General features: G+C 42.3%; 2 protein-coding genes across 3 annotated transcripts; one reads left to right on the top strand and one right to left on the bottom strand.

Annotated features, from left to right (window-relative positions):
* Positions 1–7429: 7429 nt before the first annotated feature.
* On the bottom strand, positions 7430–36525 carry PRDM4 (PR/SET domain 4). 2 transcript variants are annotated; one of them, XM_030939434.1, is made up of 12 exons: positions 36386–36525; positions 35740–36006; positions 32065–32198; positions 28832–29017; positions 26469–27263; positions 21380–21529; positions 19657–19775; positions 18030–18115; positions 17085–17212; positions 15799–16113; positions 13882–14050; positions 7430–9077 (listed from the first exon to the last, which is right to left on the bottom strand). In XM_030939434.1, exons 2-12 carry the CDS (start codon positions 35748–35750, stop codon positions 8765–8767), a joined length of 2406 nt encoding a protein of 801 aa, XP_030795294.1. In that variant the 5' UTR covers positions 35751–36006; positions 36386–36525; the 3' UTR covers positions 7430–8764. The 2 variants fall into 2 exon arrangements, with proteins under 2 accessions (XP_030795294.1, XP_010358964.1); XM_010360662.2 differs by having other exon boundaries at positions 36197–36417.
* Positions 36526–49518: 12993 nt separating this feature from the next.
* Positions 49519–51819, top strand: ASCL4 (achaete-scute family bHLH transcription factor 4). Its single transcript, XM_010360651.2, has one exon. It carries the CDS (start codon positions 50349–50351, stop codon positions 50868–50870), a length of 522 nt encoding a protein of 173 aa, XP_010358953.1. The 5' UTR covers positions 49519–50348; the 3' UTR covers positions 50871–51819.
* The last annotated feature ends 11794 nt before the right edge of the window (positions 51820–63613 follow it).

Below are 63613 nucleotides of genomic sequence, written 5' to 3'. Positions count from 1 at the left end.
ATTTTACCCAGATGGCTGGGCATGCCTGTAATCCCAGGTGGCTCATGCCTGTAATCCCAGCACTTTGGGAGGCCGTGGTGGGCAGGTCACCCAAGGTCAGGAGTCCAAGACCCATCCTGGCCAACATGGTGAAACCCCGTCTCTACTAAAAATACAAAAATTAGCTGGGCGTGGTGGTGGATGCCTATTAATCCCAGCTACTTGGGAGGCTGAGGCAGGAGGATCACTTGAACCTGGGAAGCAGAGATTGCAGTGAGCTGAGACCACGTCATTGCACTCCAGCCTGGGCAACAGGAGCAAAACTCCATCTCAAAAAAAAAAAAATTACCCAGATGTAGGCAGGTGCCAGCTAATTATATCTGGGAGTTCAAATTCTGCAAAACTAATTGTTTTATAAAGTAGAAATATCAACTTCTATGATACTATATTGTATAAGCATTATACAGGTAGAACTTAAAGACCTCAATTTTTCAGGACAACCCAAACTACATCTTATAAAGCTCTTTTCAGTAAAGGTGGTGTATGAAATGTATACTATAATCTTATATACTCTTTTAGGTGGAGGGAGGTTTTTTTGTTTGTTTTAAGATTTAAGTGTTTTTTGTTTAAGATTTAAGTGTTGCTCGGTTACTCAGGCTGGAGTGCAGTGGCGTGGTCTTGGCTCACTGCAACCTCCACCTCCCGGGTTTGAACAATTCTCCTGCCTCAGCCTCCTGAGTAGCTGGGATTACAGGCATTTGTCACCATGCCCAGCTAATTTCTGTATTTTTAGTGGAGATGGGGTTTCACCATGTTGGCCAGACTGGTCTCAAACTCCTGACCTCAGGTGATCTGCCTGCCTTGCCTCCCAGAGTGCTGCGATTACAGGCGTGAGCCACCATGCCTGGCCAAGGGAGGTCTCTTCAAAATAAGTACTTTTAAAACATCCTATCAGAACAAATAGCCAGATTTTGTTTCAAAAACAACTTGTTTCATACTTCCATTTCTAGATGTGACAGTATAGCTTACACTAAACAAAAGCTGAACAAGAGGCATGCAACATCTATTTGAAGGCACTGAAGTGCTTCTAAGGCAACCAGAACTTGAGGGTAAAGATCCTGGGAGAAGGGATGTACAGAGAATTAACCCCATGTGCCTATGCTGACTTTCTTAAGCATTTACCAATTTTTATGTTGTACAAGGTAAAACTGAAAAAAGGAGCAGAGCAAAGACAAAAATTGAACTTGATTTCAAAAAGGAAGTTCTCTAAAAACACTCCAAGCTCTCATTGTGACCCCTCAAAGGCTATACCCCAAAAGTTGAGATAAACCAGTAGAGCTAACTTTAGGAATCTGAAGCCCAGCCTTAAGTAAGCTCAGCTTTTGACTGGATTGAGGTGTCCCTGCTCTAGTTTGACAGAGGAATCCTCCCTGGAAGAGGATAATTTCATCCACAGCTTCTAGAGTTTTTCATACACAGTCTCTGGCATTCCAGCAAAAATTTCTAAGCATACTAAGAAATAGCACCATGAGAAAAATAGACCTATAATAAATTCACACGGACTTATGTTGGACATGAACTTTGAAATAGGCAGGATTGGTAAATAAGAAAAAACAAGATTGAATATATCATCAAGGAATTGGAATCTATAAAGAATTAAATGAGAACTCTAGAACTTAAGAGAATTTTATGTATGAGACTTAACAACATTAGAGTTGAAGAAGGATTAGTGAGTGTGAGGGTAGGTCTATGGGAAATACCCACACTAAAATACAAAGAGTAAAAAGTATAAAAAAGTATAAGATGCATATCAGGCATGGTAAAAAAGTCTAACATACATGTAACTGGAATCAGAATAGGATGAGGGAGAGCAATATCCAAAAAGATTATGGCAAAAGTTAAACACAAGTTTATGAACCTGAAACTACTCCTTGGTATATATCCAAGAGAAACAAAACATGCCCTGACAGAGACTTACATGCAGACGTTCAGCAGCCGTGTCATTCTTAACAGCCCCAAAGTGGAAACAATCCAAATGTTCATCAGTGGGTGAATGAATAAACAAATTGTGGGATAGCCATAAAATGGGTTTCTGTTCTGTGATAAAAAGGAATGCACTAATACATATTGCAACATAGATGAACCTTTAAGACACGCTAAACGAGAGAAGTTGGACATGAGGCCATATATAATTCCATTTATATAAAATTTTCAGAGGAAAAGGCAAATCCATACAGACAGTACCTTGTCATTTCCTGGGATTCGGAGTGAGAATAGGGTGTGACTGCAAATGAACAAAAAGGATCTTTTTGGGTGGTGGAAGTGATTTAAAATAGGATTGTGGTGATGGTTGCACTAGTTGCACTATTTTGAATATCCTAAAAACCAATGGATTGTACACTTTAAATGGGTGAATTTTATGGTAAGTAAAATACTTTCTTTAAAAAGATGGAAGACACTCTGGCTGAGCATGATGGCTCACACCTATAATTCCAGCATTTTGGGAGGCCATAGTAAGCAGATTGTTTGAGCCTGGGAGTTCCAGACCAGCCTAGGCAAAACCCCATCTCTATAAAAAATCTCTATAAAAAATTCAAAAATTACCTGGGTGCAGTGGCGCTCACCTGTAGTCCCAGTTACTTCAGAAGCTGAGGTGGGAGGACTGCTTGAGCATGGGAAGTGGAGGTTGCAGTAAGCCAAGATCACACCATTGCACTCCAGCCTGGGCAACAGAGACCCTGTCTCAAACAACAACAATAGTAAAGTTACGCTAAACTTAGGCAGAACGAAAATGATCCCAGATGGGAATACAGAAATGCAAGAAGGAATAATGATCAACATGGGTAAATTTAAGTGAATATTACCACAGAAAACAGTAATAATAATGTTGTATAGGGCTTAAAATACCTGGAAGATTAAAATGCCTGACAAAAGGCTAGAAGGAGACAAATAGAGTTAAGGTATTCTAAGATCTCAGCATTGTTTTGGAAGGGATAAAAGTATTGCTATTACACTCTAATAAATCAAGGATGCATGTTGTAATCTCTAGGTGAACTACAAGAGTACTGAAAAAAGCCAAAAGGGGAGAAAGCGAACAATACTTGATTAATTCAAAAGAAGCAAGGAGGCCGGGCACAATGGTTCATGCTTGTAATCCCAGCACTTTGGGAGGCTGAGGTGGGTCAATCACCTGAGGTCAGGAGTTCAAGACCAGCCTGGCCAACATAGTGAAACCCCATTTCTACCAAAAACACAAATATGAGCTGGGCATGGTAGCATGTGCCTGTAATCCTAGCTACTTGAGAGGCTAAGGCAGGAGAACTGCTTTAACCCAGGAGGCAGAGGTTGCAGTGAGCCAAGATCATGCCACTGCACTCCAGCCTGGGTGACAAAGTGAGACCCTGTCCCTGCCCCTCCGCAAAAAGAAAAGTTAGAAAAAGACCGGCAATTTAAACCCAAAAATGTGGATAGAAGGAAATAACAGAGTAGAAATGTGATACACAACAAATACAATATAGAAAATTATCAAAGAAAAAATGGATTATTTACAATACTAAGAAAGCTGATAAACCTATAGCAATAGTGAACATAACACAAATTATTAACATCAGACCTGAAAAGGAAGACATCACTACAAACACTACAGACACTAAATGGTAAGATATGAACAATTTTTGTGATTAAATTTGAAGATGTATATTAAATAGACAAATTCCTAGAAAAACATAACTTATGAAAACCGGTACTAGAAGAAATAGAAAATTTGAATATTGAAGCATGCTTCTTATTCATATACAACAGACATGTTTGGCTAGGTCAAAGAAGCAGTGACTGCCCTGAAATAATTTCTTCTCTCTGTAGCCATAGAGTTATACAGTGAAAAACTAGAAAAGAGTCTGATCCTGCAGGTTACTGATATACAAGGTAAGTTGAATTCACTGCTTCAGCAGGTTTCTTAAATAACAATTAGATTATTTTGGAAGAAAGAATGCAAACCCAAAAAGTAGAATGGTGATATCTGAGAACATTACAATGACCAAGTACCCAAAACCCCAAAGATGTGCCAACAGAACTAGCTCCTCCCCTATCTAATAAGAATGGTTCTGATTTTCTTGAATATCTTGTGTTCAAGATACAAGACACAAGACCACACCTCAGGTAGGTATCTTCTAAAATAGTCCCCATTCTCTACATTTACCACTCCTACCACCTCTTATTGTTTCTGACCTATGACAAGGTGAAATCCTCAAATTCTCTATAATTCCGAAGTCAAACCTTGGAAAAGAAAGTTTACGTATTAACAGAATTGCAAGAATTTCCTAACGTATTGGCAAAATCTCAAGGAATATGTGTCAGCAAGATTCTGAAGATTCTAGACCAGGGAAGGAGAAACACAGTTTAAACTGTGTTTATTGATATGGATATATTTAATTGCAGGTGATCATGGGTGATAATCTAACCCATGTCCCACCCATGCATGCCAGGTACAATTCTGTCTCCCCTCCTCTAACAGTAACTGGATCCTTACTGCCTTGAAACCAGCCAGGTCAGATAAGTAGTTCAAGATGTCATTTCCTTAAGGATCTGTTATCTGCAATATTTTGAGACAACTCCTCTAGTTTAAGCAAAAAGAATTTACTGAGCAATATAGATCACTCTTAGAATCACTCACTGAAAATGCTGACAAAATGGAGTCTAAGCTGAGTTCTAGGAATGACTCCTAATCCCATACCACAGACATGAACTCACAAGGTGCATCTGCTGCTTCTATGGTCAAGAAGCCACCTACCACATCAGAAAGCCTCCATCCACCATCACCACCAGCTCTAAAACCACACCTCACTGGTAATATCTAAGCCTGCACAGTAGATACCTCAGGCCCTGCCTAATTCAGTTCTGAATCTAAGTCTCACATGAGTGCATCTAATTAAAACTTTACCAGTTTTCTTAGACTTCTCTTCTTAGGAGTGACTTTTCACTCCTGCCCCTAGATCTTAAGAAATTCTGTTCCTTTATTATAAGGCTGACCACAGTCTGGCTTGCATTAGGTATAGATATCTGCCATCTATACCTTGCATGGTTCCCAGCATAAGACTCCTGTGGACTGCTTCACAATCACCTAGGGAGCCTTGGGAGCACATCAGTAGGGCTGGGGCTCTCTTATTTCCTTAGATAATCCTGATGTGAAGACAGGTCTTAGAGCTACTGCAAAACTTTTGAGTATCCAAAGGCAGGAGCAGAGCCCTAGTCATTTTTCTGTTCCCCCTACAATGCCTTAAAGTGTGCCAGCACTTAATAAATGGTTTTTGAAAAGAACGCTCTCCTTGTCTGAGGACTACACAGGCCTGAGTGCCTAATGATCCTCAACAGTGCATATGCAAGAAAAACTAAGGAGCAAAAAAGCTATTAAGGAGTGATTTCATCCCTTTCAGTAGTAGGGAAATCTGCTGGTGGCAATCTACATCGCTAGAAATGGTGACTGCCTTTATATTGCTCGTGCTTATCTGTAAAGCTGGGGTTAAACTGAAGTCACTATACTGGAAGCTGCTCCTCTTTAAGCAATCATTATCAAGAGCATATATTTGATTAGACTGTTTAGTGTGCCAGGGCTACCACAACAAATTGCCATGGACTGGGTCGACTAAACAGAAATTTATTGTCTCACAGTTCAAGAGGCTGGAAGTCTGAGATCTGAGCAAGGACAGGGTTGTTCGGAGGGCTGTGAGGGAAGGACCTGTTCCAGGCCTCTTTCCTTGGGCTTGTAGATGTCTTCTCCCTCTGTTTTCACATCATCTTCCCTCTGTATAAGGCTTTGTCCAACTTTTCTTTTTCTAAGAACACCAGTCATACTGGGTTAGGTCCTAACTTAACAACTTCATTTTAACTTAATGCATTCCTTAAAGACCATATCTCCAACTACAGTCACATTTTGAGATTACTGGAGGTTAGGACTTCATATGAATCTGGTGGTGTTGGCAGGGGGCGGTGTGTTCAGCCCATAACAGACCATAATCACTTATGGAGATATGTCGTTCCTTAGTGTGTGCCTCCAAGATGCAGTTTGGTGATTAGATCAAGTTTACATACTTGATGAAGGGCTGACAGCTTCTGGCATGTTTATGCTTCTCGGGACACAGGTAAAGGAGTGTTTACTAGAAAGCAGGGACAAAGGTCAAGCGTGAAAAGGCTGACAAAGACTCTAGTTCCTATTACCTCTTTGCCCTCTGAGAATCTCAGCACAACACAAATGCCAGGATTATGAGCAACTCACCTTTCTGAGAAGGAAATGCCAAGCATACAGTGAGCTACAAGAATACTCTGAACTAGTTTATAGGCTTTGGCCTTGAAAACTCAAATTATTCCAGTCTTATTTATATTACTAAAATCTAGGGCTTCTTGGGTATTCTACATCTCAATTTTTTTAGTGTAGAAACCTATGTTGAAATGAAAAATGTAGACTAATGGGAAACTATTTCAGCTACTGTTTACTCTACACTGAACACTGCGGGAGCCACTGACATGTATGAACTTAACATCTAAACAGTATAATGAAGAGGCGCTCTTAAAACTCTCCATTTACAGTTAAGGGAAGAGGCATAGAGAGCTTACATAATTTGGCTAAGGTTACAAACCTTCATCACACAGCAAAGCCCACACTAAAAAACATTCTGCAGGGCTCTAGAGCCTATATACACATCCTGCCTCTCACCGTGACCATTTACTAAACAGTAGCAATAAGGCCATCCAAAATGGGCAGAAAAAGCTGAATACATTCATGTCAAAGGGCGCTTATTCATTTATTCATCTTGTGAAAATGACTTAGAATTTAAAACTAAGAGGTAAAAAAATGGAGAGACAGTTGTAAATACTAAGCACTAACAGCTACATTTTCACTAAAAAGGTTTCCAAGCTTCCTCGGCCGTTTGTGTTTGTGACACTAGGCATAATGATCTTGGGCATCATTTCAGTCTTGGGAATGAAGGAAATTAACCCAGTGTGTGCTACTGAGATAAAGGAAGAAAGAGAGCTTACAGTTCCAGTACCAGTGGTTTCCTGAGAATGGGGGAACCTGCCAGCTGGATGCCTTCGGCAAAAGGCTGAGTATAAAGCTCTCCTGAGGGAGGCGTCACGACCCAGTGTCAGCAGCCACCCCTAACCATCCACAACACATCCCCCAACTCTCCACTGCAGACCTGTCACATTACTACAAGGAGGTAACAGAGTAAAGGCATACCTTAGGCAGGAACAGGGCAGAAGAGCGCTGGAAGCACAGGAAGCAGTTTATCTAAGTACTAATAGCAGAAACAATAAGAATATGAACTCGAAAGCTGTAATACTCTAAAAATGCTCTCTCTCCTTCTAACCTCAGAAAGATTCAAATTGTACTTGATTTTCCCTAGAAGACTCACTCATCTCCTTCCTCCATAAAACGAGACTACCAGAGGAATCTTGTATTTTAAAAAAGTTTAATTTTAATCCTTCCTAGAGGAATACAGATCTGAATGAAATACATTCATTCCATAAATACATTAGCAGCAAATCCTTCCCACCAGAGTCCTCTACTCCAACCCAGAGGTTGTGCCTTGAGCAGGAGAGCATGTTCCATCAACCCTGGAACTTAAGGGTGGGTCTGCTTCTGAAAAATGCTGGATATGCATGGGAGACACAACGACCAGGGGCACAGGTGACTTAACTAAGCTGGGACCCTGAAAACAGGCCCATGTGGTGACCATTCAGCCTTCTTTACCTTCCAAAAATCCTTTGGCATCTTCCATACTTCTCTGATGAGGTTCCTCAGCACCAAGACAACTGGGAAGACCTAACTTTGCACATGCATTAAATAATTTGTTATTTTGAGTTGGCAAAGTTTTAACACTTTTCGTAAGGTAAATGAAACATAAAAGATTATTCCCTTCCTTCCCTTCCTCAGTTGAGTCCACGTGTACTCGTCAGGAGACAATCCAGCAGGCATTATTTGGGCTCTCTATATCTCTTTGTCTGAATGGCTGGAAGCTTACTGGAGACAGAGAGCCATGTCTAAACCTACAAAGATCTCCATGTCACAATAACCAGGTGACTCACGCAGGCTTCCATCAAAGCTAGTTTCTTTGGCAGAGGCCAGCCATCTCTCCTCTTGTTCTCTCCATCGTTGACTACTGACTGCTGCTTTTTTATTTGCCCTCCAGGCACCTGCTGAAACTTTGGAAAGCAAGATCTACCCTAAACTCCCAAGTAGCCAGGAGCAGTTATGGCAGGTGCTGCTTTAAACTTACTAGCTGCCAAGCAGCACACTTATGCCGCTGTGTCCCAATCCATTCTGTGGTGAGTATAAGTCACAGGAGTTTGCATAAAACACAATCAGCAATCAGGATGGCTATGGGGCAAGGACCAAGTTTAGAATGTTACCAAGTCACAGGACCAGCAGGAAAATGGAATAATGGAAGAATGTGAAATAAAGCTGATTTGTTTGAGCAAAAGGCAGCTTTGATTCAGGCATAAATGCATCTCCCAGATCATCATGTAAATAAAGAACAGACCTCAGAAGTCGACACTTCCCTCCCAGTCCATCACTTAAAATAGGACACATGCTCAATTTTCCCATCTGTTTTAAAGTATTTTCATTAGGATATTCTTCTGTAAGTGCTTTATTCATTCCCAGTCTGTTGTGATTATTGGCTGCAAATAAATCAGGAACCATTTTATATAAAAACCATTATAGTGGATAACTGGTTATGCGTGTTTTTCCATTTGCATTTTCATCCAAAATAGCTTGTTTCTTTTCCTTTTATTTATGTGCAGAGAGAGACTCATCCGCTGAATATACAGCACTGTTAATCCTACAGTCTTCTGTCCCCACAGAGTCTGCTAGATCTTCCTCCTCTGAGTCATCCTCTTCTTCCTCCTCTGGTGCTGATGAACTGGAGGTGGGCCCTTTGCAGGTTTTCAGGTGGCGGGTGAGATGGTATTTGGTTAGATAAGCCTTTGTACATTTTTCACAGACATAATCCCGTTTTCCTTCATGAGAATTGAGATGCTTCTTTAAGTGATTTGTTCTCAAGAACAGCTTATCACACTTGGGACACTTGATCTGGCGTTCTCTAAGAGGAACACAAGAAAAAACATTTGATTTGGGGTTACAAATAAAACTGAGGCAACACTTATTCTTCATAACCGCAGGCCTTTTGTCAGAGCAGCTCTATCCTTCCAAATCAGGCTTTTGCATAGGCGATATATAGAAGACTCATAAAACGAGTATAGTTTAAAACAGTGTAGGCTGATTTTGCCTGTTTTAGAATACTACGTAAATTCTCCAATTCTAAGTAAATTCTATATGTATTTCTTTTGTCTTGCTGCATTCTCTCAATATGACGCTTATAAAATTCATTCAAGTTGCTGTATCAGTTGTTTGTTCCCTTCCACTGCTGTATACTATTTACAAATATACCACAACTTATCTATGGTACTTGGTTTGTCTCTAGCTAATGAATATTTTGGTGGTTTCCAGTTTTTTATCATCACAAGCAAGAGTGCTATGAATGTTTTTAAATTTTTAAAAATTATTATTATTATTTTTTAGAGACAGGGTCCCGCTATGTTGCCCAGGCTGGAGTGCAATGGCTATTCACTGGTGTGATCATCGTGCACTACAGCCTTGAACTCCTGGGCTCAAGTGATCTGTCCACTTCAGCTTCCCAAGTATCTGGCTCTATATGTGCATGCCACTGCACCTGGCATTTGAACATTTTTATACTTGTACAGTGCCCTGCAATACATATGTTTCTCTAGGGTATATACCCAAGAGCTACATAGTTAAAGCATATGCACATCTTCAACTTTACAAGATAATGACAAACGGTTTTCCAACGCAGTTGTTTCAATATACACTTCCATCATAGACGGTTCTGGTTGTCCCATATTCTCAACAACTGGAAGACTCAAATTTGAAAATGTCTGCCAATTAGCCAGTACATAATGGTCTCTCATTACGCTGTTATTTGTATTCCCTGAATGCCACTTTTATGGAATTGCCATTTTTCTGTCCTTTTCTTAGACTAGTGGTTCTCAAGTAGGGGCAACTGCCTCTATAGGGGCATTTGGCAACGTCTGGAGGCCTTTCTGACTGTTATACTGGGGAGGGGCGGTACAATCAGCACCTAGTCGGAAAAGGCCAAGGATGCTGCTAACCATTCTACAATGCACAGGGCAGCCCCACAACAAAAAATCAACTGGGTCAAAATGTCAATAATGTCTAGGTTTGAGCAACCCTGGCCTAAACACTTTAGGGCTGAAAGAACCTCAGAGATCACACAGACCAGGAATTTTTTAACCTTTTTTTTTTGAGTAGCTGAACCCCATGTCTTTATGAAAGCCCAATATGAAACAGTTAAAGCAAGTGATTAATGAAATCCTGGAAGGACTGAGAGGGTGCAGTCGGGCGTTCTGAAGCCTGGCTTCCTTAACATTTCTCCCATCCTGTTCTAGCAACAGATGGCACTGAAGAATCCTTGGAACTCCCCGGAGCAGTTTTACAACCACCAATCTAATCTAGCCACTTAATTCTGCAGATGGGGAACATTATGTGCATAAAAACTACTAAGGAACTTGCCCAAGGCCACAACAAAACCCCAATCAAAAGTCTGACTTTTAATCTTCTAGTCTTATGGTTTTTAGAGGTTTATTCAAAACATATTTACTGTGTCTAATATATGCCAGGCACTGCTCTAGATGCTAGGGCTATAGGATGTAGGTAAGCTAAGTCCCTGCCTTCCTGAAGCTAACGTTCTAGTGGACAGATTATACCATAAACAAATGTGTAACATATCAGATAACAATAAAGACTATGAAAACATATGAAGCCAGGTAAAAGTGAAGGGGTCCTATTTCAGATAAGATAGTCAAGGAAGGCCCTCCTGAGGAGATAACATTTGAGCAGAAACCCGAATGGAGGGACGAAGACATGCAGGTATCTGGAGGGAGAAGTTTCTAAGGCAGAGGCCCTGAGAATGGATGTGCTTAGTATGCTCAAGGAGTAGCAAGGGGAGGGTGTCACAGTGGCCAAAGCAGAATATGAAAAGTAATAAAGGTGAACAGAAGAGGTAGCCAAGTACTATTACCATAACATAAAGGGCCTTCTGACTATGGTAAAAAGCTTTTAACACAAATACGATGGAAAGCCACCAGAGACTTATGAGAGGAGACAGGCCAATCTGACTTATATTTGAAATGGATTGCTCTGGCACTGTGGACAGAAAACTGTGTGTATGTGTGTTCATCTGTGTTGCGGAGTAGATGAGGAGAAACAGAAGTAGCAGCAGGGAGATCAACTGGGAGGCTATTGAAGCCATCCATAGAAAAGAAGCTGGTGGTCTGGACAAGGTGATAATTGAAGGAAGGAAAAATTGAGTTGAAAATTACTTCAAGGTGTTTGGCTTGACCAGTGAGGTGAATAATGGTGGTGCCATTCAATGAGCTGCTCAGTATTGGAGGAAATCAAGTTCGTGGGGTAATACTGGGTTGAGTGTGGGACACATTAGATTTAAGTTGCCTAGTGAACATCCAGCATCAGAGCTGCTGAGTTACGGTAAGGTGTACAAGGGTGGAGACATAAATCATAAGATAGTATCTAAAGCCATGAGACAAGATGACCTGGGGAGTAAACATTACTGCTCTTCCTCTCACTTCCTCTTTCTTACAGGATGAGCAAAGCCAGGTTCTGTCACAACCCTTCTACTCTCGGGGGAACACTGGGGCAGAACTCCTCTTGCATTTGGCATTAGGGTTGTAGCTGTTTTCTTTTTAAGTAGATAAATAAAAAGACACCATTACTACTATACCCACTTTGAAATGTCCCACAGTAAAAATACAAGCATCTGAAAATTTGACCAATGATCTCCATAGGAAGCCTAAAGCCTTATTCAAAAACAGTTTGAGGGAACAGTGCTTCTTATATGAATGACTTATACCAGTTTTAAGTTTTGACTGTCCAAAACCTTCTTTCTATCCCATGAAAGTTTGGAAAAGAGGCTTACCATATTTTCTTATCCTGATAAAGAGTCCAGATCCACATTTGTTAAGCAAATGTAAAATGAAAGGATAGAGGCTGATATCAGCTTGATTCAAGCAAAACTTTTCCTCAAATTATAACTGTGTGATATTTAAGAAACAATATATCCACTTGCCAGAGACACTGTGGAAATCAGTCTTGCACATGGATGAAGTCAGCAGTCCTTAACCCTGGCTGGGCATGAGAATCACTTGGGGGGCTTTTTAAAATACCAAGGCCAGGGCTCTAACTCTGAGCAATTAAATTAGAATTCCTGGGTGGGGCCCTAGCACCAAATGTTGTTTTTCACATTTTCCAAGGAAATTATAATAGGCAGTCTTCTGGACAAATATTTGTCCCCCTCACTCCAAATTCACATGTTGAGGCCCTAACACCCAGTGTGAGGTGGAGCCTTTGGAAGGCAGTTAGGGTTAGATGAGGTCATGAGGGTGGGGCCTCCATGATGTGGCATTAGTGTCCTTATGAGAAGAGATCAGAGCTCTCATATTCTTTCTCTTTCATTCTCTCAACAGAAATGTATTTTCTCACAGTCCTGGAGGCTGGAAGTCAGAGATCAGGGTGCCAGTCAAGGGGCCCTCTTCCAGGACTGCTCATGACTGCCTTCTCTCACTGTGTCTCTCCCCTATTGTTTGAGCCACAAAATCTGTGGTATTTTATTACCGCAACCTGAGCTGCCTAGATGGGCTGTTAGACTAGATGATCCAGGGATCTCTTTTGGCTCCAATATTGCACAATTTGATGTAATATTTGATAATTTCGGTCTCATTTTATAAAATTTCACACCAGCAATGAAACTAAAGGAGTCTTTGTTTTAGAATGTCCTTCTGAGAGTTATGAATGTAGATCCAGGGTCCTTGGCTGTTTAGCATCTCAGGCTGCATTGTGATGAGGAAGCAGACAGAACAACTGATATCAAAGCCAAGTGTCTATCCAAATTCTACATTAAGAATATAATGTTTTCAGTGAAGATAGATTTCTAAAGAGAATCTCCATAATATAAGCTGAGAATGTTTTCTTCCTCTTCTAACACTTGTTAAAAGCTAAGGACAACAAAATCCATCCCTTCTTTCTATGACCACTGTGACTAATGCAGTCTAGACATTTAATTACACTTGGATTCATGTAATAAATTCCTAATTGGTCTTCCAATATTTAGGCTTCTCCACCCTCAATCATCCTCTGTTCAGCTGCCTGAGTAATCTTTTGTATTAACAGAATGGGTATGTCACTATGACACTCCTTTCCTTAAAATCCTATAGTGTTTTCACAACAATGTGAATATAACTAACACTATTGAACTGGGTGTTAAGATAATTTTTTTTTTTACTGCAATTCAGACACATACACACACACACACACACACACACACACACAAACAGAACAGTTCCGAAATGGCAGGGACTGGCAGATCCTTCAGTGTCGCCATTTTCTAAAATGAAATAGAAGTTTCTTAATAGGACCAAAGGCTCTTCAAGGTGTGGCTGCTGACTCTTACTCTTTTCACTCCATCACTGTCTTACATGCACACTATCGTCCAACTATAAGCAACCACTTGTAGTCAATAGTCCTTTTTGCCTCTATGTTTTTGTAGGTGTGAAAAAAGAGTACATGTGAAAAATAAGAAAAAGAAGCCAACAACTGGAATCTTCCAGATAACACCAAAAACAATGTTCCAACCTTGGCTTGGCTACACGGAACACAGAAGGCTTCTACCATGGTACCAAGGCAGGAAACAGATGATGAGCCAGGACTCCCCAGCCCTTCAATCAGCAGGCAGGCTGCAGCCACACAAAGGCTCCCCACCTGAGGAACAACGTCTTGGCTGCAGGATAACTTACTGAGTGTGGATGAGCACATGCTGCTTGAGATCCTGCCTCCGCATAAACAACTTGTCACAGTAATCACACTTAAGATTCTTCTCCCCAGTGTGGATAACCATGTGGGACTCCAGGTGAGCCTTCTGGGTGAAAGACTTGTCACACAAAGTACACCTATAATTCTTCTGACCTGCAAATCAGCCCAAAGTATCACACCGTGAAGAAAACAACTGCTGGCATCCCCAAGACAAACAGGCACACATATGGGCATGCAGCAGAGGCAGCAACGAAACAGAGTTGACTGGTAAGCAGCACTTGACTTTCTAGGGTTGTCTATGGAGGACCACTCAGAGCCCCTGAGTTTATATTCTGCAACTAAAGCTAGTAAATTAATCTGATCTCCTTTAGGACCTCTGATCTAAATATGTATTGTTAAAAAAGTACAGGTGATACATAAAACTTGAAAAAAATGAGTTATAATCCTAACGCCCTGCCTAACACAAACATTAAGCAAAAAAAAAACCAAAAAAACAAACAAAAAAAAAAAAACAAAAGAAGGCCGGGCGCGGTGGCTCAAGCCTGTAATCCCAGCACTTTGGGAGGCCGAGAGGGGCGGATCACGAGGTCAGGAGATCGAGACCATCCTGGCTAACACGGTGAAACCCCGTCTCTACTAAAAAATACAAAAAAAAAAAAAACAAAAAACTAGCCGGGCGAGGTGGCGGGCGCCTGTAGTCCCAGCTACTCAGAGGCTGAGGCAGGAGAATGGCATAAACCCGGGAGGCGGAGCTTGCAGTGAGCTGAGAACCGGCCACTGCACTCCAGCCCGGGCGACAGAGCGAGACTCCGTCTCAAAAAAAAAAAAAAACAGCCTCATGAATTCTAGGACTTATCTATAGGGAAACATATTTTTACAAGCTAGACTTCATAGTTTTCTATCTTTTTAAAACATGTAATATTGCCTTGTAAACCAGGGATGAAACAAAATCCTTCCAAGAGTGCAAAAATAAGATTCCTCTAAGTCAGGGGTCAGCAAAACTTCTCTTAAAGGCCAGATAGAATTTTAGGCTTTGTGAGCCATAAGATCTCTGTTGCAAAAGGATAAGGAAGAAACTTTTGAAGATTTGGAGAAAAGATGACCCAAACAAGAAAGCTAAAACCATCAGTTATTTTGTAGTATGTATTAAAAAAAGTTAGTGGCCAGGCACAGTGGCTCAGGCCTATAATCCCAGCATTTTGGGAGGCTGAGGTAGGCAGACTGCTTGAGCCCAGGCGTTCAAGACCAGCCTTTGGCAACATGGCAAAACCCCATCTATATTAAAAATACAAAAAAATTAGTCAGGTGTGCTGGCGCACATCTGCAGTCCATGCTACTCAGGAGGCTGAGGTGAGAGGATCACCTGAGCCCTGGAGACAGAAGTGATAGTGAACAAAGATGGTGTCACTGTACTCCAGCCTGGCAACAGAGTGAGGCCTTATCTCAAAAAAAACTTTTTTCTTAAAAAGTACTAAAAGAAAGGTGTTGGTTTGAATGGAATTTAGAAAATGGAAGCTCAAAAAATAAATTGTGGCAATATTTATTGAGCAATAATATTAAAGGAGAGAAACTAGCTCTGGCTGGTGACTGAAGTGAACTCTAATGAGAGGCTCAGACTCAGAAGCTTCTATTTAAGTCCAAACACATTGATCGACTTCCTGATTATTAAGTGCATTTTCCCAGGCACCTTCCAACTATGGTGGGGAGACCTGGAAAGCAGAACATCCTAAACTGGAAGTGACAGCCTCCAAGGAATCTCAGTTAAACCACAAAGGTTTCCACCCTGAATTCTTTCTCTGACATCAAATCTCAACTCTGCCTACTGTCCCTCTACAAAGCCTTTACTATCACATTTTCTAATTGTTGCAAAAATTCCATTCTGATGGGCCAACACAACTTACCTGTATGTATCTTGAGGTGGGTCCGCAGATTGCTGGGATCACTAAAAGCCTTGCTACAGAAATCACACTTGTGGGGCTTCATACCCATGTGACCCATAAAGTGGACATGAAGTTTGGAAGGAGAGATAAAAGCTTGGGGGCACATTGAGCACTTCCACTTCCTTTCTTTGCTGTGACTTGGCCCATGGCTGCCGCTATGGCCCTGGGTAGGAAGATGGTTGTGGATGTGGCTGGTCAGATGGGCTTTGAACTCTGTGTAAGAATTGCACTCCTTGCCACAGTTACAGAGGTGCACATCTGGGTGTTCAGGAACACCTTTTAAAATAAAAAATTACTCATTATCTCCTGATACTTGAATCTTAAAACTTGTTCTTGATATTAACAATGATCGCTTGCAGTTCTTTCTCCCCAAATTTCCAATTTGCCCACTTCCTATAAAACTCAAATGTCTTATTCAGTGCTCTATCCCCAGCATCTAAAATAATGTACTTAGGGCCAGGCACAGTGGCTCATGCCTATAATCTTAGTGCTTTGAGAGCCAAAAGTGGGAGGATCACTTGAGGCCAGGAGTTTAAGACCAGCCTGGGCAACACAGCAAGACCCCATCTCCATAAAAAAAAGACTTAAAAATCATTGGCTGGGCATGGTGGTACACACCCATAGTCCTAGTTCATCAGGAGGCTGAAGCAGGAAGATGCTTGAGCCCAGGAGTTCAAGGTTATAGTTGGCTATGATTGCACCACTACACTCCACCCTGGCAGAGTGAGACCTTATCTCTAAATACACATATACATACATAAAACAAAACAGTGTACCAGGCACCGAGAAAGCACTTGGTAAATACTGGATTATAAGGTCTCTTTTATAAGCAAAATACTTAGATTTTGTAGCATACACAAACTCTTAAACACCACTTGTCATCATGAAACAGCACAGCAAAGAGAAAGCCTATGCAGGTTACATCAAACCGAGGGGCTTTGCTGTCCTTCGTGAGTTTACATCTCAATGGTGCTAGTTCGAAAAGTAGCCTTAGGAACTTCAATGCTCCAAACCAAAGTCCTACCATGGAAGACCATGTCATATGAATTACTGCTTGGTCAGTAACATTGGGCTTGTGAAGAACCTCACAGATTTTAACACCTCAAATACAGAAGTAATAGTTTGCTTTTATACAAACAGAGGTATATGATTTGCTTCAGCTAACATGTGTATCATTACCAAAACTTTAATCCTGGTCTTTGGTATTTTTACTATGCTAGATTCATGATAAACATATATTAACTTACCAATCTGCTGAGCATAATCTCGGCTATAATAAAAAAGAAGTTCATTTTCAGGAGGGATATCTTGTGAGGTGCAGAAAAAGATTTTTCCATCATGAGGATAAGCCACCAAATTCTGCTCTTCCCGGTTCCTGAGTTATCACATTTAATAGATGAAGCACATTAATTGTGAAATGCATACTAAGCACAACATTCTCCCCATTGCAAAATCCTATATGAAAGCTCAGGCAGAACTATTTCCTCTGGAATGTTTTCGTAATTTCCCATGCTATCTATGAGGAGGCAGTTGTAGAGAAATGGAATTCTTACTTCAGCACATTAGCTGATGACCTTTTGTAGTCAAAAATACTAGAGTCTCTTATTGGAAGCAAACCAAGTAAATAAAATGAAATCTTTAAAAAACATTATGACAAAGACATGGAGATAGCTAGCTAAACAAGGATTAACTCCGGTAACTCAGGGGTGGACTAACAGCCAATATAAAGAAAAGGCACCCACTTGCAAATTCAGTGGTAACTATATTGTTCCTTAGTAAGTTTTTTTTTTTTAAGACAGGATCTCACTTTGTCACCCAGACTGGAATGCAACAGCACCACCATAGTATGATCACAGCTCGAACTCTTCAGCTCAAGTGATCCTCCCAATAGCTGGGACTACATGTGTATACCACAACACCCAGCTAATTTGAAAAAAATTGTTTTAGAGATGAGGGTCTTGCTATGTTGCCCAGGCTGGTCTCGAACTCCTGGCCCAAAGCAATTCTCCCGCCTCAGCCAACCCAAGTGCTGGGATTAAAGGTGTGAGCCACCATGCCAGGCTGCCTTGGGCTTTAAGTACGTCCAGGTGTTGGTGTGATTTGGATTCTTAACTCTTTTCTCTGTTATGCAAAGTTTCCTACTGAAAAACATCTAAATTGTAACTATTTTTCTCATCCGAGACTACTCATACCTGGCTTTGCGCACAAACATCATCCAATTACATTCATTTTCATCAGTTGTAATGATGCAGAATTCTAGGACACCATTGTGGTATATCTGCCAACAGAAAGCAAGCACACATGTCAAATGCACTGACATGCAATAAAGTACTACATTACACTTAGGCCAGCAATCATTTCATTTACTCATTTGCAGTAGGTCCCAGCTTTTTTGGTGTCAAAATATATTCCTACCTTCTCCAACATTCTATCATTTCAACATTCTCCCTATTTCCAGCAATACAGTAAAGACCATCAGAGACCTACAGTTAGTGCTCATTGAAGAGACTGACTTTGTTTTTGATTATTCAAACTTTGCCTGGAAAAGACAAAAAACCAGTCTACCTGTCCACCTGTCTTCATCACCTATCACACAGTAGACACTGAATGACGGAATGTCCATTAAGGGCAGAGGATCATCCCTTCTCATGATTTTCCCACATGGGCCTAGCATTCCAAATTTAAAGTTCCCAATGACAGTGGTACCTTACCTTTCCAATGATCACAAGACCCATTTTCCCCTTACTTCAAATTTGCAAGCATCATTCCCAATAGATATCCATGTGAAAATCTTGCATTTTTAACCCCTTTCATTAGAAAACTAGAAAAATAGGCCAGGTGCAGTGGCTCACGCCTGTAATCCCAGCACTTTGGGAGGTTGAGGCAGGCGGATCACTTGAGGTCAGGAGTTCAAGACCAGTCTGGCCAACATGGGGAAACCCTATCTCTACAAAAATACAAAAATTAGCTGGGCATGATGGCAGGTGCCTGTAAACTCAGCTACTTGGGAGGCTGAGGTGGGAGAGTCGCTTGAGCCCAGGAGGCAGAGGTGGCAGTGAGCCAAGATGGCACCATTGCATTCCAGCCTGGGCAACAGAGCAAGACTCTGTCTCAAGAAAAAAAAAAAGAAAACTAGAAAAATAATCTTAGCTTCTTATTCCAGAATTATTTCCCAAGGTAAATATTTGAGGAATGTTTTAATTAATTATAAAATGAGACTTTTATCATATAAACAAAGTCCATGGTCTCAGCTGCCACAAGTAATTCAAATGCATTAAATGGTTAAAATAATTGGATTAACTCACAAAATGGAGACAAAAACAGTTTGTCCTCTCTTTCCAGTAGCTGGTGTTTTGCTGTATATTATAACTTGGCTACCAAGAATGATGAATGCACTTTGGGAGGCCGAGGTGGGCAGATCACAAAGTCAGGAGATCGAGACCAACCTGGCTAACACGGTGAAACCCTATCTCTACTAAAAATACAAAAAATTAGCCGGGCGTGGTGGCAGGTGCCTGTAGTCCCAGCTTTTCGGGAGGCTGAGGCAGGAGAATGGCGTGAGCCTAGGATGCAGAGCTTGCAGTGAGCCCAGATTGCACCACTGTACTCCAGCCTGGGCGACGAGCAAGACTCTGTCTCAAAAAAAAAAAAAAAAAAAAAAAAAAAAAAAAAAAAAAAAAAAAAAGTACATTAAATAAATGATGAGCAGTGAACGGCAGTGTATCAGTTCTGGCTGATTTTGACTTTATCATAACTTTTTAACTACCTCTTACTAAGAAAAACAGCCAGAAGCCACAGAAAAGTTTCATCAGGACTGACCTTCCAGATATGGTTAACTGCCTTGTCTGTCCATTCTGCTACTTCCATGGAGTGACTCTGCTGGCCAATTAGAGGCCCAAAGCAAGTCCGCACAGGAATGGTTTCTCCAGTCCATACACCTATCAGTGGAAGGACACCAACTACACAATCAATGATTTAAATAGCAGGATACAGAAAACAGAGGTGCTTCACCCATGCAATGAATCTTATTTTCAGTGAACTTAAGAACCAATATGTAGGCTGGGCATGGTGGTTCACGCCTGTAATCCCAGCACTTTGGGAGGCCGAGGTGGGTGGATCACCTGAGGTCAGGAGTTCGAGATCAGCTTCGCCAACAGGGTGAAACCCCATCTCTACTAAAAATACAAAAATTAGCTAGGCGTGGTGGTGCACACCTGTAGTCCCAGCTACTTGGGAGGCTGAGGCTGGAGAATTGCTCGAACCCGGGAGGCGGAGGTTGCAGTGAGTGAAGATCGGGCCAATGCACTCTAGCCCGGGCAACAAAGCGAGACTCCATCTCAAAAAAAAAAAAAAAAAAACCAATATGCTAGCACTCCTCAGAAGTGGCTAAGCCTTGTGGGTCCCAGCCTGTAATGAACAGATAACACAAGGCTCACAATAAATGCTGAGTAAGAAGCAGTATCAGAAATTCCTGAACCTAGTTTTATCCACAGGGAATCTTACCATGTCTCTCCAAATACATTATTTTGGAGTTAAATATAAAAAAGTTTGGGCATGGTAGCTCACACGTATAATGAGCCAACACTCTGGGAGGCCAAGGCAGGACTGCTTGAGGCCAGGAGTTCGAAATCAGCCTCGGCAACATAGTGAGATGCTGTCTCTACAAAAAAAAATTTTTTTTTTTAATTAGCTGGGCATGACTGCACATGCCTGTAGTCCCAGCTACTTGGAAGGCTGAGGCAGGAAGACTGCTTGAGCCCAGGAGATCCAGGCTGCAGTCAAGTTACTGCACTCCAGATGTCGGGCCAACGCACTCCAGCCTGGGCAATAGAATAGACCCAGTCTCTTAAAAATAAATTAATTAATTCAAAATAACAGAAAACATTATTCTATTGTAAAAATACAAAGCAATTACTATAGAAATAAATCAAACTTCTAAAATCTTTTGTGCTTAAAGCACTGCTGTATTGTACCTAAACTGTCTGATGCTTTCAAATGACTCACACCCAAACTGCAGCTAAAAGAATAATGAACCTAATTTTATATTTCCAAAGAAATGTCACAGCAACTCAGAAGCCATGCTAAATTCAAATATTGGTAAAGTCTGGCAATCTACATTCTTTATTCCTTTTTTCTAAGGAGCATTATACAATTTACAAACATTTGATCTAAATTTGTGTCAAGGTTATCAGTAGTGAATTTTCCATGTTTCTATAAAAGAAACTAAGTTTTAAGAAATGGGTTGTTAGAATAATTATTAGTGGATGGGACAGCTGAGAATAAAAATCTTCAAAGACTCAGTCTAGGACTTTTTGCTTTACTCAATACTGATTCTAACAAAGGAGAGGTTTCCCAATAGTTTTTGACTTGATTTATTGCTATCATCAGTGGACAAGACTAATATTCCATAAAAGCATAAACCTTAAGCCATAAATTGACTTCTGGTCCAAATAATTACTAAATTATACACATCCACTTTTACAACTGTACCCTACAAAGGAAGAAGAGATGTAATAGTGTTTTACAGTTCCAAGGTTCTTACCAACTTCTGCTCCCACAATTGACTGACGGAGAACAAGCTGCTTTGGGAGAGAAAGCCTTGCTCTGCTCTCTATTGGAGTGTCAGGAACAAAAGTCACTGGTCCATGTTCGGGACAGTCTGAGGGATAGGCGCGGTCACAGAGAGTGCACCCTGTAGATGGCAAATTTGAGCAATACAAATGGGTTTAGTTCAAGGAGGCTAAATTACCACCAGGCTTTTTTTGTTTTTTGAGATGGAGTCTTGCTCTGTCACCCAGGCTGGAGTGCAATGGCACGATCTTGGCTCACTGCAACCTCTGCCTCCCAGGTTCAGGCGATTCTCCTGTCTGAGCCTCCCATGTAGCTGGGACTACAGGCGTGTGCTACCACACCTGGCTAATTTTTCTATTTTTAATAGAGACGGGGTTTCCTCATGTTGGCCAGGCTCATCTGGAACTCCTGACCTCAGATGATCCACCCGCCTCAGCCTCCCAAAATGCTGGGGTTACAGGTGTAAGCCACCGTGCCCAGTCCCAGGTTTTAATGTAAATGCTATAATTACTAAAACGTATCCAGTAAGAAGCATGGTTCTAACAGAGATATGTTGATCAAAGACTCACTTCCTTACACTAACATATATATCCACTCTTACACCACTCTTCGGACTTCAATAAGATCTGATTTTTTTCTTTTGATCCAACAGGACAAGTTTCCTATTCAGTGCATAAGAGAAACATTGATCAAAAAATTGGCTGGGTATGGTGGTTCACGCCAGTAAACCCAGCAGTTTGGGAGGCTGAGGTGGGAGGATCACTTGAGCCCAGGAGTTCAAGACCAGTCTGGGGTAACATAGTGAAATCCCGTCTGTTTAAAAAAAAGTTAAAAATAATAATAATAAAAGAAAAAATAGCACCATATTACTTCAACAATCAAGTACATTATCCCTTACATTAAGTAGATAATACATTTAGGTATGATGCCCTCAAGTCCAAAAGATTCCAATTCTGAACTGTAAGAGGAAACTGAGTTGAAATGTTGTTATGCAGAGCCAAAATATGGCCACAGTGGTACAGCTGGCTCTGACCCCAGTGCCTATGCTCTGACTATGCTATGAACATAGGCCACCGGGGTCAGAGCAGCTGCACCACTGCACTCTTTTGCTTCACTATAAATAAGATGGTCAACCAAGTTTTGATGACACATTCTTAAGACAAAAACATTCTGCAGCCTGCTATTTCAAAGGGCAGACAGAATTGTATTCTTGCAGACATTATTTCCTTAAAATTCTTAGTTTCTTATTTTTCATATGGTCTTTCTTTCGGCATTGGCAGAGAGGATGCTGCCTTTATATATTGTTCTCTATTCTAACTACAACTTCATTTTCACAAGTTTATGAGTGTCCTCCTCCATTTTTGCTCTATTCTTTACACTTTCCACTCTGCTAAAGAACAGTATTTACGATACTATTATTCAACCATTACGTTCAAACGCCAAAACCATTCACAAAATAGCTGGAATACATAAACCTTAGAACCACAGTCATCTATCTTATTTTCTCTTTTTTTTTTTTCTAAGATGGGGTCCCGATCTGTCACCCAGGCTGGAGTGCAGCGGCGTTCCTGCTTCAGCCTCCTGAGTAGCTGGGACCACAGGCATGCACCACCATGTCTGGCTGATTTTTTAATACTTTTGGTAGAGACAGGGTTTCGCCATGTTGCCTAGGCTGGTCTTAAATGCATGAGACCAGATAGCAACATGGCAAATCATCTCTACCAAAAATACAAAATATCAGCCGGGCATGGTGGCGAGCACTTGTAGTCCCAGCTACTGGGGAGGCTGAGGTGGAAGGATGGCTTGAGCCCGGGAGGTAGAGGTTGCAGTGAGCTGAAATTGCGCTACTGCACACCAGCCTGGGTGACAGAGCCAGACTCTGTCTCAAAAAAAAAAAAAAAAAAAAAAATTAACTGTTGGCAAAAATGTAGAGAAATTAGACCCCTCATCCACTGCTGCTAGGATGGTAACATGGCACAGCCACTTTGGAAAACAGTCTGGCAGTCCCTCAAAAAGTTAAGCACACAGCAATTCCACTCCTAAATATCCAAGAACATATGTTCATACAAAAACTTGAGAACAGGCGGAAGGAGGGAATGGGAAGTGACTAATGATTATGAAGTTTCTTTACAGGTTGACTAAAATGTTTTGGAAGGAGACAGTGGTGGTGGTTGCACAGCCTTGTAAATATACCAAAAAACCACTAAATTGCACATTTAAAATGTATACATAAATTATATCTCATTGTAACACACAAACACTTAGAAGAGGTTCCATTTGCCCCCTTAGGAAAAAAATCAGTAAGCTTATTTAGGCCACCTCTTACCTTCTGCTAAATTAATGAGCCTTACATTCATTACATTCTTCGATTAAAACATTTTACAATTCTAAATTTGAGACTTTAAAAGGTAAAAACTAGTCTCCCCATCGCCTGGATTTTGTGGCACTGAATGGTTCTGGGCTTCCTATTTTTGGCGCTCCCGTTGAGTCTATTTGGAAGCTCCTCTTCTGCTGCTGTATCTTGATATCCCTAGCCCTCTTCTCATTCCATACGCTTACTAGATAATTCCGTTCCACTTCTACAGACACAAATAACATCTTAATGTTGACAATTCTTAAATATTTCCAGACAGATCTCTCTCAGCTCCACACACAACTTTTCATTAGACATCTCTACTGGGTGTCTTACAGACACTGAAATTAACATGTCTAAAACTTGACTAATCGTCACTCTTCCCAAAATAATAAAAATCAAAATCGAATTCTCCTCTGTCTTTTACTACTACCCTACCTACTTAGTTTCTGTTTGTTTTTCCAGAGACAGGGTCTTACTATCTTGCCCAGGCTGATCTTGAACTCCTGGTCTCAAATGATCTTTCTGCCTCAGCCTCCCAAAGTGCTGGGATTACAGGCGTGAGCCAACGCATGGCCTTCTCTACTTACCCAGTTTCCGAAGCCAAAAACCAGGGTTTTCTCCTTAATCCTTCCCTCCTCCAACTTTATCCAATCAATAAGCTCAACTGGGCTCTCTGAAAATGTCCTCTACTCTTCTGCATCCTAACTACTTCTACTCTAGGTTGGGGAATCATCACCTTTCCCATAAATTATAGTATCTTCCACACCTCCTTGCCTCTCAACAAATTTATTCTCACATTGCAGCAAAAGCCCTACCCCAGCCCTTACTCCCTAAAACTCTTGACCTAGTCTTAAAAGAGCCTTTGTGTTCTGGCTCCTACTTCTCTCTCACCACATGACCCTCTCCTCACCCTCACTGTTATGCTTCAGCAATTCTGAAACACTCACGATTCTTTTGGTTCTAGGCACTTACAGGTGCCAACTCCTGTCTTCCTGACTCTCAACTGCCCACACCTTTCTTGTCCTTAAGGTCTGTGCGTAACATGTACGTTACTTCCCTTGGTTAAGTCTTCCCTGACCCTTCCATGGCCTGGCTAGTTGCTCCCCTTCAGGCTACTTTAGTACCTTACACTTAATCCCATCTTCACACTTACTATTATACTATATTGTAACAGTCTCCTATGCTTCCTACCAGACTGTAAGCTCCTTAAAGGTATGTACACACACCGTCTCTTGGTAGATCGTTCTATCCCTAGCATCTAGCAGAGGCTGCCACATAGTAAGCACCAAAGAGCCCGGCATGATGGCTCACACCTGTAATCCTAGCACTCTGGGAAGCTGAGGCAGGAGGAATGCTTGAGTCAAGTTCAAGACCAGCCAAGGCAACACAGTGAGACCCCCAACTCTACAAAAAATTTAAAAAGTAGCCAAGTGTGGTGGTACACACTTGCGGTCCCAGTTACTCGAGAGGCTAAAGTGGGAGGATCGCTTGAGCCCAGGAGGTTGAGGCTGCAGTGAGACGTGATCACACCGCTGCACCCTAGCCTGGGCGACAGAGAAACCCTATCAATAAAATAAAATAAGCACTAAACATGTTTCCTGCGTGAATGAAACGTAGTGACACCAGTAAATCAACTGTTTTTATATTGCTTTTTGTTGTTGTTGCCCAGTAAGAAAAACTTTTACATGCCCAAGAATAATTTATATGCACCCTGAACAAAGAAAAAAATGCATTTACATTCACCTACATTTTTCCATAGGGTTATAAAAGTGACCTAATAATTTTCACAAGGCATGTCACAAACAACTTTACTAGAATTTACCCCTGTAACTCTCTATTTGTGAAATCTTGGGAAATACCTTAACTATTACTGGGCTAAACTGACCTTTTTAAAAAAATATTGCATTATCATTATGATTGTTTTTCAGAGACAGGTTCTCACTTTGTTGCCCAGGATGGAGTGCAGTACTATTCACAGGTGTGATCATAGCCCACTATAGCCTGAAACTCCTGGGCTCAAGCAACCCTCCTGCCTCAGCCTCCAGAATAGCTAGGACTATTCACAGGTGTGATCGTAGCACAATATAGCCTGAAACTCCTGGGCTCAAGCAACCTTCCTGCCCCTGCCTCCAGAATAGCTGGGACTATTCACAGGTGTGATCGTAGCACACTATAGGCTGAAACTCCTGGGCTCAAGCAACCCTCCTGCCTCAGCCTCCAGAATAGCTAGGACTATTCACAGGTGTGATTGTAGCACAATATAGCCTGAAACTCCTGGGCTCAAGCAACCTTCCTGCCCCTGCCTCCAGAATAGCTGGGACTATTCACAGGTGTGATCGTAGCACACTATAGGCTGAAACTCCTGGGCTCAAGCAACCTTCCTGCCCCTGCCTCCAGAATAGCTGGGACTACAGGCACACACCACCGCACGTGCTAAGCTTATCTGCAAAATACAAAAATGACAACTTCACATTTCATTTCTTCAGAAGGATGCTGTAAGAACCAACTAAATGTATGTATATCATTTGGCTTACTTGAAGAAAAGGCACCACATTAATATAAAGGACAATACCAAGGCAAAGAAAAGTTCCAAGGTCTAGTTACTTTCTATACTCCCTTAATGCCAAACTTGGTGACTTAACTTGTTAGGGATGGTGGCCCTTTTTACGAATATTTCCGAAAAAGAAAGGCTAAGCACACTCACAAATTGTAAACAAGGTTGCCATGTTTTCCTTGTTTGAATTGGAGTCTTCCATTTGCAGTGAAGGTGGTACAAAAGAAAGACTGTCTGAAGATACATCTACATGACCTGTCCCCATAGCAACCTCCTGAGTGATGGAGGAGACAGCCACAGGTTCTAGGCTGAGGCCAACTTCATGGAGGGAAACAGATTCTAGGGAGGCAAGGTTGTGTGAGGTAGAGAGTGCCACGCTTACAGAGTTGGTGCTCATGGCCACAGTGTGGATGGAGTCACTGAGGGCACTGTCAGACATGCCATTGACCCGACTTGCAATGTGGTCTGTCTCCATGACCACAGGGAGCTCCAGGCCATTCCCATGCATGGGTATCACACCACCATGTCCTACAGCGTCTGCTGCAAGGTTGTTGCTCACAGAATCCACGGACAGAGGTTCATGACTTCTGGAGCCATTTGGGATTTGGGAATGGTCGCCTGCAACACCGTCCATTGTAAGCTCCTCTGCCATTCCATCTGTCGAAATTGGGCTGGTAACCCTAGAAACGTTCTCCATAGTGATTGCTGTGTCCAAGGCCACCTCATGGCCATCACTGGGATGAAGACTTTGGGCTCCATGTGTGTTCACAGAGCGAGAATCTATCGAAACAATGCCTGGTTCTAATCCAACATTTCCATTGGACTGATAGGGATCTAGTGCTGAAGGGTTATTGGTGATAGATAATGCTGCATTACCATCAACATTTATAGAGTTGGGGTGGATGTACTGAGGAGGTGGTCTGTCAGCTAAATAAGATAAAATGCCTGAGAAAAGGAAAAGATAAGATATTAGAGACTTATAGTACATTATTGAAGAATTCCAAGCACTAGAAGCTACTTCCTTACAAACATTACTAAGTTCAAATAATCTCCTGCTTCTTTAATTTAATCGATACACATTATTTTATAAATAGCAACATACACATACCATAATTGAGTTTTTCCTGTAAAACTCAAAAATCCTTAAAAAGTTAACCATGTTCCTTTGAAGCTAACTGGGAATCACTAACAAAAACACTGCCTTTAATATACATATGGTTGCAATTCCTGAGTCCTAAGGCGTAAAATTTGCTCTACTAATTATTAAAAGGTAAAATGATTAAGAACAGATCTTCTACATGAAAAATAAAATTAAATATAATTTAATAAAATTAAACTATCATAACACAAACTATTTAATACAAGTCACAATTGTACCTGTTTTATTAAAACAAAACAAATTAACACTTGTGCTTGGGAGGATGTGGTGAAATGACACTTACTAAACTGCCAGTGGGAATGTAAACTGCTAAAACTTCTTGGTGAAGTATATATATTAAGAACCTCAAAAATGTTAATACCCTCTTGTACAAGAAATTCCACTTATGGTAATCTTCTCTAAATCCATTTTGTAAATATTATACATAAAGACATTCATAAGAGCGTTACAATGGTAATAAAAGCTGGAAAAACCAAACTGTCCAACAATAAAGATAATAAACCATCAAATACCCATTCAGTAGAAAGTAATGCATCATTAAAAAGGATAATTATGAAAACCATGTAGCGGCAAAGGAAAATACCCATGTAACAGCAGAGAAAAAGATAAAGTGAAAAAAGTAAGGATAAACAATTGTATAGAAAGTATGGTCTTGGGCCAGGCACAGTGGCTTATGCCTGTAATCCCAGCACTTTGGGATACTGGAGTGGGCGTATGGCTTCAGTGCAGGAGTTCGAGACCAGCCTGGGCAACATGCCAAAACCCCATCTCTTTTTTAAAAAAAAGTTATTTATAAAAAAGAGAGTATGGTATGGTCTTAAGGCAGGTATGTGCCTGTAGTCCCAGCTACTCAAGAGTCTGAGGTGAGAGGATCACTTGAGCCCAGGAGTTCCAGTCCAGCCTGAGCAACATAGTGAGACCCCGTCTCCAAAAGAAAGAAAGAGAAAGAGAGAGAGAGAGAAAGAGAGAGAGAGAGAAAGAGAGAGAGAGAGAAAGAGAGAGAGAGAGAGAGAGAGAGAGAGAGAGAGAGAGAGAGAGAGAGAGACTCTCTCTGTACTGCTTGACTGGAATTATAGCTGCAGAATTATAAAGACTGAATGAAAGAGATACTGGAAGAAAAAGAAGAAAAATGTGCAATTAAGAAATTCAGCTTAGTCAAACTGTATTAATAATGTGTTATACGCACATTTTAAGAGGAAAAGTACATAAATATAAACAAAGATATTTTTCCTGCCTAGAGATTAATATCTAATAGTGACAAACAGAAAAAAGTGTTATTCAGATCTTCAGGAACTAAACTTAAAAGCTGGCGCCATTCTTTTTTTCTAACATCCCAAATAACTACAACACTTACCAGGTAGAATGGTTCTGAAATAACTGCTCTCCAGGTGAGGGTAAGGTGGTGGAGGTAGGGTGTAGTTTCTTTCAGGCAACCCACACATCACCCCTCGATCTCCAATACCCATTGGGAGCATTAGAGACAGAGCAGAAGGCAGAGAGCTCAGGGAGGGACCCAGGTTTGGAATTGCCACTGGGAGGCCTACAAAACAAAATTTTTTTTCTCAGTGAAAAGAAAATAGGTAATTAAAAATTCTCACGACAACCACTGGCTAAATTCTTAGAAAGGTCTTTACATATGGGCAAAAATCTCACCTAGTACCCCTTTTCATCCTTAGATAGATGATGTGCAAATATCCACAGTCCTAAACAAAGTAGTCGTAGTCCCAAAGATAGTTTTTAAGTTAGTTCTAAACTGACAAGTTAATACTCCAATTGTCTGTATCGTGCTTAAATACCAAAATATTTAATTAATTAATTATTGATTGATTTGAGATGGAGTCTTGCTTTGTTGCCCAGGCTGGAGTGCAGTGGTGTGATCTCAGTTCACTGCAATCTCCGCCTTGAGGTAGGGTTCAAGCGATTCTCCTACCTCAACCTCCTGAGTAGCTGGGATTACAGGCACACACCACCACACCTGGCTAATTTTTGTATTTTTGCTAGAGACAGGGTTTCACCATGTTGGCCAGGCTGGTCTCGAACTCCTGGCCTCGAGTGATCCGCCCTCCTCAGCCTCTCAGAGTGCTGGGACTGCCACCGTGCCCAGCGAAAATATTTAATTTAGAATTAAAAACCGAGTTTAAACACAAGAAAACAAATTATATAGAGAAAAAAATGGAAACATAAAATATTCACAGGAGTGGTCCCTAGGTAGTGATAGTATGGAATTTTTTTGGTATTTTTTAAACTTTATTATATTTACCATTTTATATGGTGAGAATTTTTCATTTCTACTTGGAAAATAACGTAATTTAGTTAGATGTAAAACTGTACATGTACATTTTTATACCTTTTGTATATATGCTATACTTAGTGATTAACAAACCTTTAAATGTGAGATTGTATCTACTTTGAGTTATATGTACTTCCAAAGTGAAATGACTTTTACTGTGCCTAAGTATCATAATAAATACCCATCAACTAGGTCAGTGCTGACTGGCATATTTTTGCCAGGGGCAATATTTTTTTTTTTTTTTTGAGACAAGGTTTTGCTATGTTGCCCAGGCTGCAGCACAGCAGCATGATCATGGCTCACACAGCCTCAGCTTTCCAGGCTCAAGTGGCCCTCCCATCTCAGCCTCCTACATAGCTCCTACATAGCTGGGACTACGGGCATGTGCTACTATGCCCGGCTAATTTTTATTTTTTTCTTTGCAGGGATGGGGTCTCCTTATATAAGTTACCCAGGCTGATCTTGAACTCCCGGGCTCAAGTGATCCTCCTGTCTTGGCTTCTCGAAGTGCTGGGATTACAGGCATAAGCCACTGTGCCTGGTCAGCAATATTTTTTAATGTTTTCCTCCTTAACAAGAGTGCCCACTAAAAGGAATGCCTACAAAACAATCAAGTGGGCTAACCACTAATTATTTTTTAAAATTTCTTTTGTGGACACTTAAATGTGAAGAGACCCTAGTTTCGATGAATCTTATTTAACTGCTGCATTTTATTAATTAAGCAAGTAATTCTCTTTAGAGAACTATTTAAACAATACATAGATTTATTTACACTAACTCCTACTTTGACAAAGAAAGTCCAATACATTACCATGTCATTGATCCTAAAGAACTGACAGCTTGGCCGGGCGCGGTGGCTCAAGCCTGTAATCCCAGCACTTTGGGAGGCCGAGACAGGCGGATCACGAGGTCAGGAGATCGAGACCATCCGGGCTAACATGGTGAAACCCCGTCTCTACCAAAAATACAAAAAACTAGCCGGGCGATGTGGCGGGCGCCTGTAGTCCCAGCTACTCCAGAAGCTGAGGCAGGAGAATAGCGTGAACCCGGGAGGCGGAGCTTGCAGTGAGCTGAGATCCAGCCACTGCACTCCAGCCTGGGCGACAGAGCGAGACTCCGTCTCAAAAAAAAAAAAAAAAAAAAAACAAAAACTGACAGCTTATCATTATAATAATCAATAGAATATATATTCCATTTATATTCCATTTCAATGGAATAAGAAAATGAAGCTAGGCAGACAAAAGGTTTTAAAAGTACAGTGATGGCTGGCACGGTGGCTCACGCCTGTAATCCCAGCACTCTGGGAGGCCAAGGAGGGCAGATCGCCTGAGGTCAGGAGTTTAAGACCAGCCTGGCTAATATGGTGAAACCCTGTTTCTACTAAAAATACAAAAAATTAGTCGAGCGTGGTGGCGCGTGCCTATAGTCCCAGCTACTCGGGATGCTGAGGCAGGAGAATTGCTTCAACCTGGGAGGTGGAGGTTGCAGTGAGGCGAGATCGCACCATTGCACTCCAGCTTGGGCAATAAGAGTGAAACTCCACCTCAAAAAAAAAGAAAAGAAAGAAAATTAGCCAGGTGTAGTGGCACGTGCCTATAATCCCAGCTACTCCGGAGGCCGAAGCAGGAGAATCATTTGAACCTGGGAAGCAAAGGTTGCTATCAGCTGAGATCATGCCCCTGCACTCCAGCCTGGATGACAGAGTGACATTCCATTTTAAAAAAGAAAAAAAAAAAAGTACAGTGATAGGAAGAATGAATTTTTCCTATACTATTTTGCTGCGTATGGAGGCTCATGAGGCATTCCATGTAAAAGCCCCATGTAAAAGTACCACACTTCTTTCCACTAATTTTAGACCTGGTGCACCTGTAGTTATTGCCATTTAATTTCAAACCCGGTGGAATATAAAGCCCAATTCCCCATGCTCTCTGGGAAGAGTTATTAGAGTAACTTTAACTGATTCTCTTCTATTAACCCAGGGACAGAGTACTAAAGTGTGAACCAGATGAATGGGCAACCCTAAATAAAATGCCAAGTTATTTACAGCTCTGGACAAAAAGCTACCAACTTAGAAGAGGACTATCAGAAAAAAAACTGCTACTACTATCCACTAGAATTCTAATATTCTACCTCTACAAAAACCTTCTTTTCCATTACCTATCACATGTTGAACCACCATTCAGGCCTGCTTACCTTCTCCCTTCTACCCTTAAAGGGGCTCTGATCTCTTCTAGACTCCATTTAGAACTGATAACATAGTTAAGTGTTGAAAACAGTAGGTCTCCCTTACCACTTACCTGGGGCAGGGATGGCACTGTGAGTGGGTGAGGCAGCCAATCCCAGGTGACTTCCTGAGACTGGCAAGGCATTGCTCACAGAGGATGAAGTCAGCTGCTCCATCCCCACTGGGCTCAGGTTCATTTCATTCATTCTAGAAAAGAACACACACAACTAGTTATGCAAAAATTTACTCTGATGACTGTATTAAGATACTGAAGAAACTGAAACAGTGGGGATGGGGAAATGGGACTTGGCCAACGATTCACTTTTACACTCAACAATTCTCTTAGATAGCTAGTGCCATATTCTTTCTACTGATAAGAAAACTGAGATTGAGACATTAAAAAACTCAATTCAATGTCACATAGCAGAAATAGGATTTGAATTCTGCCTTGCTCGAAACTCTAGGCACACCATCTAAAGCAAGGTTTGCAGTCCTTACAGCACAATGGCAATGACAGTTTGTTTTTTTTACATCACTCAAGCTTCATCTTTCACAATATTTATTTTTCTCCAAATGGCTTATTATTTCAAACCAGTAGTTTTTTAGGCAGTGCATTTTAACTTACTCAAATAAATTTTACTAACCATTTCTAATAGGAGTTAAAGATCCAAATTATCAATGATGTGAAAAGCACCATATTTTCCCCATTCAGCAACAGTTTACTAAGATTCTGTATCAGTTTTTAATGTCCTAATATTAATGTCCTCCATATATTGAGGGTCACTATGCAAGCTTTGCTACCACTTCATTTAAAATGACTTCAAATCCTCACACCAATTCTGCAACGTAAGATAGATAAGGGAATTACGGCTCAAAGAGGCCATGTCATATGCCCCAAATCACATAGCTATTAAGTGAAAGAACACAGATCAAACTGCAAAACACTGCCAAAAAATTTTTCATTGCACCAAACTTTTTTTAACTACAGACTATTTTTAGCAAGGTAAAGAATCTAGGAATCACCTTTTCTATGCCATCCATCTTGCACTGCCATTACAAATGTCTTTTGAATAAGAGTAATACTGATTTGAATAAAACAGCACTGAAGGCTGTTATCAAAAAGTATTAGTTCTTTTATCAGAATTCAGAGACTGCCATATTACAAATATTATAGAACCACTAGGCTAGCCAACAGGTTATCCAAAAGGGGCTCTCTAATGACCTCCAGTCCTTACACTGGGGATAATAATGAATTATTCTCTGCATATGGGAAGGCTGAAGCAGAGAAGCAGAGAAGAGGAATCAAATGAGGTTACATATTCCTCAGCAGTGAAATCAAATCTAAATAGGTTTTTAATTCTGAAAAATGGCAACGCCATTTTATCAATCAACCTGAAAATAATAATAGCTAAAATTTATGGCTCCCTTACCATGTGCTATGTATTGGGCTAAGTGATTTACATGTAACTATCTCTCTTAATCCTTTTGTTTTTGTTTTTGAGACAGGGTCTTGCTCAGTCGCTGCAAGCTGGAATGCAGTGGCATGATCACAGCTGACTGCAGTCTCTACCTTCTAGGCTCATGAGATCCTCCCACTTCAGTCCCCCAAGTAGCTGGAACCACAGGCATGTGCCCCCATGCCTGGCTAATTTGTTTTTATTTTGAAGAGATGGGGTCTCCCTATGTTGCCCAGGCTGGAGGTCAGTATTATTCTTAATCCCACTTTAAAGATGAGGAAACTTAAAATTCAGTAATGCTAAGAAACTTAACCCAGAATCACATAACCAGTAAGGAGAGTTGGGATTTAAATTCAGATCTAATTTAAGAAACCAAAGCTCTTAACTATAGTAAGAAAAAGACATTACAATAAAGGAACTATATTGCCTTTTACACAGTTGCAATACATTAGGGCCTATCTACTTATATTGTGGCGTATATTTAAAGTTCCACATAGACCTGTTTCCTGCATTATGATACACCCATAAGTTTCACCCTTATCTCTGGCCATGTATCCCATAAAACTAAGCTCTAAGACATCAATAAAATGTAAAAGGCCAACCTAGTACCTTGTATAGAACAGACATTCTGAATTTTTTTTCTAATTGGATGGAGCAATGCTAACTCATCATCCTTATCAGAAAGACAGCTAGAAGCATCTGGTAAATGAGGTACACCTTATGAAGAACAGCATGCTAATAACAGTTTTTATTATACTATAAAGCAGGCCAGGCGTGGTGATTTACACCTGTAATCCCAGCACTTCGGGAGGCCAAGGCAGAAGGATCGCTTGAGCCCAGGAGTTGGAGACCTCCCTAGGCAACACAGTGAGACCCCTGTCTCTACTAAACATTTTTTTTTTTAACTTAGCCAGGCATGGTGGTTCGTGCTTGTGGTTCCAGCTACAGGGGAGACTGAAGTGGGGAGGTCGGGGCTGTAGTGAGCTCTGCTTGCACCTCTACACTCCAGCCAGGGTGACAGAGTGAGACCGTGTCTTAAAAACAAAAAAAAAAAGCAAACAATCCCTGTAGCCTAGAGAAAACATATCTCCTTAATTTTGAAAGCTGCTGGGCATGAGTTGATTTAAAACAGACTTTTCCCATAACTCTTTATAACTACAACCAAAATTAAAACACTACAATCACTACAGCCATAACAGCCTACTTAACAAATTGGTTACAATATTTTTTTAAAAGTACAACTACAGGTCTGCACCTTCAACTCTCATTCTGAAAATTCCTGATATTTATTTAATCTCAAGATAAAAATCAGCATGGTGTTTCTAGGTTGAGTCCTAGGTCTTCTCACACCAGAGTTTAATGCGAGAGGCTCAGCAGATTTCTGCTTTGTTGTGAGTCACTAAAACATGATGACCTCAGCAGCCATAAACCAAAGGTAATGAGTATCCCACAGAGAGAAGGCAGATGAAGGGAATGTACAATATGATCCTTATAAGACTTTCTCATTCTAAAATGCAATTCTGTTCTCATTTTCTTTCTCCTATGAGATTCTAAGAAGCAATCCCGGAAGATGGCAAGAATCAAGATACTAAGCTCTATCTTACCTACTCATTTAGGGTAAAATAATTTCCTACACAGTTCTGCGGTTTACGTGTGTGTTTCTAATTGACCTATGCAACCATCTGCCAGGTGCTGATTTTACACCTCTTCGCATAAAATATAAGAAACTGAAATGTAGCCACTTTGCAAAATGCAGTGGGGTTTCAATAATTTCAATGAATTTGTGCCTTATCTTCCTCATTCTAAACATATGGCCTTTGAAAGGGTCTTGAAAAAACAGCCAAATACAACAATTTCTTTGGCCTGCTTCTGTACTTAAAAGTACTTTAAACATCAGCACAAAGCTTGCAGAATTAAGAACTTAATTCCCTCACTCTATCGTCCCCGCCATACCAGCAAAACTCAAGGTGAAGCATAATGAGATAACAATACACGTTGGAATCCAGAAAAATACATTAAACGCTCAAATAACTGAAAGACACAGGAAAAAGGTGTCAACAAGCCAACAATAAACGTGTGGCTATTGGGAACAACTTTTCACATGTGGAGTAAATTAGGATGCACGAGATTACATTCCATCCAACACTTGTTTCTGGATTTCTTGTTCCCTTTGCAAATCACACCTGTAACCTTCTTAATGGCACCAAAAACAACGGCACTGACCCTGGACACTCACTTGCCAGATAGTTTCCAAAGATGTCACCAGTGCTGAAGCCCACCTCCCTACTTACCTGTGATGCATCGGCTTGGGGCCAAATGTCAAAGAAAGGAGCGCTCGGGTGGTGGGGAACAGGCATCAGGGTTTGCGTTCCAGGGTCACGTGCTACCGCATCTTGCTCACAACCGCTGCACCGACGCGGCCACTCGTCCCCGGGGTCGCCCGGGGCCGCCCAACTTCTCCCGACGGCCGGTGGCCGTGCACCCCGTCACGGGTTGGGGCATGTCGGGGAACACCCGGGGCCTTCCGTCCAGAAGCTTCGGGAGGGGAGCTGCCCAACCTGGGGGAGTGGGACAAGAGCGGTCACCAAAACCACAACGAGGTCGCAGCCCCCATCTTCTAGCCACCTGAGAGCCCCAGGCGCTGCCGACACCGCCTCCCAAGGGCTGCGGATTAGCTCGCCGGCCAGGGGCCCGCAGGCCGGGCCGCCTCTCCCCGCCCCGCTCCGGCCGGGCCCGCGCGCAACCCACCTGACAGCTGCGCTGGGGGCGCGCGCGCCTGCCCCACTGCTTTGTTCCTCATCCGGGCAGAGTTCGCCTCGGGGCCCTGCCCGTCCCCTCGGCCCCCTCACCCCGGGGGCCGTTGCCCTAACGTTTCCCGCCCGGCCCGGCCCGGCCCGGCCCGGCCCTTCCCGACCCGCTGCTTCCTCAGGGCCGCACCCTCCGCGGCGCGTTTCCGGCTCCTCAGTCACTCTCGGCATCCGCCGCTCCGCCCCCAGTGCGTGCGCCCTCCCCGCCGCGGCCCGCAAGCGGCGCCCGCTCACCGCCTCGACCCTCTCCCAGCCCAGGCCTCTCCGCGCCTGCGCACGGCAGATGCGCTGGCCGCGAGAGGCTGGGCCGCGAGCGCTGCGTCTCCATCCGGCTGGCTAGAATCGAGCGCCGAGCGATCGACCCAGAGTTGCTAGGCGACCAGGGTTGCTGTACCTGCAGGGAGGGAGTTTTGAATCCCCTAAATCCCGCAGACTCAAGATTTCAGTCTTCATGACATTCCCCTACTAGAGAAGCATGGGTCCACACAAAGCCCCCAAAATTCGAAGTACAAGATTTGGCCCCAAGAGTTGCCTCTGCTGCCCAGGAGGAATTGAGATTCTATCCTGAATATTTTTCGCCGTCTGCTACGCCTGAAGGCTGTCCAGTTTGCCTGCTTCCCATCGTAAATGCTGGGGTTTGGGATTTTAAACAAATTTCCTTCCCCTTTTCTCTGCCCTTAGTTCTCTACTGCGCGCCAGGCACTGTGCCTAACGCTCGGAGTACCGAGATGGCTTTAAAGGAAAATGGTCCCAAGCTCCTGAGCAGCAGACGTTGAAACTACACCACACTGCCTGGTGGCTCCCTTACAACAGCAGAACAGCAGATCCAGGGATTCTTCCTCTCATTCACAAAGCGTTTGTTAAATTAGATCTCAAACCTAGGGATACACAGCAAGGCACAAGCCCTGACCTTCACCTGCCTGCAGTCTTGACCTTCTTGATTTAGACTTCTATTTGTTGTCAACAGAGAGCAAAACCAATGTGACCTGCCTGCCAATGTTCAGTGAAGTTTCCTCATCTGGAATGTGCTTTCTCCCCATGAGAAGTAAAGGAAGGGAAACATTTTGGGGGTTGACATCCCACCCAACTCTCATCCAAAACGTTGCATGTGCCTCTACCCTTTCATATTAGATTGGACTGATTGGACTGATTGGAGTTGGGTGGGATGTCAACCCCCAAAATGTTTCCCTTCCTTTACTTCTCATGGGGAGAAAGCACATTCCAGATGAGGAAACTTCACTGAACATTGGCAGGCAGGTCACATTGGTTTTGCTCTCTGTTGACAACAAATAGAAGTCTAAATCAAGAAGGTCATCATCCCAACTGAGAGACAGTATTCCTTGAAATGCGACTTCAAATCTGGAGCCTAGAGAATGATGATGTATCTTATTACCAGCCGAATACTTTCACTAGGTTTGGGTTTGGATGTCTATTCTTTTGGAACAATTTTATTAAGTTGAGAGGTGAACATAAAAATCAGGTCACATAAATGTAAGAGCTAAAACCATAATACTTAAGAAAATAAAGACAAAAATCTTTGTGACCTTGATAGGACACAAAAATCACAAGCTATTAAAAAATTGGACGAGGTGCAGTGGCTCTCACCTCAGCACTTTGGGAAGCTGAGGTAGGAGGATCAGTTGAGCCCAGGTGTTTGAGACAATCCTGGGCAATAAAATGAGACCCTGTCTCTACAAAAAATAAAAAAATTAGCTGGGCATGGTGGTATGCATGTGTAGCTCCAGCTACTGTGCCCGGGAGTGTGAGGTTGCAATGAGCTAAGATTGTGCCACTGCACTCCAGCTCAGGTGACAGAGGGAGACCCTATCTCAAAAAAAAAAAAAAAAAAAAAAAAAAAAAGACAAATTGAACTTCATCAAAATTAAAATGGTTGATCTTGAAAAGATACTGTCAACAAAATGAGTCAAGCGAGAGACTGGGAGAAAATATTTTCAGAACAAATATCTGACAAATGATTTGTATCTTGAATATATAAAGAACCCTTTAAATACAATAATAATAAGACAATTAAATTTTAAAACTTAGGCAAAAATCTCAACAGCCATTTCACCAAAGAAGATATATAGATGGCGATTAAGCACACAAAAAGATGTGCAGCATCATTAGGTATCAAAGAAATGCAAATCAAAGCACAATGAAGTCATATTACACACTTACTAGAATGGCTAAAATTAAAAGACCAACTATAACAAGTGTTGGCGCAGATATGGAGCAACTGGCACCCTCATGTTTTGTTGGTGGGAATGCAAAAAAATGTCACAGCCATTTTAGAATGGCAATTTCTTTTCCCTCTCTCTGTCTCTCTTTTTTTTTTTTAGACAGTGTCTCACTGTCACCCAGGCTGGAGTGCTGTGCTGTGGTCTTGGCTCACTGCAGTCTCTGCCTCCTGGGTTCAAGTGATTCTCCTGCCTCAACTTCCCCAGTAGCTGGAATTACAGGTGCTCACCAGCATGCCCAGCGAATTTTTGTATTTTTAGTAGAGATGGGGTTTCACCATGTTGTCCAAGCTGGTTGCGAACTTCTGACCTCAAGTGATCTACCTGCCTTAGCCTCCCAAAGTGCTGGGATTACAGGCATAAGCCACCATGCCTGGCTGGCAATTTCTTATACTTCTTATACCATACAATTCTCCATACTCCTTAGGTATTTACCAAAGAAAAATAAAAACATATGTACAAAGACTTGTACACCAATGTCCATAGCTGCTTTATCTATAATAGGCCAGAACAGGAAATGACCCAAATGTCCATCAACTGGTAAATGAATAATGATAGTGTACAGTATCTATACAGTGGAATTCTACTCAGAAATAAAAAGGAACAAGCTGTTGATACATGGATGGATCTCAAAGCCATATTATGCTAAGTGAAAGAAACCAGACACAATAGACTACATGTTTTGAGTCCAGGTATATGAAATTCTAGAAGAGGCAAAATTGTAGTAGTAGAAAGCAGAGAAGTGATTGTCAGAAGTTGGGAATGGGTTGGGGGATGAGATTGCCTACAGTGGGGGCATAAAAGAACTTTTAGAAGTGACGAAAATGGTCTTGATTGTGGTAGAGGTTATACAACTGTATATATACATCTGTCCAAATTAATCAAATAGTAAGCTTGACATTGGTGAATTTTACTGTATGTAAAAATACCTGAAAAAGTCAATTAAAAAATTATGTCAAAATTTGAAGTGTTCTGACTCTACTCCCCAGACTAGGCCCACTGTATATGCTCTCTCATACTATCAATGTTTATTGTAATTAATTGTTTAATTTTCTATTTTGCCAAATAGATTTTAAATTTTGGGGAGAAGATTCATGTCTATCTTATTTAATGCTATACAACATAGCACTATACCTGGCATATATTAGATATTCAATAAATTGCTGATGCATGAGGGAAAGTCGAACTGGCATAATTTGAAGCCACACATATTGACTCACATATCTATTTACTTGGAGATGTACAGCAAATGGTTGCTCAAAGATTGCCTTAACTGCTGATTTGGGGTGACTTACCCCTTTAAGGAGACTCCACAGTGCTGTTAAGACAGTAAAAACAATGGAAAGGCCAGACACAGTGGCTCATACCTGTAATCCTAGCACTTTGGGCAGCCAAGGCTGGTGGATTGCTTGAGTCCAGGAGTTCAGGATCAGCTGAGCAACATGGTGAAACCCTGTCTTTACAAAAATTACAAAAATTAGCCCGGTGTGATGGTACATGCCTGTGGTCCCAGCTACTTGGGAGGCTGAGATAGGAGGATCCTTTGAGCCTGGGAGGTTGACAGTGCAGTAAGATGTGATCAGGCCACTGCCACTGCACTCTGGCCTGGGCAACAGGGCAAGACACTGCCTCAAACAACAACAACAACAAAAATGGGAGAAACTGGCCAATCACACAAGTAGAAATGAAGAGCTTTGGCGTGGCAGAACAAGGAGGATACGTTCTGAGGAATGCATCCTTAGGCAATTTTGTGGTTGTGCAAACATCATAGAGTGCACTTACACATACCTTGATGGTCTAACCTACTACACCCCTAGGCTAGATGGTATGGCCTATGGCTCCTAGGTTACAAACCTGCATAGCATGTTACTGTACGGAATACTCCAGACAATTGTAACATCATGGTGTTTGTGTATCTAAACATATCTAAGCATAGAAAAAGTACAGTAAAAATATGGATAAAAGATGAAAAGATGGTATGCCTGTATGGGGCAGCTTCATTATAATCTTATGGGACCACTCTTGTATATCCAGTCTGTCGTTGACCAAACCATCATTGTGTGGCACAGGACTGCATTAGCATGATTGTGAAATAATGATGGAGAGTAAAATCAAGGGTAGACCTTAGAGATAATATCAATGAAGACAACCAGATAACAACCACTAAGATTTTTCCAGGACGTCAGAGATAGACACAGAGGGCAAATTACCTTTAAACATTATCTCCTAGCACTAAAGACAAGGACAGTAATGGGTAAACTTGGCCCCAGATTTAGCTGATCAGGATATCTTACTTTTAACAGACCTAATTAAGGTTTAAAATCTTGCTTCCTATTCCTTATGGTAAAGAGGATCTAGAAATAAAGACCTTTTATGTGGGTAAACCTATTCTTTCGCATTCTTGGGATTCCTGCCATAAGTTTGATACAATTATAATGTATAATGTAAGGACTGACCTCCTTCTTTATTTAATATTTGCAGAGAGGCATAGAGTTTATTCTACAAATGTTTGTTGAGTGTCTACTATGTGCCAGGCATTGCTCTAGGAACTGGGGGTATATAGTAAACAAAACAGGCAAAAAATACAAGTTCCTCTGGAGCTTACCTTATAATGAAAGAAGATAGGTAATAAAGAAATAAGTAATTAAAATACACAATATTCCAGATAGCAATAAATAACATAAAAAAAGAATGGCTGAGAAAATGGACAGAAAATGCCTGGGGATGGGCCTGCGATTTTAATAGGGTAGACAGAGAAGTCATCACTCAAAAGGTGACATTTAAACCAAAGGGGAGGAGAGAGTGATCCATGCAGACATCTAGAGGGAGAATGTCTCAGTCAGAAAGAAGGTCAAGAGCAAACGCTCTGAGGCAAGAGACTGCCTGGTGGATTTGAGAAATTGCAAGGACACCAGTGACTCTAGAACTGTACTGCCTAGCGTGATAGCTGCTACCTACCTGTGGCTATGGAGCCCCTGACATGCGCCTAGTTTACATTGTGCAATTATTTTAGAGTGGGGAGTAATATAGAGAGATTTTTATCAATAACCCCAATTCTTTACTCCTCTCGGTAGCCAACCTTTTTTCTCTCGGGAAAAAATGGAGTCTATTTTTCTGCCCCTTGATTCTGAGTTTGCCATGTGGGACATATGCTTGAACTGAGCTGAGGTCAGGCCAAATCACTGATCCTCGGGCTCAAGAGCTAAATATGTGCTTAGTGTTTTATTGACAGCATTCTGAGGAGGCTGCCCCCCTTATCTTGGCTACCACTGAGTCTCTGCTCTGATCTTAGGAAACTGACACATGGGTATAGAGGATTAAGCACTAGTACTTAGAACAATATTTCTCTTAGATTAATGTCCTAAGTACTTGTTCAACTCCTCTAAAAGCTGTGGAATTACTTGTTTTCTAAACGCAGTATATGTGGCTGTAGAACTGGGGTAATCTTGTGTGTTCTGTTAACTCTTAAGAATTTTTTTTTCTTTTTCTTTCTTTTTTTTTTTTTTTTTTTTTTTTGAGACAGAGTCTTGCTCTGTCACCCAGGCTGGAGTGCAGATCGCATGATCTCAACTCACTGCAACCTATGTCTCCTGGGCTCAAGCAATCTTCCCACCTCAGCCTCCCGAGTAGCAGGGATTACAGGCATGCACTACCATACCCAGCTAATTTTTGTATGTTTTGTAGAGATGGGGTTTTACCATGTTGCCCAGGCTGGTCTTGAGTGATCCTTCTGCCTTGGCCTCCCAAAGTGCTGGTATTACAGGCATGAACAACCATACCCGGCCAAGTCTTAGGACTTTAAAGGCTGAACACATCTGGTTTCAAACTAATTCAGTTTCTCAGATCTGAAGGAACTGTACGAATTTCTGTGAGAGTCATGCACAATGAATGAATCCAGACTCTACTCAGTCTTTCAAACAACACCCCTCTAACTAGATTGAGCAGAATAAGAAATCAAAGAGTGAGCCAAAAAAACAAAACAAAACAAAACAAAAACACATCATCTACACCACGACACAGAGGACTTCTGTGACCAAATGTGGGGTGGTTTTCCCCACACACCAAGCAAGCAATCAATTCTGCAACACACACCAACTGGGTGCCCTCCAATTTAATTCCAACATTATCTACCTGGAGATAGCATCAGATCCCACAGGTTGAGGGCTCAGTCCCATCAGACTTCCCCCTGACCCTTCCTCATCAGACACCAGTCACAAGTCCGGGCCTCTGGAACTTCTGACCAACCGGCTTCAAATTGGGGTTTCCATGACTCCCTCTTTAGGTCCCATTAATTTGATAGAGTGGCTTACATAACTCGAGAAGACACTTAACTTAGGTTTACTAGTTTATTACAAAGGATATTACAAAGGATACAGATGAAGAGATGCACAGAGCATGGCACAGGGAGGGGGTGCAGAGCTTCCATGCCCTCCCTGGGCGTGCCACCCTCCAGGAACCCCCAGGGGTTCAGCTATCCAGAAGCTCTCCAAACCCTGTCCTCTTGGGCCTTTAACAGAGACATTATTGGATAGACATGACTGACTACCAGGCAGAAATGTAACTGGACAAAAAGGGTGTGATCCAATACTAGTAGACTGAGTGGGGAAACCCAGCAAGGCCTGTCTGTTCACATTCTTCCTAGTCTCATCCGTGCAGCGTTCCTTCCTCCAGGGGATGGGGCAGGACTCCTGAACTGAGGGTCTCATGACCCGCGATTATAAAGGTGGTGGAAGATAAGAGTTCTGCTGTGGGCTGGTGAAAGAAGGGCAGGGCAAGTTCAGAGAGAGAAAGAGAGAGATTCTGTTTTCTGAGGCCTGCTTCTGAGTGCCCTAACATTATAACAAAAGACTATAACAAGAGCTTAGGGAGTTACAAGCCAGGAACTGTGGACAAAACCCAATATATCATAATATCACAGAAGGGAAATGGTTTTAGGAGTTTAGCCAAAGAAATTTTAATGTTCATATCTCTGAATTTTAACCTAAAAGGAGAAGGTTATTTAAGCTTTGGGTTTTAATTTATGCCTAGCAATTTGATAATGAGGATTTTTCTTAAATTTGGAGGATTATTCTGTGGGTAATTTATTTGACTGCATAACCTCTGGACAGCTATACTGGAATGGCCTTCATTAGAAATAGCAAATAAAATCAGGAATGAGTTTTTGACCTGGGGTCCACCATATTTTGGGGTTAATTTAACTGATGTACTGTTCTGATTCATTTTAGAAGTTTAAGGGGCAAAAACTGAACTGCCTGTCCATGAGTCTAAGATGATAAACAAAGGAGCAGTAGTTGCCATTGAAGGAAGCTGGAAATTCAAGAGAGAAAGACAAGATCGCTGTCTTTGTTAATGGTCTCCTAAAATTCCAACAACAATGATAAAATAAATGAAAAAGTAACTGAAAATTTACCTCCAAAGAAGGTCCATAGCCGGGCACAGTGGCTCACGCCTGTCATCCCAACACTTGGGAGGCTGTGGCAGGTGGATCATCTGAGCTCAGGAGTTCAAGACTAGCCTGAGCAACATGTTGAAACCGTATCTCCACACAAAAATATAAAAATTAGTTGGGTGTGATGGCACATTGCTGTGGTCCCAGCTACTCGGGAGGCTGGTCGATTGAGCCCAGGAGGTTGGGGCTTTGGTGAGCCAGGATCGTGCCACTGCACCCCAGCCTGGGCGACAGAGCAAGACCCTGTCTCAAAAAAAAAAAAAAAATGTTTTTTGTTTTAGCAACTCTCCAAGGAACAGATAATTTTCATATTTTACAAATGGTTCCAACACCTAGAAACAGATGGAAAGCCGCTCAACTTATTTTTAAGAGTTTGAAATAATGCTGATACCAAAAAAGGAGAGCACAAGAAAATGAAACTATGAGCCAATATAACTTGGGACTATAAGAAAAAAATTTCTAAATAAAATATTAACAAATTGAATCCAGCATTGTATAAAAGAATTATGACTTCATAGGATTTTATTCTAAGAATGTAAGATGGCTCAATGTTGGAAAATCTATCATAGCAATTCACTACAATAACAAATAAAAAAAGAAAATACATGATTATAGATGTTAAAAAGCATTTGATAAAATTTAATAGCCATTCCTGATAATAACAAACAAATTTCCTTAACTTGGTAAAGAATATCTACTAGATAGTGAAACATTAGAAGCTTTCTTATTGAAATACCAAGATGGGCTGGGCGTGATGGTTCACACCTGTAATCCCAGCACTTTGGGCCACCCACTTGGGAGACCCAGGCGGGTGAATCATGAGGTCAAGAGATTGAGACCTTCCTGGCCAACATGTTAAAACCCTGTCTCTACTAAAAATACAAAAATTAGCTGGGCATGGTGGTACATGCCTGTAGTCCCAGCTACTCGGGAGGCTGAGATGGGAGGATGGCTTGAGCCTGGGAGGCAAAGGGTGCAGCGAGCCGAGATTGTGCCGGTTGCATTCCAGCCTGGGTGATAGAGTGAGACCCCGTCTCTCAAAAAAAAAAAAAAACCATCTTGAGTGGGTGTTATTTCACAAGTGTATAAATTTATTCAAAGCTCATTAAGTTGTATATTTAACATCCGTGCATTTAATTGTATGTAGATCTTATCATGTTTAAAAACCATTAGAACTAATAAGAGAGTTTAGTGAAATGACTGGATCAAAGATTAATATGAAGTAATCAGTAACTTTGAATAACAGGAAAAAAACTTATTCACTATAGCAACAAAACCTATAAAACATCTTGAAATAAGCATAATAAAATATGTTCAAGACCTACATGGAAAAACCTTTGAAATTAATTAATTAATTTATTTTTATTTTTTGAGATGGAGTCTTGCTCTGTGGCCAGTTTGGAGTGCAGCGGCGCAATCTTGGCTCACTGCAACGTTTGCCTCCTGGGTTGAAGCGATTCTTCTGCCTCAGCCTCCTGAGTAGCTGGGACTACAGGCACGTGCCACTACGCCCAGCTAATTTTTGTATTTTTAGTAGAGACAGGCTTTCACCGTGTTGGCCAGGATGGTCTCGATCTCTTGACCTCGTGATCTGCCTGCCTTCACCTCCCAAAGTGCTGGGATTACAGGCGTGAGCCACCGCACCTGGCCAAAATTTACTAATGAGCATAAAAGAAGACCTGAAGAAATGAGTTCTATTATGTGCATATATGGAGAAATGTAACGTTTTTAAACAAAAGGTAATTCTCCCCAAATTAATCTTTTTAATGGAGACAGGGTCTTGCTCTGTTGCCCAGGCTCAGTGCTGTGGCATAATCACAGCTCACTGCAGCCTCGATCTCCTGGGCTCAATCAATTCACCCACCTTAGCCTCCTGAGTAGCTGCGACCTCAGGCGCATGCCACTATGCCTGACTACTTTCTGTATTTTTTTGCATTGATGGGGTCTCCCCATGTTGCCCTGGCTGGCCTCAAACTCCTAGGCTCAAGTGATGTGCTTGTCTAAGCTTCCCAAAGTGTTGGAATTACAGGTGTGAGCCATTGCACCTGACCCAATTTAATCTTTCTATTTAACACAGCCTCAATTAGAATCGCAAGTGGTGTTTTTTTCCTCATCAATATTAAAAGTGCACGTTGCGTTCTTTGGTCTTCTTTTCCGAATTTGGGCAGTCCTTGCCCAAAAGTTCTTCCAGATGAATTTTAGAGTCAGCCATTCATTCTCCAAGCCTTGAGTTTGGTGCCTCTTCATAATTTACACCAGGGTGTTATATAGACAAGAGGAGGCCTTGTAAAATTTGCGGTAGGAGAAGGTAGCCTTAAACAAGGAAGAACAGACAAAAGCTAGAAGGAAAGGATTAAGATACACTTGCCCATCTGCCCCCTTTCATGAGCAGACCTAAATAGGACTACACAAACCCAGCCCCAGTTGCTCTTGGCAGGTTAGCATGTGTTACTTGATCTAGCCAGCCTTAGGACAGCTTTAGGTTGGAGAGAACGTTTATCTGGGTCAAAACTGACTGGAGAGTAATCAGGAGTCAAAACTTCTTCTTTTGATCTCTTATGTAAAGAAGGTAACCCCCACCCCATACCCTGCACATCATGTGAGTAAAACAGTCCTATTCCTACTGGAAAAGTCACTTATTTTCAATGCTTTCGTCCTTTAGGAAAGAATGCTCTGTCAGCATTCTTTGTGACCATGCAGTTAGGTCATTATATTACTTGGATCCTATAAAAAGACCACCGTAGGATCAGGATTTGACCAGTTTTTTTAGATGGAGTTTCACTCTTGTTGCCCAGGCTGGAGTGCAATGGCACGATCTCAGCTCACCACAACCTCCGTCTCCTGGATTCAAGTGATTCTCCTGCCTCAGCCTCCAGAGTAGCTGGGATTACAGGCATGCACCACCACACCTAGCTAATTTTATATTTTTAGTAGAAATGGGGTTTCTCCATGTTGGTCAGGCTGGTCTCGAACTACTGACCTCAGGCGATCTGCCTGCCAAAGTGCTGGGATTAAGACATGAGCCAACACGCCTGGCCTTGACCAATTTTGATTGTGGTATTAGGGGAGAGAGAGAGAGAGAGAGAGAGAGAGAGAGAGAGAGAGAGAGAGAGAGAGAGAGAAAGTCTTGTAGCTACCTCTTCCTCAGAGACAGAATTTATAAGGAGCCAGAAACCCTGATCCAAGAGTTCTAATTTCTAATGATAAATCTGTTGGTTTGGGCCAGATCAGGGGGTGTTGTTTGAACTTTCTACACATTTTCTCTTATTAAGTTTCACTGAGTTATAAAAATAAGTAATAGTGCTGTTATTAACAAGTTAAACAGTAGAAAGATTTATAAAGAAAAATGAACATTCCCCCTTACTCCCCAATGCCACCCTTTCTTTTTAGGCAACGAATGCAAAAAACTATTTAGTGTATGTCTTTCTATTTCATTCTCTATGCTCACAGAAACACATATAAAGGACACACACATCATGTAGAATTGTTTTTATGTTCCCGCTGCATATGTCACTCTGCAATTTGCTTTTTTCACTTAACACATTGTGGATATGTCTGCAAGTTCTTACATATAGATTTTACTCATTATTTTTAATAATAGCGTAATATTCTAAGATTTTTAACTCTTTTCCTATTGATGGACATTCAGGCTGTTCAGGCTGTTCCTCTTTTCTCCTCCTCCTCCTCCTCCTTCTTCTTCTGAGTCTTGCTTTGTCGCCCAGCCTATCTCAGCTCACTTCAACCTCCACCTGCTGAGTTCAAGCAATTCTCTTGCCTCGGCCTCCTGAGTAGCTGGGACTACAGGCACATGCCACCTTGCCTGGCTAATTTTTAGGATTTTTAGTAGAGATGGGGTTTCACCCTGGGAGTCAGGCTGGTCTTGAACTCCTGACCTCAAGTGATCCACCCACTTTGGCCTCCCAAAGTTCTGGGATTATAGGCATGAGCCACCTCACCTGGACTCTTCTTTTTTTTAAATCACTACAAATGTTGCAATAAAGATTATTGTACACATAAATAGGTATTGCTACATTTATTTTGGTAGGACAAAACAGGACAGATATCTGAATCAAAGGATGTGATGTGCACTATTAATTTTAACAGTTTCTTTAGCTGGAATGTGGAGGTACAAGCCTGTAGTCCCAGGTACTCAGGAGGTTGAGGGAGGAGAATCCCTTGAGCCTGGGAGGCGGAGGTTGCAGTGAGCAGAGATTGCATCACTGCCCTCCAGCCTGGGTGACAGAGTGAGACCTGTCTCAAAATAATAATAATTTTAATAGTTTCTTGAAGCAATTTATGCTCCCACCCTTTCCTCAAATCCTTGCCTGCCCTGAATGTTAGCAATCTTTTAAAGTTTTGCCAATCTGAGAAGGAGAAATGGCACCTCAACTATTCTTCCTTTTGCTCTCTTCCAATCTAGTCCCCAATCTGCAGATACAGTTATCTTTTTTGAAACACAGATCTTCAAATGTCACCTCCCTGCTTAAAGTATTTCATTATCTTCCTGTCACTCTTAAAAGTTAAAATATTTGACATGGCCAAAAAGCACCTTGTGGTATGACAGCCTACCTGCCTGTGTGGTGGACTTTTCTCCTAATAGAAAGGGCTTTCTCAATTCTACTGAGAAATTGTGATGATATATTATAAGCTGTTTGCCAGTACAAACCTCATTGGGAGCTACAACTTTTAATTTTTCTTTCTTCTTTTTAAAAGATGGGGGTCTTGCTATGTTGGCCAGGTTGGTCTTGAACTCTTGGCCTCAAGCAATCCTCCCACCTTGACCTCCCAAATTGCTGGGATTACAACCTTGAGCCACTGCACCCAGCCAAGCTACACCTTTTAAAATGTGACTGACTTATACCTGAAAGGAATAATTATTTCTGTTTTATTTGCCTTGTTTTTCGAGTTGCTTCGGGCAGATCATTTAGAACAAACAGGGAAGCACAGGACTTGCCGAACTAAAAAGAAAAACATGTTAGGGCAGCACCTTGTCTGCTGAGGAATAGGCAGAAGGTCTCATCATTAATGTAGGGGGTTTTTGCTTCTCTTGTTTTTAAGTCGGACTTTTAAAGTAGAAGGCGCCTTTAATGTACTGGTTTGCAGAAGAGGAAATCTGATTTTCAGTGTGATAACATATTCTTTGACATTAACCAGTACAGTTGGATTTTTAATGACACTTTCATCTTCAAAGGATTTACCAACACGGATGGATTATTCATTTTTGGGGGGTTGTGTGTTAAAAAGACAAGTAAGTCTTCAAAGATGTCATCCTTTCTCCTTGGAACTGGGGGTCTCCACCTTTCAAATGTTGCTTTCCTGCCCCCAAGCGAGAAAATAAATGGCATTTTTTAAAAGAAGAAGAATCCAATGGAAAAATACTCTCTGCACTATGGAAAGATGATGTCCTTATATCGTGGGTGAGATTAGAAGAGGAGGTTGGGAAGCAGTATTTAAGATGTGTTTACAGTAAGCACTGTGAGAAATTACCGGCTAAGCGCGTTTGTTATTGTTCAGTCTTTTGATGTGCTCTTAAAAAGTCGCATATATCCGTAAAACACCCTGAGTCAAACATAAGTTGGAACATAATATGCAGACCCTTATATTCTTTGCTACAGTCTGTATTTTTCCTGTACCCTTCAAACATGCCTCATTGAGTTTTTAAAAGATTCCGCTTGGAAGAAGAAAAACCTCAAGCCTCGCCCCGGGTCTTCCTTGACTTGACACATTTTATAACCGCAAGAGAGCAGTTTTTCCTTTGATGAGGCTAAGACCCCAGAAATGAAAGAGCAAGTGTAAGTTTGCAAACACTCTAAAAGCTCCTTCCATTAGACCTGGTCGCGGGAAACCACAAAGCACAGTCAAGTGATTTTCAAGGAGAAAGCCTCTGGTCCACTTTCCTTCCGCCGCCAGGAGGTCTGCAGGTTCCTGGGAGGAGCTCTTCTCAAATCCTGAGGATTGCTAGGCTCTTGGCGAACGACTCATCTCTTGAAGACCTAGAGTGGTGGATTACAGGCATTGAAAAGCTTTTGGTGGCTTTGGAAGATGACTCTGGTGTGAGCTCACCTTACCAGGCTGGGGGACGAGGCAGAGGAACCCCCTTTGTTATCTTTTGAAAGAAGATCAGCGGGGAAGACGGGGTTTGCAGTGTGGATTAGGAGGTCCTACGTCTTTGCCTACCACCTCTGCTAAATCTTCATAAAAAGATCGAGGAGTTCAATGAACTTCAGAAATCATGCACCGCTTCCTTGAAGCCTGTCCAGAAACCTAACCTCTGGACCCAGAAACTTCTCCAAAGACAGACCCGCTGAGCCAGGCAGTCTGCACCAGCACCTCTGCTTCTAAGATTCTGTTTCGTCTTCTTCTATTGAGAGAGTGACCTCTTGGGTGATTTGTGTGCTTTCCGGCAAATGATGGAGACGCGTAAACCGGCGGGACTGCTGGCCTGGCCATACTCGCTGCGCGCTGCGCCCCTGGGCGTGCCGGGGACCCTGGCCGGACTCCCGCGGAGGGAACCCCTAAGGGTCGCCCTGCGTCTGGACGCAGCGTGCTGGGAGTGGGCGCGCAGCGGCTGCGCACGGAAACGGCAGTACCTGCCCCTGCCGCTGGACGGCGCGTTCGAGCCCGCCTGCCTCCGCAGGCGCAACGAGCGCGAACGGCAGCGGGTGCGCTGCGTAAACGAGGGCTATGCGCGCCTCCGAGACCACCTGCCCCGGGAGCTGGCTGACAAGCGCCTCAGCAAAGTGGAGACGCTCCGCGCCGCCATCGGCTACATCAAGCACCTGCAGGAGCTGCTGGAGCGCCAGGCCCGGGGTCCCGAGGGCGCTGCCGGCGCCGTCCCCCAGCTCAGGGCGGAATGCAACAGCGACGGGGAGTCCAAGGCCTCCTCGGCGCCTTCGCCCAGCAGCGAGCCCGAGGAGGGGGGCAGCTAGCGAGCGCCCGGGCCGGCCAGGACCCCTGCGCCCGCCGCATAGCGCGCAGCCGGGCGCTCAGCCTAAGGTCCTTTTCGAAAGTGGTTTGCGTTCTTAATCTGGTATCTTCTCCAGGCCTAAATCTTAGGAAAAAGAAATGGGTACTGGGGTTTGGGGGATGGAGGAGGTGTTTTTACCTTTGGGGATTTCTCCCCTGCCCTTATTGGTTACGTGCCTGCAACTTATAGGTGCTTATTAAGAAGACCCTTTACCTATACTTCTAAAATGCAAACTGTTTCGGATTCTGAGCGCCTCATTGTAAATACGATTATTCTAAAAACTCAAAGGGCGAGAACAACTGGAATTTCCCACCTTCCGTGGTGTGAGTAAATTGTATACATAAATATTAAACCTTAACCAAAGAAGAACTTTACTGCCACCAAAACAGAAACAACCCCAAACAGCCAAAAACAGCCCTTAAAAATGAGAGGAACATTTTCTTGCATTCTTTCCTTTGGAAATTGTATTCGAAATGTAATTGAAAACAATTGTTGACCTCCTGCTTTGGGTGAAGGAGACCGTAAGCTGCTACTTGAGAACGAATTTGCCAGCATGTGCTGTTGACTGTGTGAATGATGGTGCCAGGGAAGCCATGGCTTGGTACACACTGTTTCATCCCGTGGCCACGTGGAAGTTTCGTAGCATTGAGCAGATAGTAAAATATCTTAGAAGTAATGATCTCTTTGGAAGAGAGCCCAGGTTTGTATGAAAACTTGTTTTTCCTCTCAATTGTTTTGTTCACTGTTTTCTTCATTTTCCTTTTCTCTGCATTCCGCACCGCCCCCCCGCCCGCCGACCTATAGCTCTCCATCTAAGTTTTGGATAAACTAAAGTGGCACTGTGACTTTAAAAATAAAAAAGAGATCTACTTGGAAGTCCTTTTTGAGGGTTGAGCCGGATGGGGGAAAGATGTGGGACAAAAGAGATGGATTGAAGTTGGTACATTCTCAGATATTTTTATCACCATGGGAGCTTCCAGGTACAGTATATGGAAATGATGTAGTGACTTTGGCCATGTTAAAAACCTTTTTAAAATATTTAATTTGGGTCATTTTTTTTTTCTGAGAAACAATTTTGAGTTCGGTAGATAAGTTAAACGCTTGCTGATTTGTGAAAAGATCCCTAAGGTTGTTTTCTAATATGCCGAATTATCCTTTCCATGGAGGCAGCTTTGGTTTGTGGGGGAAGAAGAAGGGGAGATGGAAATGGACAAAGAGAACAGTGGCAGTGCATCCTCCAGGTGGATTTTACTTAGATTTTATTACCCCCTTTTACAGGTGTAGCAACTAAGGCAGGCTATATATTCAATGGACATCTTTTATGTGCTAGGAATTTTGTTGTGACTTTTTACATTTTGTCCTATTTAGCTGTCATAAATTTGTGGGGTGGGTATGACAAATATTTTGTGATTTAAAAAAAATATGAAGCTCAAAGAGGTTACATACCTTGACCAGTTTAGTGTTGCTAGGATTCCTTGAGCTGAGATCAAGTCCTGAGCCTGAACCCAAAGCCGAGGATTTCTTTCTCCCTTACTGTACTGTCTCTTGCTCTGTCATTTGCTAGCAAAGCAAATGTTGCTGCAACTCAGTTTTCTTACCTGTACAGAAATGTTTACAGAAGTGCATGTGAAAGACCTTGGTAATCTGCAAGTCACTAACTAGTGATAAATTAGTAATTTTATTATTTGGGGGGAAATACTATTTCTCAGTTTATGGAGAGTAAAGCCTGATTAAGAATAAAATCTCCAGGTGGAGTTGGTGTGATTTCTTCAGTGTTTCAAAAGAGGGACAGAGTGACCACACTCTCTTACTTCCTTTGGTAAGGTTCTGGGATACATGCTTTGAACGCTAAATCCATGTTAAAACATATCATTGGCTTGGTGTAGTGGTTCACCCTGTAATCCTAGCACATCGGGAGGCAAATGTAGATGGATCACTTGAGCTCAGGAGTTTGAGACCAACCCTGGTACTAGAAACCTTAATGTGGTTTTATTTGAAGCCCTGTTGAGAATAAGGCAATGATTTTGAGAAACCTTTTGGAAAAATAAAAATAAAACCCTCTCTCAGCTGAGTGTGCTGGCTCATGCCTGTAGTCCCGGCACTTTAGGGGGCCAAGGCAGGAAGATCACTTGAGGCCCGAAGCATGAGACCAGCCCTTGGCAACATATAGAAACCTTGTCACTACAAAATTTTTTAAAAAATTATCTAGGGTTGGTGGCATGCCTCTACAGTCCCAACTACTCAGGAGGCCGAGGTTGGAGGTTTGCTTGCACTCAGGTGTTCCCGGCTGCAGTAAGCCATGACCATGTGTCTGCCTGCGCTCCAGCCTGGGCGACAGAGTAAGACTCCTATTTAAAATAATAATAATAATTAAATGAAAGCCTTTTGCAATCATGTAACTTTTTAAAAGAAAAAATCATGCAGTTTTTCTGGGACCTTTCTCGTGACTTACAGGAGGAGCACCAATCCGGAAATGAAGCCTTTAAAAAGGTTTGACCTCTTTTTCTGTGAATGATCATTTCATTAACCCTAGAACAATTTGACTTTCAAAAAGAACACAATAAATTTCCAGTGAATTTTGTGGAAGCAAGAGTGGAGGGGAGTTTTATGGCAATGAAGCATTCATAAAAGGAGAAAGATTTTCATGTCCTTCAACATCTTCCCTTTTTTTAATTTTTCCAACTCAGCCCAAACATATCCCTTGATTGCATTTGATTGCACTGGGACACCCCACCCTGCCCTACCCCGAGCGTGCAAAGCAGGAGGGGCTGTGTTGGGATGTGGCAGAGCGTGCCCTGGCCTTGGGGCTGGATCCAGCTCTTGCCACTCATCGACTTGGTGACTTTGAGCAAGTCCCTAACTGTTGTGTTCCCAGTTTCCTATGCTAGGACACATGAAGAGTGGATCACATTATCTTTTAGACTCTTCCAGCTGGAAAATATCATGCATCCAACCTGTGCAAAGTCCCAGCTGGGGGAAGCGAATGTAATAAGGCATGCCCACTTCCTGCCACACAGCATGGTGCTTTCTGTTCCTGTATTTCCCTCTTCCCACTAGAAAGATCCAGCCCTGAGGCTGCAGCCTACTTTTTTTTTTTTTTTTTTTTTTTTTTGGACTCCTAGTTGCTGTTACCATGCCCAGTTAAAACATCAACACAAAAAAATCACCGAAAGCTTTGTAATTTTTTTATGGAATGGAACTTGAAGACTCTTTACAAGCTGGTGGGGAAATAGACCCATTTTACCTCAATATGAGGAAAAAGGTATAAATGGTATAACTGATATCCAAAATGGAAGATATGCTACGAGGAGCCAAAGAAAAGAGGGATTTGGTCCAGCCTCAAGTTAGTAGGGAACAAGAAGGAAAGGCATCGGTGGATGCAGCATTTAGTAGGTAAGAATGGAACGAGAACTCCAGGCAGAGGGAACAAGAGGAACAAAGTTGCTGAAAAAGACAGGAACTGTTTGGAGAGCCCAGAGAGGCTGAGTTATAGGTGACTACACATGGTGGCTGAGGCAAGACTCTAGGGACATTGAAAGCCAAGCTAAAACAGCTTGGAGTTGTTTTTTTAACCAATGGGGAACTATTGAAAAAAAAATTGAGGGAGGGTTTTGGAGAAGGTACGTGATTGAGGATCATGGTACTCCATTGGTAGGAAGCAGCGGACCAATAGGGTATTGCCATAATTAAGGGAGAGGAAATGAAGTGGGGGCCTGAACTCTGGCAGTGTCATTGGGAATGGGAAGGGAGGGATGGATTGGCAAGTGGAACTGATAGATCTTGGCAACTCGGAGGAGGGGGACGGGATGAGGAAGAGAGTGAAGTTAAAGACAACTGTGGTTGAAATTGAGAGCACAGAAAGAGAAGTGGATTTAAAATCTAAGAGTCTTGTTTTGGAGATGCTAAATGTAAAATACTGGTAGGCTACTCCTGCCCACAAGCAACTGAAAATGCTGATGTTGAGGTCAAGAGAAAAGTCAAGCATAGCTGTTTCTTTAAGAGCCACACACTTATGGGGAGTAGTAGAAGTAGGTGTGATCTCCACAGGGGAATGTTGGTGAGACAAGGAGAAGAGTTGAGCATGGTGGCTCACACTGGGAATACCAGCACTTTGGGAGGCTGAGGTAGGAGGATCGCTTGAGCCAGGAGTTCAAGACCAGCCTGTGAAACACAGGGAGACTCCCCTGTGTCTACAAAAGAAATTAAAAATTAGCCAGGTGTGGTGGTGCATGCCTGTGGTCCTAGCTACTCGGGAGGCTGAGGTGGGAGGATCACCTGAGCCCAGGAGGTCGAGGCTGCAATAGCCATGATCGCACCACTGCATTCCAGCCTGGGCAACAGAGTGGCACTGTGTCTCAAAATATATATATATATATATAAATAAATAAAGAGAAGAAAGCAGGGACAGGCCTGCATTGAAGGTGTGTGGGAAGAAGAAATGTCTTTGAAGAGAGCTGAGAAATAGGAGCCAGAGAAGTTGGAAAGAGAATCAAGCTGGTATGAAATTGTGGCAATTAAATGAGGATATAATTGTATAAGAAAGAGGGAGTGGGGGACAGCATCGTATGAATCAGAGGGGTCAGGTGGTTTAAGTATGAGGGGAACTCACTGGGTTGAGCCCTTCACTCTGGCCCCAGTTTCTCTGCAATGTGCTGCATGAGGCAGGGCCTAGATTGCTGTCCTGACTTCAGCACTCTCTATTGCTAGAGACCTCTGTAAGAGCAGAAATAGCACAGTGGATTGAAGAAATGAGAAGTAGAAGTCAACTTGAAGACTGCCCTTTCTAGATACTTCACAGTAAAGGGAGAAAGAGAGCTGAGCTGGTGTGACCCAAGTGGAGGAAAGGATGGGATACCAAAGATAGTTCTGAGCCTGAGGTCTTACAGGTAAACAGATCTAGCTGATTCGGAGGCTCAGAAGTGAGAAGGCTTCAAGGAGTCTGACAAGGCGGAGGTGAAGGTCCTAGGAAATGGAGAGATTAAATAACTGGGAGGGCAGAGGGTTGGAAGGTAATGCACTAAAACTAAGGTAGGTTTTTAAGTCATTGAAGATGGAGCTGGTTCTGCCATTTGCAGACAGTGGAGATGAAAGTGAGATGAGGGTTGTATGAAAAGTATATGAAAGTATATGAAAAGTATATCTGCATGGGTTTAATATTGTTCCTTGGGTGGTAACTAGTTTCAAAAGCATTGAGTTATCAGTTTTTAATGACTTGGTTAAAAAAAAAAGACACAGATCTTCTCTGTAATGGCACATTTTAAATGATATTCATATTTCTTTAATAGTATAAGGTTTTGTAACCATAAATATCTCCAGAAAGTTCTGCAGGGTTTATTTATTTATTAATTTATTTATTTTCGAGATGGAGTCTCACTCTGTCGCCCAGGCTGGAGTGCAGTGGCGCGATCTCGGCTCACTGCAACCTCCGCCTCCTGGATTCCAGCAATTCTTCCACTTCAGCATCCTGAGTAGCTGGGACTACAGGCACCGGCCACTACACCGAGCTAATTTTTGTATTTTGATAGAGATGGGGGTTTCGCTGTGTTAGCCAGGCTGGTCTCCAACTCCTGATCTCTAGTGATCCGCCTGCTTCGACCTTCCAAAGTGCTGGGATTACAGGTATGAGCCACCGCGCCTGGCCTAGTGTTTATTACATGAGACAGTAATAATTCATGCCACATACATTGCCCAAGAATCTGGCAGCAAATAATGGGTGCTCAATATTTCATTCATTTCCTTTTGTCTGTGGCTTCTGGGGTAAAAAAAATACACTGCTTATGTACAAAAACATCAACAAAGCAGCCAATACAGAGTAATGCAATAGAGTAAGGGCCATAGAGAAATAAATAGTACCTTACTTTCTTTCCTTTGTGGAATTTCTGGGAACAGGGGAAGAAGAATAAAAACCTTTCAAAGAAGAACAGGGTTTGGAGGAGAGTAGAATTGAGATGCCCTTCAGTCGTCTATATCTGAAAATATGGGGTCTGTGCCTTTCACAGACCAGTTTTGGATCTGTGGACAACAGAACTTCAATCTTGGACCTTGGGACTTTATTCCTGTCCTCGTTACTCCAGGTGCTATAAGCCTGCAATGGATTGTATGTTTGTCCCCCTCCACTGCAAATTCATGTGTTGAAATCCTGACCCCCAATGTGATGGGGCCTTTGGGAGGCAAGTGGGTCATGAGGTCATGGGGCTGGAGCCCTCATGAGTAGGATTAGTGCCCTTAAGAGGGACCCCTAGAGAGTTCTCTCATCCTCTTTGTGACATCTAAGGATACAACAAAATGTCAGCAGTCTGCAACCCAGAGGAGGCCCCTCACCAGAATCTAGCCATCATCTTGGCATCCTAATCTTGGACTTCCAGCCTCCAGAACTGTGAGAAATAAATGGTTGTTTAAGCTGCCCAGTCTACAGCACTTTGCTATAGCAGTCCAAAGGGACTGTCACAAGGCCTTAAACTGAATTTGAGGGCCAAGTTGAATCAGGCTGGGGAAAACACCTCTAGGCTGTGTCAGCATTCTCCAGCTGTAGCCAGTCAAGAGGTTTCAGATGGGTGTGCATGCCAGAAGCTTTCTGAGCTGTTTCTGTCTAGACAAAGGTTTTCTTCAAAGCTTTCAAAGTTATCATCATCATCTCCAAAAATGGTTAACAATCCAATTTTTCACCCTAGGAAAGAAACTTTTGATAGCAATGTTGACCCGCAGAATCCTCACAGTGATCACTATAAAGGCAGACTGTTCCCCTAGGCGAGCTCTTTTGACCCTTCTGTCAACCATTGCCAGCTCTTTCATCTCCACCTCAAGACAGACAGGCTGCTGGGAGAGGGCAGACGGCCTGAAGGGGCTTTATATTTTCTTTATTGGACCATGAAACCATAGCACTGTCTCTAGCTCTTTGATTATTGTCGCTAAGTTGTGTATGTGTGTTTTACTCACAGGCTCTCTGGGTGGTGAGATTGTTTTCTTTTAATCCTTTCCTAGCTTTTTAGCTGCGTCCTTTAGTGAAGAACTGTCAGGGGCCTTTTCATGTTGGGTTACTCACTGTCATGAACCGTGGCCGAAACGAAACCTCAGATGCTGCAGAGGGAACTGTGTCCGGATGAGAAAACTCTCCAGACCGGTTTCTGCCCACAGAGCGGGACTTGAGGGGGCCAGTCCTGAAGTTGTTTCTCATTTCCCTGACCAGGAGAAAAAGTCTCTGAAGGAGGAATCCTATCTCAGAGTCATAGGACTAGAGAGGGCCTTGGAAAATCACCTCATCTGATCCTGGGAATTTTAGAGACCTAAGGGTTAAACTGTGCAGGACGGAAGGATATCTGTTCTTTCTTAAAAGACCACCAAACACAGATTCTCCCATCAGGTAACATTTCCTGAGGGCCTATTATAAGGCAGGCTAGTCCTTTATCTTTTTAATTATTATTTTGTTTTTATTTTTGAGACAGGCTCTTGTTCTGTTGCTCAGGCTGGAGGGCAGTGCTGCAATCATGCTCACTGCAGCTTTAATTTCCCGGCTCAAGCACTTCTCCCACCTCAGCCTCCCAAGTAGCTGGGACTACAGGTGCATGCCACCATGCCTGGTGAATTTTTTAAAATTTTTTTGTAGGGTCTTGTTATGTTGCCCAGGCTGGTCTCCAACTCCTGGGCCTGAACTCCTGGGCTCAAGTGATCCTCCCATCACAGCTTCCCAAAGTGTTGGGATTACAGGTGTGAGCCACTGTGCCCCATTCCCCCCACCTTTTTTTTGAAACAGGGTCTCACTCTGTTACTCAGGCTGTAGTGCAGGTGGCACAGTCACAGCTCACTGCGGCCTCCACCTCCTGGGCTTAAGTGATCCTCCACCTCAGCTTCCTGAGTAGCTGGGACCACAGGCATGCGCCACCATGTCCGGCTAATTTTTAAGATTTCTTTTTTTTTTTTTTGTAGAGACAAGGTCTCACTGTGTTGTCCAGGCTGGTCTCGAGTTCCCAAGCTCAAGTGATCTTACACCTCGGGTTTTCAAAGTACTAGGATTATGGGCATGAGCCACTGCACCAAGCCTAGTCCTTGTAAATACTATTCCCATCTGATCTTCACAACCATCCTACAGGCCATGTATTATATTTCACTTCCATTTTAAAGTTGAGGAAACTGAGGCTTAGAGAGGTTGAGAAGCATCACACAGGTAAATGGTAGTAAACCACATCTTGTTGCAAAACCTGTGCTCTACGCCTCTATTATGTCATTCATTTGGGCTTCCTCCATCTGTCTGTCCATTCATCTATCAGCAAATAGTTACTGATTGCTTATAGGAAGCTTAAGGATAATGGCTAAAAAGAAAAATAGAGAATTTTTGTTGTTCAATGACTTTTAATTCTTACTTTTTTTCACTCCAACATCTGTTTCCTGTCTCTGCTCTGAGGCTCAGTGCTGACCACATTCAAATGCCGAGACAACCTTCAGTCATAATCAAGCTTATTTTAAGACTGACATGAAGTCTTCCTGTGAGCTCTTCTTGTTTGAGACCTATAGTGGTTAGACAGCTCAGTATCCACACAATAAAATGAGGGACAGGTGGAATAAAGTGCATTTGGGGTCCTGGTTGATTGGGGAATTCTCATTCAACCCCATTCATATTCACAGCAACCGAGGTTGATTCAGAACATTTCCTGATGTATTTCTGGTTTGACATCTGAAGGGAGGGCAAAGTGTTCTCTCCAGAAAGCTCATGACTATAGATAAACCTTGACAAAGTAGAAAGGACCTGGGTTCCAGTCCTGAAATTACCCCCTTAAGGGCTGTGTTTCCTTGGCAAGTGACATGACCTCTCTGAACCTATTTCCTCATTTGTCAAGTTAAGTAGAACACCCATTCTGTCTCATAGGGTTGTGGTAAAAGTGAAATTAGGTTACATAAATAAAAGAGCTCTATAAAGAGCTGTTATCACTATGAACCCATGTGCAAACAAATTCTCTAATGGAAGTTTGAGATAGCTTTGCAGAGAAAATACAACTACAGTACTCAGGTATGTAGAAAAATTCAAAGCAATATAGTCAGTCATGTTGATTAAATCTTTAATTATAGTAACACAGAAGATTATTTAATGTTGTATAACAACCTACCCCAAAATTTACAACAATGATTTATTATTCCTCCCAAGTCTGTGTGTTAACTGGTGGTCCATTGGCTTGTGTCCCCTGGGCTCATGTCTCCAGTGACAGAATGCAGCTGGAATGGCTACATGGTCCAAGATGGTCTATCTTACATGGCTCATGGTTGGCCCCCTCTCTGTATGTGGTCGTTCATCCTCAGGGAAGTCTGGACTTCTTTCCACAATGATCTCAGAGTAGCAGGAGGGCAAGAAGGAAGGCTGCGAGGCCTTTTAAGACCAAGGCTTGGCCGGGTGTGGTGGCTCACGCCTGTAATCCCAGCACTTTGGGAGGCCGAGGTGGGTGGACCATGAGGTCAGGAGATCAATACCATCCTAGCTAACATGGTGAAACCCCATCTCTACTAAAACACAAAAAATTAGCTGGGCATGGTGGCGGGTGCCTATAGTCTCAACTACTTGGGAGACTGAGGCAGGAGAATGGCATGAACCCTGGAGGTCGAGCTTGCAGTAAGCCAGTATCACGCCACTGCACTCCAGCCTGGGCAACAGTGTGAGACTCCGTCTCAAAAAAAAAAAAAAAAAAAAAAAAAACAAGGCTCAGGAGTCACATAATGTCTGCCTTCTTTTGGTCAAAGCAAGTGACAAAGCTACCTAAATTCAAAAGGCAGGACAATAGGCTCTTCCTCTTTAGAGGAAAGGCCACAAAGTAACATTGCAAAGAAGCATCCAAAATGGGAGAAATTGTGGCCCCATTGGCAAATGATCTACTGTAAGTCCTTTGTGTATGAGGTGTCATTCTTCATTTCAAAAATGATATATTTTTAAATAATTTCAGACTTACACTAAAGTTGCCAGAACAGTACAGAGAACTGTCTCCCATTTACCCACATTCCCTAATTGTTCATTTTACTTCTTTTGTCCTTTGCCCTCTCTCTGTAAATAAGTACTAATTATCATAAGTGGCTTGGGAATTTTTATCTTTTTTTAAAATTATAATTAAATATTAGAGACAGGGAGTCTCACTATATTGCCCAGACTACTCTCGAACTCCTGGCCTCCCAAAGTGCTGGGATTATAGGCGTGAGCCACCATGCTTGGCCTGTTTCTGAATTTTTATTTATTTACTTTTATTTTTTGAGATACAGTCTCACTCTGTTGTCCAGGAAGCAGTCCAGTGGTGTGATCTCAGGTCACTGCAGCCTCCATCTCCCAGGTTCAAGCAATTTTTGTGTCTCAGCCTCCTGATAGCTGGGATTACAGGTGAGCACCACCATGCCTTGCTGATTTTTGTATTTTTAATAGAGACAGGGTTTCGCCATGTTGCCCAGGCTGGTCTTGAACTCCTGGCCTCAAGTGATCCTCCCACCTCGTCCTCCCAAAGTGCTGGGATTACATGTGTGAGCCACTGGGCCCAGCCTGTCATGTCTTTTCAAACTTCTTCAATCTGAAACAGTTTGTCATCACCCTTTCCCTGTCTTTCATTTCCTTGACAGTTTTAAGCATGCGGGCCTTACATTCTGTAGGACAACCCTCAACTCAGGTCCATCTGATGTTCGCTTATTCATGGCAGGAACATCACAGAGATGGCACTGTGCTCCTCTCAGTGCTTCACACCAGGAATGGGCTTGTTCTACCATTGGTGATGTTGACCTTAATCATCTAGTCATGTTGGTGACTGTTGGGTTTATCTACCTTAATTTCACCTTTGTAATTGATTAGTATTGGTGGTCGGGAGAGGTATTCCAATATTATGCCAATATCCTGTTCTTTGTCACACTTCCACCAACTAGCTTGGTATTCATCGACAGTTCCCACATGAATCAGTCACCTCCATAGTGGTTGTCCAATGTTAATTCTCGATTTCTGTGAGTTCCTCCGTATTTATTAATTGGCATTCTCTTGTAAGGAAGAACTTTTCCTACCCTCTCATTGATTCATTTATTCACACCAGCATGAACTCATTTAGTGAGTTGTACTTGATTAATATTTATTTTTTGAGACAGGGTCTTACTCTGTTGCCCAGGCTAGAGTTCAGTGGCCCTATCCTAGCTCACGGCTGTAGCCTCAAACCTCCTGGGCTCAAGTGATCCTCCTGTCTCAGCCTCTTAAGGCACTATACGCATGTGCCACTGTTTCTGGCTAATTTTTAAAGTTTTTGTATAGATGGATACTCACTATGTTGCCCACACAGGTCTTGAACTCCTGGCCTCAAGTGATCCTCCTGCTTTGGCATTGGTTGATTGATTGATTGACTGAGACAGGATCCTGCTCTGCTGCCCAGCCTGGAGTGCAGTAGCACAGTCTCAGCTCACTGTAGCCTCGACCTCCTGGGCTCAAGTGATCTGCACCTCAGCCTCCTGAGTAGCTGGTACCATAGACGTTACAAACACACCTGGCTAATTTTTAAATTTTTTGTAGAGACGGGGTTTTGCCATGTTGGCCAGGCTGGTCTTGAACTCCTGCCCTCAAGTTATCCTCCTGCCTTGGCCTCCAAAAGTGCTAGGATTACAGGCATGAGTCACCATACCTAGCCCTCGGCCACTATTTATTTTTGATGTTCAAATTATTCCTCTTTTGACCATGGGAGTCCCTTCAAGCTGGTTCCTTTTGACAAGTCTTCATCATTCATTGAACACTTTCTTATTTTCTGCCAAGTAAATAATGTTTCAGCCACCCCGACCTCCATCTCTAACAGACACACACACACACACACACACACACACACACACACACACACACACACACACACACTGACTTAACAAGGATGATTCAATGAACCCCATGTATTATACACAAACTTTTGTGTGCATTTTTCTGGGAAAGAGTCTAGCCTAGCTATGAACAGATTCTTAGGGAAAATCCCTGACCTCAAAACACTTAAGGACCAAAACATCTCAAGGGACTCCTGGACATTCTTTCAGAGCTCCTATTTATCAGGTTAATTATTGGGTAGCCTGGAGGGGCTTTAGCCTTCTTAGTATCTTAATTACCTCCAATGTAAAACAACCTCTAGCTTACAGGAAATGCTCAGTATATGTTAGTTATTAAGATTATTAGGGAAGATTCTCCTTCTCTGTTGCTAGATGCCTCAGGGTCTGAGTCCAGAGTATCCTAGTGGAATTTCCAGTTCAGCCGGCTATATAACTAATAAAATTTTTTTTAAAAGGAGAAAAAGGCTAATTCTTTTTGGATCATGTGAGAAGGCAGGTGTTAATTCTTGCAGTGCCCCAGGTGGAAGTTTATTGAGTCTTATGAAGTAAGCAGCCCTGGGATGGGAGATGTCCAACAGCCACCTGGATGGCCTCAGCTGCCTTGCTCCCTCTCTACCACCCACATGGTTGACAGTGCTTAGTTTCTTTCAGGAAAGATGGGAAAATATATGCTGTTCCCAGAACCCTCACACCTGAAGTGATCTTGTTCTCTCACACCTGAAGTGATCTTGTCCTCTCTTGAAACCATAGCATGCATTGTTTCATCTTCAGTGAGTGATGAATTGCCTTGTGGAGTTCATTTCACTTCATTGAATATTTCTAAATGCCTTCTAAGGGCAGAACTAGGGCTTGCTTTTTATTTTGTCAATTGTAAGACACAGTCACCCAGCTTCTCAGCAATGTGCT

Source organism: Rhinopithecus roxellana, chromosome 10 (assembly GCF_007565055.1).
Source record: "Rhinopithecus roxellana isolate Shanxi Qingling chromosome 10, ASM756505v1, whole genome shotgun sequence".
NCBI classification, from domain to species: domain Eukaryota; kingdom Metazoa; phylum Chordata; class Mammalia; order Primates; family Cercopithecidae; genus Rhinopithecus; species Rhinopithecus roxellana.
This window is presented reverse-complemented; position numbering and strand designations above follow the sequence as displayed.

What these genes read in the sequence shown, in the direction of transcription:
- PRDM4 (XM_030939434.1), bottom strand. An exon ending in AATTGTGGGAGCAGAAGTTG is followed by an intron (nt 19,776 to 21,379) that starts GTAAGAACCTTG and finishes TTCCACTGATAG; the next exon opens with GTGTATGGACTGGAGAAACC. An exon ending in CATGTGCTCATCCACACTCA is followed by an intron (nt 9,078 to 13,881) that starts GTAAGTTATCCT and finishes TGTTCCTCTTAG; the next exon opens with AGAACGCCAGATCAAGTGTC.
- ASCL4 (XM_010360651.2), top strand. Translation starts at nt 50,349, where the DNA reads ATGATGGAGACGCGTAAACCGGCGGGACTGCTGGCCTGGCCATACTCG.